Source organism: Gopherus evgoodei, chromosome 16 (assembly GCF_007399415.2).
Source record: "Gopherus evgoodei ecotype Sinaloan lineage chromosome 16, rGopEvg1_v1.p, whole genome shotgun sequence".
In the NCBI taxonomy this organism is placed as follows: domain Eukaryota; kingdom Metazoa; phylum Chordata; order Testudines; family Testudinidae; genus Gopherus; species Gopherus evgoodei.
This window is the reverse complement of record NC_044337.1, coordinates 23,506,822-23,578,910: the sequence shown is the minus strand read 5'-3', so window position 1 is coordinate 23,578,910 and position 72,089 is coordinate 23,506,822. Positions and strand designations below refer to the sequence as shown.

Sequence of the window (72,089 nt, the reverse complement as noted above, 5' to 3'; positions counted from 1 at the left end):
AGCATGGCTGGCTGCCAAAAGACCCTAATGTGAGCATCTCGCTGGAGCATTAATAGGAAGCAGAGAACGTTAGCTGTACAATAGAATGACTGCTTCGAACAAGGACATTCAAAGTCAGAAAGCAGAAAATTAGAGCTTCAACCATAAAGTTCAAAGAATGGGGAAAAGGCATGAAGAATAATTCTGACACTTTTGAGTATAACTCAATTGTTCCATTAAACTGTATTTTTAATAAAAAAATAACAATAACAGCATTCCAAATTTCTATTTTATAAGCTTTACTAATGTATAATTTTTTTAATACATGTCAGAATTTCTTACTTGAGGCAAATGCAATATTTATAGAAAGCAAGACACTTCAAAACAGCTCCAGAGACTTTAAGCTCTCGGTTTACACACAGATTTAGAATAACTCAGGAATACAAAATGACAAAATGTACATTTTTTATATTGTTTATTAATGTATTGTTTCTTGTCCCTGATCCATCATCTTCCTGGCTGGGGGAATCACGTTCAGCTTCTCAACTATCTTTAATGCTATGTATTTCTGGAGTGAAATATTCCCATATGGTGAAAATCTATCACAAATCTGTCTTGCAGAATATCGTTCCCAAATAATTATATGAAGATCACTGATAAACACATTTGTGCAATTTGTTCTCTTGGTCATTATTTTAATCCTTTTTCTTTCTTTGCCCCATCCTACCACAATTATTAGATGAGCTCTCCTCAGATCAGGGAAAAATAGGAAATTTAGTATTTACAGAATTCTGAAATCCAGTGTTTCACAAAATGTAGTCACTGAGTTTGCTGCTCTGCAATGGCGGGTTGCTCCTTTGCCTCCACCCCCACTGAATTCTCCTCTCCCCTAATTACTAACAGCAATTCAGAAAAAAAAGCTTGCGACCAAAATCACAAATGGCCAGTGACTGCAAAGCTTAGCATGAGCCATGCCCTCAGCAGGTGTATCAGAGGCACACAGGAGATCCATCAGTTTCTATGGGATAACATTTTACCTTAGGTTTGGGGTATGACTGAAGCTGGTTACTGTCAGAAGCAAAAGAGGAAGGATGGTTTTACAGTTAAGCTGTGGGTTTGGGAGTCAGAAGAGCTGGGCCCTATTCCTAGCTGTGCCATTGACCTATTATGCGACCTTGGGCAAGTCAGAGGATCTCACTGTGCCTCAACTTCATCCTCCGTAAAATGAGGGTAATGGAACTGCCTCACCTCACAGGGATGTTGCCAAATTGATTTGTGTGTATGAGGCACTAGGATACTCTGCTGATAGCATCAAAGAATGGAAAGAAAGAATATAGGAGGGTAGACAAATTATTATTTATTATATAGCATAAGTCAGTTTTGCTAACCCAACACATTCAAAAATAATGAATCAGGCCCCAAAAATTATAAAATTAAGTTTAAAAAAGTAATAAATGTGGGTTATTTTTACTTGTTTATCTAGATACACACAAATTTGTTAAAATCAAAAACATTTTAAAAATCTCACCTATTTTTCATTTAGACTGTTTTCTTCTTGCTCTTCACAAAGCATGAACTATGGAAATAGATGAACCATTTTCACTTTTGTTGACATAATTCATGTCTAGTCAGTTTCATGTTCAGTTCTTATTAACTCTTTATTTATTCTTTCCTAGGATACTTAGAGTTTTACAATCCTAGCTAAATGCCACTGTAATAAAATAGTCACAAATGTTGAGACAACCAGCCATCAGTGTCCCACTCCTGATGGAGGACTCATCTGCCATCAATATCCAATTCCCCATATTCACACACACACCCCTTGAAAAAAAGGAAAAAGATTAAATGTTCAGTCAAAAGCCTGACTGAACACATAAGCCTTATAGCATGATCTGCAGCCAAATATTGCTGGGCTCTGGTGGGCTGAAGCTGGAACAAAGCTGCAATGTTTGGCTGCAAACACTCCAGGGAAACCTTGTAAATCCCAAACCAAAAACACATTTTCCACTGAAAAAAAAAATCACAAGTACATTTCTACTCATGCTCAGGTGCTACAATCTGGTCCTCCTCACCCACTTTTTTTTCTGCCGTGTCATCACCACCTAAATTTCATTGTGAACCTATATGATGTCCGTTTAAAAAGTCATTCTGCCTCAGATTTTCAGATGCAAGCTTATTTTACACACTTTCCTGCATGTTTGGGGAAGGGAGGAGTTGAATCTACACTCCACTTATGTAAATAACAAGCTGTGCTGCACAATGCAGTCAGATCTGGGCAAACAAAGGGTTATTTTTCCTTTCCAAGAAAACCCTGGATCATACTTAGTCAGAAAGACATGTTACTCTGGCAAAACATAAGTCCAGAGCTGTCTCAAGTGTACTGCTGGTGAATCAACAGCTAAAGCATTCAGCCAGCTCGGTAGTGTGCTAGACATACGGCATTTAATGATGTAGTCTTTGGTTAACACAATTACAGAGGCATATATGTCCACTGATATCATTAGTTTCCAAAGGCATTCAACACATCGATTTAGTACAGCACTGCAGAACATTTCCTCTGTCAATAGACCTGCCTGGCAGTTTCTAACTGATCTTGTAGTAGAAAACCCAAGTCCAGTGCAGGAGGAAGGTTTGTAATATCTGACGAATGTTCACGTAATTCACGTAAGTGTTTGGGCTCATACACTTCCCTGGGAGAATGGGAGCAAAACATACTGTATAATGTTTAGGGCCCTGATCCACATGGGCTGTATGAGGCCATAAGGTTCTACTCAAGGGGCTATGATTGCAGGATCAGGACCTAAGTTAGAGATGGGTGACTCTCAAAACATGTATCCGGGCTAAATTTCTGTTGGGATCCCTGCCCTGCAGTTCTTACTGAGGCAATAGTCTCTTGAGCAATGATTATCAAAGCACATTTGAACCAGAACAGTTCTACAGGCAGAGGAAAGTTAACATTCCTAGACACAACTTTATTTCACAGCTAAACTAGAATTTGTTCCGACCTACAGCACATTCTGAAGCTGTAAGTGAATCAGAGTCAACAACTCTACCTTCTCACCAGGACAAGTTTATGTTGTGGTATCTGTGTTCATACTGTATGGCCATTGCAAAGCCATTGCTTGCTCTAGTTTTCTAACTGACATGCCTCACACATAGCTATTTTAAAAAACTGATATAATTGCAGTATTGCCAACCCTACCCATTCAAAAATCATGAGTCAGGCCACCAAAAATCTACAGATTAAAAAAACTAATACATCTTGGGGTCTTTTTCTTTGCTTCTGTTTTTTAAGACTTTTGAGTGCATATTTTCCAGCTTTTTTGGGTAACCATAACAGCTAGAAACTTACTTCGTTAAAAATATGGAAGCAAAGATTCTCACATGATCACCTGTCTCCAGGAGTTGGAGCTTAAGAAAAAAATCACTAAATATCACACAATGTGTGAAAAAATCATCAGCACCGACAACAGTGCAATTGTTGAGACAGAAGTGGCTAGTGAGTCAGCTCGTCACAGCAACATATTTATATGATCTAAGAGGTGCTGTGTCCTGGGGCATCAGGCAGGATCTCACAGTCCAAGTGACTGCAGTAGCCCAAACAATACATACATTTCAGCATCAAGAGTTTAAACAAAAAGCTCAAAGAGGCTCCTTCTGCCTTTTATAAGAAATGGCTTTGGGCACCCAAAGTTTGACTCTACCACAAAAAGACTAATTCCCCATCAACTGCTTCCCTTCCCCAGAGCTTCTGGCTCCTAAAGCCAGCTAAACCTACTCCTAAGAGCACATCTCTTCTCCTCTGTGGTTGGGGGACAGGGAATTAACTCACCACAGCTGGCCTGGCCTGGCCCTGCTACCCTGACAATGCCAGGACAGAGTTCCAGCACTTGTCATTCCTCTACTGAGAGAGGAAAGAGTATTATTAACCTTTCCCTGCCAGCTCCTGGGCAAGCATTCTGTGGTGACAGCAAGGAAACTGGCACCCAGCGCCCCAGGATTAGGTGTCAGGCTCATAGAGGAGGCCATCCAGTAGGAACAGCCTGTCTCAGAGCCAGAGGAGGCAGAGAGAGGTCAGGCTCTCAGTGAGACAGACACCCGAATAGCTGTCACCACAAGCCCCTTCTCAGCTGAGCTGGCTGAGAGATTTATTTTTTAAATTATCATGAAATATTAATGTAAGGAGTGAAAATATAAATGAAACCCAAATAATACCACATAAAGACACTCTTCAGGGGAAACTAAATCATAGTCCCACCCTTCCTGAAAACAAAGGAGCAAACTTTTGATGGAGAACCACAACATGCTTATATCTGAGGGCCGTATTTGGAAAGGAGTTTCTCATCCCTGACAGGATGCTGCTGGTGAGGGAGCCCTGCCTTGGGGTGGCAGTCCGGGAGGACTCAAATGGGGAAGCAGCATTATTTGTGATTGCACTGGATGGAGTTAGTTTAATATTGACTTTTGAAAATGGCTTTTACCAGCAGAAATGGCTCTGCAGCCACCTTTGGAGACCCTCATTAATACTTAATTTTGGACCGTTTGTCTGCTGCTGACTGAAATTCCCCTATGTGGCTCACTAAACTAGTGCCTTCCCTGACCGCCTTTACAGGAGAACTTTGTAAACTGGAGTATTAATTGTTTGGGTTTTGTTTTTATGTTCTCGGTGTTTGTGAGAGAGACAGTCACTGAGATGCAGGAACAGGATGGAAGATTCATTTAGCTGCTAGAGAGATGTTTGTATATGAACTTTGACATAAATTCAATTGAGCTAAATAATTAAACTTTGGCAATGGAGCTAACACTTTGAGCTCTGAAGGAAATCCAGAAATAGGGGGTTTCCAGCTATATCGCATAGCATTGGGTATACACAGTACATCCAGTCAAGGATGATACCATTTCTTTGAAGGGCACACTCTTTAATTAATGTTAATCTGGCGGCTATAGCACCCTCTTGGCATAGTTATTTGATTTATTTTTATTCCTCTAGATTTATAATATTAATATTAATTTTCACAATAGTAGCACAGACCCTGCTGAAACTACCATCAAATAAATACACATGAGACATATCAACAAAATGAGATCCATTCACAGTGGTCATAGTGATCACCCCTCAATCAACCTACTCCCCAAATGCCTGGGAAATGAGAGGACCCTTACAGCATGCCTGAATGTCTAGCAAATTTCACACACCAGGGCAGGAGCAAACTCCAAAGCTGCTTGTTTTTGTCTGGTGACACCAAGGGTGGCCAGATCCAAAGCCCATGGTAGTTAATGGAACGAATCCTTTTGATTTGTGCGGACTCTGGATCAGGCCCTACTTGAGCTCCCACGCTGAATAATGGCTAGTCATTGACTTTTTCCTTGTATGCTAACATAAGAACATAAGAACATAAGAATGGCCGTACCGGGTCAGACCAAAGGTCCATCTATCCCAGTATCTGTCTACCGACAGTGGCCAATGCCAGGTGCCCCAGAGGGAGTGAAGCTAACAGCCAATGATCAAGTGATCTCTCTCCTGCCATTCTAGCTAACTACAAACAAAAAACAAGATATTAGTGTGTCCATATGGTGATGATTTGTACATTGCAATGTCTAAGTACAGGCCCAAGCCATGACTGCGCTGGAAATCTAGAGATCTGCTTTCTGAATGACATCTATCACAAGCTTCACCTTCTCGTTGCCATCCAGAGAACAGCTGGAATCCCCTAATTCCACCCTCAGTCAGTTAGTTAATCTATGCAACACCCCTGACGTCAACAGAGTTCCAAGCTAGCACCTAAATGCAAGATCTGACCCATATCGTGTAGGCAGCTGTGTCTGCAGGGTAAGGTATTGTATTTTGTTTAGTATATGTTACCTGCCATAAAGAACCGTGCATAGTTACAGCACTCCACAAATAACACTGGTTTAGTTCACAAACCAAGCCAGGAGAGTGTTGAGAGCATCAAGATACCTTGGAGCTAAAGGACAAGTCTCTCTCCTATTCTCCTTTTCCCCTAGATCTCCTAGTTATTCATTTGTGTGGTGCAAGAATATCCACCACCACACAGAAAACTCGGAACTCCCCTCTCCCACTATTCTGGGCTATTCTCTGGGTAACTAAGCAGAGGGATTCACTCTCACAGGCACTATTCACTGGCACTAAAATCATTCACTGGCACTAAATTCATTCAGCTCTAATGGCAATCCCAGATCCCGGAAAGCCGAGTGCTAATTCCCTCACCAGGGCCCATCCCCTCTGCAGCAAGGGCTAGATGCCTGGTGCTGCAGAGGTGGAGCAGGATCTCTCAAGCTGGCAGTTTTAAATACACTAAAGTCTTGGATTAAACCAATCCTTTCTAAATCTGCTATTGACATTTCCCCAATCTCAGCTCCTGTAGTAAAGCCTCTGTCACCAGGGCTCATAATATTATATCAGCTTTAAAGATACTGTTACCTGAAACTAGATCAGGGACAGCGGGAGCAGTCTGGTGACTTTGTAGGCTGAGCAACAATTGTGGGCTGCTGCTTCTCTTTAACTGACACATTATCCTTCAGTAGGACACCAGTCCTTTGCTTCCTGCCCCTCACTCTTTCTGGTCTGCAATGCAGCCATTCTGTCTGGACTCTCCTCTGTGCCCCTGTTAAATCATGGCAACACCGAAGCAGCGAAGAGCTGGTGAATGACTTCTCTGTCTGTTCAGACTGTGCAGAAATGAATGGCACAGACAGGCAGAATATGAAATACAAATTTTGTTCCTGGGTTTTTTGGACTGTTCAGATTCCTATTAGAGCCCCAGGCAGATGTTCCACATATTGAATGAATGTATATTGGTGCTGTGCCTAAATTAATCTGCAGCTACACAGACAAAAAGCAGAGTTTAAAAAGAAGTAAAGCCCTATCAGTCTAAGTATTCGTGTTGTCCAAATGAGTGTTTATAATCAACCGTATCTCAATCCAGATGCTCACATTGGCACCCGGCTCTAGAGTGTCTGAATCCCTCAGAGAAGGCAAGCACCATACATGCCTTCAAGTATTAGTAGTAAAGTTTTCTTGGAGGCAGCATGTCTGATTCTCCACTCCCTTGTGCAGTTATTTACACCAGTGCCAAGTGCAGACAAATGTAGATGTAAAACAGTAGAATTCTGATTAGGTAGCATATTACTTCCAACTTGCACTGGTGTGAATGACTGAACAAGGTGCACTGAAATCAAGACCCAATTCCAGTGTATCTAGTAATTACAGCAGGAAAATTTAAGGCCAGACTCCTGTGGTCCATTCCTTGCTCTGCCACTGACTTATTGTGTGGCCTTGGGCAAGTCACTTAACCCCCCCATCACTTTACTCCTGTGTAAAACCATTATAATAATTGCTATCTTCCAAGAGAAGTTATGAAGCTAAATTCATTCATGTTTCTGAAGTGCTTAGAGATCTCCAGATGTGAGGTGAAAGGGAAGGGTATGGTATCATTATAAATAGGAGAAAGTCAGATCTCTAAGCCATGATGCTGAAGAACCATTTCTTCTCTGTCTCACACTCAAAGTGGTTAGTAGCTTGTTTTGTTTTGTTTTTCATCCTCTTTTCACTGTTCTCTTTGCAAAGAGAGCAACCCGTGGACCTTTACCTTTTGTCTCTTGCATCCCAATTTTCCTTTAAAATTGTTCTTGATTTGCTATTTTATTCTCTCTCTTTTCTCCAGGGCAACTTTTCCTCTGTGAATTTCTGGGTATGGGCTGTACACTTTATTCTTTTCCTATACTTGCCATAAATTTTCATTATTTGGAATCTACCTTTAGAAAACACTATAATATGTTATGCTCATCGGATCTCTCAGTCTCTGAATTGTGTGTGTGTCATTATTTACATATATGTCCCTAAACATGGCTGTTTATAAAAGCATATATGTCTGAACATTTGTCTTACACAATGTTGGTGGATAGTTTCCAGACCAACATGCCTTGGCTAGATTAAATAAGTTTTAACAATAAAAATGTTGGTAGATTGAAAGGCACGAGTGCAAGGACTAATTCTTTTAAAATTGTGTGTTTAACTGCTATAACATTACCACTTTAATGGATGCTAAATTTAATTGTCACCCAGCCTGAAGTAATAGGCTTGTCAAATCTGCACATCTTCATGTCTTGGGCAGCAGTATTAGTTGGTATTAATTCATAGGGATGATTTTTCATTCTATATTTTCTCAAGATTCTTCACGGGCTGTGTGCCTGAGAACTCGAGTTTGTTCCTGCTAATAAAGATTAAGCTTTTCCTCTGCAATTTTCTTATACACACATATGTATATACAGGGATATCGAGATGCTGAGGGCCTTGAATATCCAATGCTCGGATCTATAGGCAAAATATTGAAAAGAGGCCTTGTATTTTGTTGCCCTCCATTCTGAGGTGCCTCGCTTTAGACCTGCTTTTCAGAGGTGCGGAGCATCTGCAACAATCTTTGACTTCAACGGGAGTTGCATATGCCCAGCACCTCTGAAATCAGAGCCAGCGTGTCTCAGATTGGAGGCCTCAAAAACAAAGGTGCACAAAATTACAGCCCACCCATGAAACTTGTTACCATCCACAACCAACGCAAAGAACACAGCGCATGAGCTCTGAGCCTCCATGATGCAGCTCCCTGCCACACTGCAGTGCAAGTCTCTCGCCAGCCACCCACGTAGCTGTTGTTTGGGTTCACCTTTGCCTTTTGATATTTTCCTTCAGGGTTCTATACGTCTCACAGTGTCTTTACAGAGTTGACAAAAGTCTAAGAGGTAGGAGGGAAAAAGTTTCTTACTCACCTGGAGTGGGAAACACTACGTCTCCAGTAAAGTGCCTCGGGATTATTCTACCTTCCCCTACTCCCACAACTAGATTCTTTGGTTACTCCATCTCAGATTCTTTTGATCCTTTTTGGTACTGTAAATAGTTTTGACAAAGTCAGGCCTATCCAGGAGAACAGAGAAGATGGCTCCTTTCTGATTGCTATGATAATTATTAGTAGTGGTAATTTTATCCATGCTAACGTGTGCCATTTCCCTCCAAATAAAGGCCTTCTTCTGCCCTTTTGTGTGGTTAAATTATTGAATCCAAACTCTATTTCAGAAGTTCTTCTGATTAAATGCTGCTGTGTTCCTAAAAGCAATTTAAGCTTTCATCTTTTATGAATGGAATTTTTTTTTTTTAACAAAAATCCTATAGGGCGTTTTTTTCTCCTCATCTCCTTCTGATCTCAGTGATATTACGTGATGTGGCTTTTGAAGAAGAAATGCCTCCTGTAGCTAGTGCAGCTGGAGAAAGGAAAAGGCAACTTGGAAAAAATCCCCATGTTAATATTTCTATCATAAACTCCTAAAAAGAATTCCCATAATTGATTGTATCACTTTCTAAAATTTAAAGACAAGTGTTGTGGAAGAGGATTGACCTGCTGGAGATATTGCTCAATGTAACATCCATGTTTTCTAGCTTTGCATCTTTTCATTACATTGATGACTCAGGTTCCTTGTGGTTTGAATTCTTTATTTTCAACAAATGATCATATGTTGTCCAAACTCCTGGAATAAAGAGGTTACTCTGAAAAGAAACAAAGCCAGCAAGACATATTGTTTGGAGAGAGGGATGCTTTCAAGGCATTGTCAGGTGATCAGAGTTGCCGTTAAATCTGTACATGGATCACTTGAAATGCTTGACTGGATAAAATCTTAAACATACTGTAGGGAACATTGGTTATGAGCAGACACAGTGCAGGACCTAATAGGTATTTTTCTTATCTGACTCCTCTAATTCCAGTTTATTGCAGTCTTCCAGAGAAATGAAGTTTCAGCTGATCCTTGCTCTTCCCACATTAATGTGTGTTTTGTGGTATCTCTCCTTGGATTTACAACCCAGTTTCTTCTCTTTGAGTAAATGGAAAAATTATGCCACCCTGCAGCAAACTTCAGTCCCTCTGTTTCCTTTAGCGCACATGAAAGGTGCTGGATTAACAGAGGTGAAAGTAAGCTGGTATGGGCCGGTACGGAGGACCGGTAAGAAAAGGAGACTGACTGAGGGTGGGAGAGAGGTTCCTGCTCCCTGCATAAGAATAGTTTAAACTCAGTTGTTCCCTGTGGTTCAGCCCCCAGGGCTAGGTTTTTGGCATCCTTGTTAATTTCACTCACAGTAGCTGGGGGAGGGGGTTGAGGGGAGGGTGTGTTTGACCATGGCAGGGGCAGTTCTTTTCTGCCCCCAGGATGAGGGGATCTCTCCAATACTAATATACACAACAAATACAAGCATTTGACTGCACAGCTTAAATCCAGAGCTAATAAAAGCAGGTGGAAGGGGAAAACTCTCTGTCACATTGGTTTCTCGGCTCCTCCCTCCCCCTCCTCCAGCCAAGCTGCAGACAAGGCTCTGCATTCCTCCCCCCACACCCCCAGCAGGGGTTCTCCTCTAGGCTGTAGCTTGCAGTAGGGACACTGGCTGAGATGCCTGCTGCTGCTGCCTGCAAAAGAACAGTTTAAACTCAGCTGTTCCCTGTGCAGTTCAGTGCCCAGAGTTAGGAGCCGTTTCTGGCATTCTTGTTAATGTCACTCCCAGTTGTTGTTGGGTGCATGTGACCATGGCAGGGGCAGTTCTTTTCTGCCCCTGGGATGAGGGGATCTCCTAAACACGATGAAAATCAGGAACCATTTCCAAGTTCAAATCTATCCCATTTCCTCCCCAGCAGAGGATCATGGTTGTGATGTCCAAACTGCTTGCAGATCCTCTTTGAAATGTTACTGTTTAAAAAAAAACAACAACACAAAACGTGGAGAACATGGTGGAAAGATGTGTCATGATGATTAGGGTTTATTTTGAGCAAAGCAATTTTGCTAAAGCAACTAAAGATTCACAGGGAAAGCAAATAGCCCCCATAGACAAAACCAGAAAGGGATTGGAGGGGAAAACTGAATATTCAGGGAAATTATTGTGCCTCCTTTGAAAGAAATAGTAGTTTTCATTCCAATCCATCCTCTTTATATATTGATTTAAACACTTGAAATGTCTATGGACATCAGGTGCAATCTCAGATCTCTTTTTGTTTTGTCCTGCCTGCAGAGTGCAGAGGCTGAAATTGACAAAACTTTCTCTAAATATCTTGTATATTTCATGAAGGCTATTCCAGTTGTCCTTCATTCACCCCTGACTTCCCCCCACCCACCCCCAGCTCCCTCCCTGGCTGGTTGTGGTTTTACCTTGGTTACTTACTCCTTGGCAGACCCAGCCCAGCAGCACCTGCTGGCTCTCTGCAGGCAGCAGCCCACAGGGGCCGGTTGCTGGGGTCGCTGCTGGTCGGTGGCAGGCTGCAGCTGCATTGTTTGTGACACATTCATACACATACACATACATACAGTCAGAGGTGAAAGTGAGCCAGTACGCCGTGCTGGACCGCATTGACTTCCACAGTTAGGATTGAAAGGGCTCAGAGCTTCCCACAGCTGCAGGCAGCCCAGAGCCCTTTAAATCCCCGCCGCAGCTCCAGCGGCTGAGCTGGAGCGGGGATTTAAAGGGCTCAAAACTCCCCGCAGCTGCAGGCAGCCCAGAGCCCTTTGAATCCCGGCCACGGCTTTGGCGGCCAGGCTGGGGCCAGGATTTAAAGGGCTCCAGGCTTCCCTCAGCAGCAGGAGCTCTGGGCCCTTTAAATCCCTGCCCCAGCCCCGCAAAGCTTGGGGTTCCCCCTGGCGGCCTAAGCCCCCGGGGGCTCCCAGCCACCTCTGCAGCTGGGAGCCCCTGGCTGATTTAAAGGCTCTGGGTCTCCCAGCCACAGGTGGTTCCCCAGGGACTTTAAATCTTGAGAGGCCACACCCCTTCCAGGTGAGGCCATGCCCCCCTCAGAACTCCGGCAGTACCGGTAAGTCCTGTAAGTTACTCTCACCTCCTATGGATTAATAACCCAGAAGCTCTCTGTTTATTCAGAGAACAGGTACTGCACCAACAATAATACCAGCTTCTCCACAGTACCCTGCCACCATATCTCACCCAGTCACCCCAGTGATGTCGACCATGGATTCCTAAGATCTACACAGCTTTAGGAAGGCTATCCTAGTGACAAAGAGATTTTTGTAAGTGTCCCTTGCACCAGTTCTGCAGTATAACTGCATTGGTATGGCAGCTGGCTCCCCTGCCCAGAGTAGTCCCTGGGACTGCCCCATAAAACTACCTGGGGAAAGTACATAGAGCCCTGGGGTTCTGGGAACAATGTGTTATTCTCCCAGCCCTGGCTCTACGCCTCCTCCCCATATGGCCCCTGCAGTTTCCTGCAAGTGCCAGGGCTGAGGAGATGGTGCCATGAAGTTAGCTGTCTGCCTCTTCCATGTGAGCAGGGAGGGATGTATGCACAGAGGGCCACCCCCACCATTTGGAACCACTGCTCAGTATTATTCCTGTATTTCCTGGTTTTATGGCAGGAGGATAATGGCTGTCATGGATGGCCCCATCTTTCCTACTGCTGCTTGATGCACCAGGTCCCAAAGGAGGCCCAAGCCCTAGAAAAGGAGACAGAGTTGGCTAAACAACATAAACAAATTATTCCCGTAGCCGTAACAACATCCTTTGGCTCCCATGGATTGAGCCAGGAGCTCAGTGAAGTACTCAGAGTCAGATGGATTCTCACAGAGGTTGTTCTACTAAAATGATGGTTAATGGGAATTCTCTAAAATAAATAGGCAAGACATTATCTTTGTTTACTTGAACCCTGGAGCACTTTTCAACAGGTGCTGTATGGAATTTTGAACTGGGGACAAGTACAAATTTAGGGTCTTTATTTTCTAAGGTTTCATTTGATGGGATAAAAGGGAAGGTCCTTTCATGGATTGAGAGCTGGTTAAAAGACAGGGAACAAAGGGTAGGAATTAATGGTAAATTCTCAGAATGGAGAGGGGTAACTAGTGGTGTTCCCCAAGGGTCGGTCCTAGGACCAATTCTGTTCAATTTATTCATAAATGATCTGGAGAAAGGGATAAACAGTGAGGTGGCAACGTTTGCAGATGATACTAAACTACTCAAGATAGTTAAGACCAAAGCAAATTGTGAAGAACTTCAAAAAGATCTCACAAAACTAAGTGATTGGGCAACAAAATGGCAAATGAAATGTAATGTGGATAAATGTAAAGTAATGCAGATTGGAAAAAATAACCCCAACTATACATACAATATGATGGGGGCTAATTTAGCTACGAGTCAGGAAAAAGATCTTGATGTCATCGTGGATAGTTCTCTGAAGATGTCCACACAGTGCGCAGAGGTGGTCAAAAAAGCAAACAGGATGTTAGGAATCATTACAAAGGAAATAGAGAATAAGACTGAGAATACATTATTGCCCTTATATAAATCCATGGCACACCCACATCTCGAATACTGTGTAGAAATATGGTCTCCTCACCTCAAAAAAGATATTCTAACACTAGAAAAGGTTCAGAAAAGGGCAACTAAAATGATTAGAGGTTTGGAGAGGGTCCCATATGAGGAAAGATTAAAGAGGCTAGGCCTTTTCAGCTTGGAAAAGAGGAGACTAAGGGAGGATATGATAGAGGTATATAAAATCATGAGTGATGTGGAGAAAGTGGATAAGGAAAAGTTATTTACTAATTCCCATAATACAAGAACTAGGGGTCACCAAATGAAATTAATAGGTAGCAGGTTTAAAACAAATAAAAGGAAGTTCTTCTTCACACAGCGCAAAGTCAACTTGTGGAACTCCTTACCGGAGGAGGTTGTGAAGGCTGGGACTATAACAATGTTTAAAAGGGAACTGGATAAATTCATGGTGGCTAAGTCCTTAAATGGCTATTAGCCAGGATGGGTAAGGAATGGTGTCCCAAGCCTCTGTTCATCAGAGGATGGAGATGGATGGCAGGAGAGAGATCACTTGATCATTGCCTGTTAGCTTCACTCCCTCTGGGGCACCTGGCATTGGCCACTGTCGGTAGACAGATATTGGGATAGATGGACCTTTGGTCTGACCCGGTAAGGCCATTCTTATGTTCTTATGGATGTGTGTCCTCCAACACCTGATTTAATGGAGACAGTTAAGCGCTAGTAGTAGAAGAAATCTCCACCTTAGCAGGGATGGCTACCCTTGAATATGAACAGTGCTCACTTACCCAGCAGGCAGGTTGTTTTGCAAGTCTTGTACTGTGGAGACATGGTCTCTCTCTCTCTCTCTCTCTCTCTGTGCTGTGATACACCAGGCATCACTTCAGTTTTGGAACAGTTACTCAGGTGCCGCTCCCAGAAGAGCATGCTTGTTGAGATATTACTGCTGTGGAACAATGTCTCTGTGAGTTAGGCACGTTGGCACACAACTGAAGAGGGGACCCACGGTAGAGAGAGAGCTATCTTCTACGTATTAGCTAAATCTTCTAGCTTTAATTCACATCTACATTAATGAAAACAATTAAAGCCATAAAGCCAGCGCATCCCCAAACCAAAGAGGCATCATTAACATTCTCTGCACCTGAATAACAAGCAAGGAAAAACAACAAGAGGATTTAGAGTTCAACTTGCAAAAGATAACACCATGCATTAGAAGCGAATGAGCCTCCCGTTGGGAGCAGCACTAGAGAAAGGAAGGAAAATAAAGTAGGGCAGTGTGCCAAATTCAGGAGGTTTAAAAAAATAACCAGTGCAGCGATCACAAAAGAATCCCCATTTCAGCCTAGCATGGGAGGAAATATGAACTGAAACCCAATGAGGATTTCCATGTTACTGTCTTAATTTGTAAAGGCTTTGAAAAATAACACAATGCTAAGCTGGGCTTTCTTTTGTGGGGGAGGGGAAAGGGTCAAAGGGAACTGTATTGGTTATCAAATAATGACTGAAAAAGCTATTCTATCTGACTCCCCCAAACTCCCAAGTGACTTGAAGGGGCACAAAACACTTCCAAAGAAACCCACACACAGGAAAGCAGAGCAAAGCCATCATTTCTCTCCAGCAAGCTGCTCTTGTGTACCTATTCCTTGCCTTCTTGCTGTGTACTCACACACAGCAGCCATCTCCCTGGAGAATGGGAGCTGCACCTTGAAATGGAGACTGATGCTTTTTCTTGCACTGAGAGAAAAGCTTTACAGACTACAAAGCATAAGGTAATAATGGCAGGATTAGGTCTTGTACATTTGGTGAGAGTTCTGGGCACAAGACAACATGCAGGGCCTATAGCCTCTAATAACCTTCCAAAACCAGAGTGAGTTATTAACATAAACACTACAGGTGCTGGACACCGCATTCTCCACAGAGCCCCTTTTGTCCCTCTGCGATGGGATGCTGCATTAGCCCTTTACATTCTCTTCCTTTGTGGTTTTCAAGCCAGATCAGAGTTTGGGGAAGTGGGGGGAAGGTTAACCTTGAGAATTTTAATTGCACCAAGTCAGCTTTTCACCTTTTGTTGGATTTAAAGGAAAGTCAAATAAAGGTAGGTTTGACACAAAAGCACCAGGCAGGTGAGCTCTGAAAAAACAGATCCAGGAAGGGAACAAAAAGGAAGATACACACGGAGAGCTGATCTCTGTTGTACTCATACCATGTAGCAAGCTAGGTAACAGCTCCTGCCCCTAAACTAGATGGCCAGTAGGTAAAGAAACCTTCCCTATGATCAATAAGATAAAGGCGAGAGTCTGACTAGCCTTGGAAAATTACAAAAAGAACAGAACTTTTTCTCTCCTTGGGATGGGTGATTTCCCTGTGAAAGTTTTTACAAGAATGTGGCTGCATATAATGCATCTTGTTAACCCAAATTACATGCACTCGAATTCCCTCTCTTTCCCCAAAGAAATCAGAGGAGAAATCAGGCGTGAAATGGCATGTGGGTGGGGCTGAGAGAAGCAAGCGCTGCACTTGTAATTAAATGAGGCTCTCCAAGCCCCCTTTCTCTGTGCCTTGGTGGGTTTCTGATGGGGGCAAAGTGCCACCAGAAAAAAAAGGAAGGGGGGAAACACCATTTATTTAGGGATTTAGATCATCTGCCCCACAAACTGCCCCCTCTTGTACCTCAGCCACAAGGTGGGATTGTTCCTTACAATTAGTGTTTCATCCTGTCTAGTTGCAAATGTCCTAAACCATGGAGCTTCCGCTGCTTGAGAGGAAATTTCACAGGCTGATGCAGCTCACTTGTGGGAAGCCTTCCCTGATATTCAGTTCACATTTTCTTCTTCACCATTTCACCCTAATCCTAGTTATACACTCTGGTGTCCCCCTTTTTGGTGCTTACACCCCTTAGACATTATCACATTCTCCCTTGATCCCACCAATTGCAGTGGCTGTTTGGCCCAAGCTGAATGAGAGAATCCTGCAATGATTTTGTCCATTTCTCCCGGGGTGTCTGGGGGACAGGGCCGGAGCTTGCATTTAGGCGGGCTAGGCAATCTCCTAGGGCACCAGGATTATTGGTGGGCGGCATTTTGCCGGAGGGGGCGGCAGGCGGCTCCGGTGGAGCTGCCACAGTCGTGCCTGCGGACAGTCGGCTGTTCGCGTGGCTCCGGTGGACCTCCCGCAGGCACAACTGCAGCAGCTCTCCACCGGAGCCGCGGAAGCAGCCGACCGTCCACAGGCAGGACTGTGGCAGCTCCACTGGAGCTGGGGACGAACGCGCGGGGTGGCGAAATTGCTGCGCGCCTAGGGCGCTCAAACCCCTAGCGCCGGTCCTGCTGGGGGAGGGGGTTTGCAGGGCCCTGGCTAGCTATAGTGTGGCAATACAAGAAGGGTCAGGTTCAGCCTCTCAGGCACAGCACTACTTATACAGATAGAGAGCTGCAGGGAAGCATTTGGAGATGGAATACCATGACGGGTGGACATCTGACACATGCCTGCACTGCACCTCAGATCCACATCCATTTCCAGAATTTATCAAATTAATCTTGCACTGCTGCAATATTTGCTTCTATTGGATAGAAATGCTTCTTGTTTGAATTCCCCCTCCATAAGCCCTAGACTAGAGTAGCCAAGGGCTTAAAATGAGAACAGTGTGGTCCACATGTGGTGCTCCGCCTGCACTCTTGGCTTGGTGATGTCATGTACTGCATGAAGTTTCTGAAGGCTATTTGGGCTGAGGCCCTGCACCTTCCGCTGCATGCGTCACAGTGAGTTCTTGACTCTCATCGGTAGGTTCTGGGCCTTGCACACTGCAATCTTGTACGGAATTCATTACAATATTTATTCTCTGGGGATTTGGGTAACAAATTATTGCTGCTCAGGATTTTAAATATTTATGATGTGTTTGCATTAATATGGATTAATGAATTGTTGAGTTATTTTCATTTATTTATTGAAGACTTATGGGACATTGATTGTGGGCATAGGTTTGTGCTGCTGAATAAATTATTGCATATTTGTATAACTTAGAGGAGCTGGCCAGAGCCATTCTAGAATCTTGTTTATTGACTTCATGCATTCAGAACTTTCCTTTTTATTTTTTTTCCCCACAGACTTTATGCAATGAGACTGCAAAAGCTACTGTAATTCAGAGAGCGGCAACTCCCAGCCAAGCTATTTATAGAGAAATAGAGGCATTTCGGACTCCAGGAGATTCCTTATGAAATACAGAAAGGAATACAGAGTTCTTTAATCCTGGATGAAAGAGTGAAGGTCCGTCCATAAAGCTGCCTGCCTTTGAAACTTTTCTCCCTCTTCAAAGTGTCTCTCACATGTGGGCTATTCTGACCTTAACTCCAGTCCTTTGATTAACTTTCAACATTTCCAAAAACCCTAAACTGATCAGAAGTATTTACTGATGTTTTCGGTTTGATAGAGTCAATGGAAGGGCCCACAGCGCCACCCCCAGGAAATGGAATCCGAGGGAGCTGAAGGCAGTGCCCTGCCAGAGAGCCTGCTTTCCTGAGACCCAAATGGCTCTGAGATCAGAATTAAGAACAAGCAAGATCAACTTCATGTAATCAGAACAGACTGCAAAGGAAAGGGGTCTGTTCTTATGGAAGTTGAATACTGACCTCTGACTTCAGTTGTCTTTAACAATAATTATTTTGTAACTCACATTTTTTTAAAACACTAGAATATTCTGGTCTGTTGAGAAGTACTACACATGACTGTGTAACTGCATTAAAGAAACAAAGGGGCACTTGGTACTTGGGAGGAAAATCACTTAGGGAATATGGGAAAGGAATGGGGTAGGAGGGCCTAAAGAGGGTATGCTGTGTTATATTAGTACACGCAAGTTCTTTGGAGATTTGGTTAATTCTGTGCTAAGTACAGGAGTATGTCAAGGAAAATATATATTATCTTGCTGTTTGATGTAGTTTTATAAATATATTTTAGTAACGTAAGAGCTGACATACTGGACCAGATGAATAGCCCATCTTAACCACAACTACTTACCTTATACTTCATTTAAATTGTACACAGTGTGTGTGGGGGTGGGGGGAAATTCTTCCTGATTGCAACACAGGTATTCAGCTTACTTACCTGAAGCATGAGAATTACCCTGATCTTAGCTCACGTAGTGACCATTGTTGTTAGTGGTCATACAATTATCCAGTCCTAATCAAATCCAGATGCAGTATTTGCCCTAATGATCTGATGTAGCAGTGTGTTCCATAGGTCAAATTTACACTCTAGCAAAGTGGTATTTCCTTGTAGAATATGAAAGGAATTGTGGTACTGCATCCCTGGTGCATAGCATGACTGGATGGCTAAAGTATGTAATTCACAATCTCTGGCATAGGACCCCTGGGAATGCAATTCCCATTTCCTGGGTTGCCCAGAGATTGGTGTGTCTGGTTATTGTTAATAATAATTTGTACTGCAGGAGACACATTTCAGATTGAGGCCCCATTGTACTAGGTGCTGTACGTACACATAATAACAGACAGTCACTGCCCTGAAAAGCTTAATCTAAACAGACAGAGGCTAGGAGAAAGGGAGCAATATTATCCTGTTTTTACAGATGAGGATAGAGCTGCTAATGTAATTTAAAGACACACTGCCTATTTTGGTATAAAAAAATATGTCTTTTGTCTCCTCTTTTGTAATTTCCTGTATGTGCTGTTGCATTTCACTCCCCAGGTCTGGAGATCTGCTACAGCTTCCAGTTCCACACTCTTTCTACTCCTCCAATCTTCCAGCCCACTTTCTCCTCCTTGGCATTCTTCTTTGCATCTCTACTGTTGTTGCTGTGCTGGAATTATGCCTGCTGTGGCTCCGTGCTTTTCCAGCTTCCCCTTGGTTTCTGGCTGTTGTTTTTGTCAGTGAGGCATATGGTGCAGTGCCAGTGGTCCTGGTGATGCAAGGAAAGACTGCTGTTGCAACAATAGGCAGGCTAGGTAAACCCTGGTGGGAAGCAGCCTGTGACAATGTACTTCTAGTGCTGTTCCTCCAGAGGGGAGGGAGAGGGAGAGAGAAGGAAACAAAGGAAATTAGTGGTAAGAGAAGAGAGAGCAGGTGGCACTAGAGAGAGGGGGTGAAAGTGAGACAGCAAAGTATACAAGACTAAGAGAAACAGAGGTAAGATGTGAAGATAATACGGAGAACATGAAGTAAGGATAGGATTCTCAGGTAGCGTGAGGGGGGGAAGAGGAGAAAGGTATTTGTCCCTAAGTTTTAGGCCTTTGCAGCAACAATTTGATGGTTGGTTCTCTGTGCACTTACTCAAAAGGATTGGTTGTCTTTTACTAATCAGACACAGCTATCAAGTGTTTCATTCACTTGAGGGTAGAAATTTTCAGTCCCTCCTGCTCTGAGTTGCCTGAGCTGATCTTCAGTCTCAGATCAGGTGTTATTTTTTCATTATACAATAACGCTACCTTCACTGGTACTTCCTACTCTAATATTACCACAGTATGTCTGCCTTCAGGGTCCGTTCCATACCTGAGCCTTCTCCAAGTGATGAGGACACTTGGTAACTTTGTTACATCACCTTTTCAGTCTCAGGAGGATTAAAATTAGGCTTTTCAACCTGGTTGGCTAAAATGAGGCAAGAACGCATATTTCTCCTTCCCTCCTCCCTGGCATTAGTGTACAGTGGGATGCATGCCTTGCAGTGGTCATGCCAATCATCTTTCTTCTAAATAGGGCTCTGCAGAAACCCAAATCAGACTAATACCTTGATAGTTGTTTTTAACTTTTGATGGGCTTTTTTGGCTCAGTGAGCCGTTTCTTGTGGCAAAAAATAAGCAAGGTCTGGTCTGCTTAGAGCAGTCTCACATTTCAGATACTAAAATTCCATGAGCACAGCTGATATCTCAAATATTTCATTGCCTCATAGAAACAGACAAGCCTACAAAAGACAAATACAGCTACTAGAAAGAATCCGCACATTCCCCTATTCCAGAGCACATACAGAATCATTTCAATTCCATCACTAACAAATTGTGGACTGGCCATCACTGGACCATTGACAGTGTTCAATTATATAATCAGCAAGGGAGGTTACTAGTTATGAATGTAGAGCCCTATTTTTAAAAAAAATACACGTGACTAGTAAATACCTGCACACCTGTTCTGTATGCACTAGTCCAAGAGATAAATATCAGAGAAAGGGACTAGTAAAAAATATACAGTTTGTTTCTGTGGTACCCCGTGGTGGCCCATCAAGGCATGACTCACCCAGTCGTCAGTTTCCACGAGTAGGTCACGGTCTCTGCAACTCAAAACCAGGGTCATTCGGTGAACCCTCAGTGGGACCCCACCTTTTACCTCATGGCTTGTCTTCGGTCAGTGTTTTGGCTGGTCTCCCAGGGTCCGGTCATCGCTTCCACAAGAGGACTTGTCCAACCAACAAGCTGCCTCAGTCTGAGGCTGCAACCTGGCTTCTCTCCCATGAGAAGTGGAGCTCTGCTCTTCTTCCTGGGCATCCCTAAACTAGACTAGGACTCTTCCTTTTAACTCCCCTCTCCATGCCTGACATCAGCTGTGGGTGTCCACAGAGCATCATTAACCCTCCTTGCCTGTGCCTGTGATGTCTGTCCCATCACAAAGAGGTTCTATATAACTAATGTTTTCTGCTTATGCTGATGCACCAAAGGCTCCCTGTTGTTCTACTGCCCTGCAGAGGCTTGTTTAAGGGTCACCAGTATAAAAAATCTCCTTTGTTGGAATCTATGTGTCTTTTATGTCAGGGGTACTGTGATGAAGTCACTCACCAGCCAGTGCGCACCTCCATATCCCTGGCAACTGTCCATTCAGGTCTGCCGGTGCCTTTTGTCTTGTGACTTGGCTCTCTGACCAGTCATATTTTTGACTCACCACTTTCAGTGTCAATCAGAGTCAAGTGCAATAACAGTCCAGGAGCCTTGTGCCAGATCTCCAGCCCACTAATCCTTACGCCCTTCCCTGGGGCCTTCCCCAGGTCTTTCCTTGGCCCGTAGGGGAGCCCAACCACTCTCCCTATCCTGGGTCCAGTCTAGGCCCTTGCAGCAGGCAATTGAGGTCTGTCTCTTCAGATCTGGGATTCTTCCCCGGGCTTCTTTCTACTGCAACCTGCCTGTAGGCTTTCTTCCACAGCCATCTCCAGGCCTCAGAGGAAAGGTGACAAAGGCAAGGCACAACCCAAACATCGTCCAAGCATTTCCCTGGCCTCCCCCTGTGGGGAGATCCCTGACGAGCCAGAGTGGGCTCAGTGGGCTCAGGGCTGCTTCGTCCTCGGCCCCCATTTTGGGAGCTAATGGGAGAACTCTGTCCCCACCCCAGGGCTGGCCCCTTCTGAACTGCGCTTCTCCCTTTTAAGGCTCCTGAGGTGAGCTGAGGGGGAGAGACTGAGGTGGGGGAGGGGACAGTTGGAGCAAATTGCCAGTCAGCACAGGGCAGAAAAGCTGTGGAGAGTTCTCGGAATGTCCGGAGGTGGCGGCGTTGGCTGCTCCGGCCCTCGGCTGCAGTCTCTGGCGGGCTCCTCTCTGCAGGGCCACATAAGATGGGAGTTGGGGAAGAGAGGCAGGACCTAGGCCCTGGTGCCCTCAGACTGGCGGGGGGCAGGGGCTCTCCCATGCAGAGTTAGGGGTCCAGCAAGGTGCTACATTCTTTTCTCATGCTCAAGTGTTAATCCAGCTGCACTTTTCCTGTGTCTGATGGTATTTGTTATTGTCACTTTCACCAACTAAGTAAAATATTTAAACCGCCCAAAACCACACCCAAGTTTAGATTCTGGAATGAGATGTGAAGTAAGGATAACAAGCTTGTCTTTTATAGGCTATTGTTGAACCTGAAATTCTGACAGCACCATAAATGTACAGTGCTAGTGCAAGCAGCAAAGAATCCTGTGGCACTTCATAGACTAACAGACATTTTGGAGCATGAGCTTTCGTGGGTGAATACCCACTTTATCGGATGCATGTGACGTACATGCTAGTGCAGTAAGTGACATCCATGACGTTTGCACCAGAATTATTCGTAAATAGCAATAGTTACTGCTATGTCACCTTGATCAATCAGTCTTCACAGAGAGAGCACTAATCACAACATATCATTTGTGTTGTTCTAGCCAGACCTTCAGCCACCTGCTAGCCAGGCTGTCCATGGCACTGGACACCTGATTGGCATAGTACACAGCAGCCCAGAACCCCTGAGCAATCTGCCAGCTTCAGCCTCCCAAGGAGCGGGATTACAGGCACACACCACCACACCCAACCCTAGTGCTATGTGTATATTTTTAATGCACAGAGCCATCTTAGAGTGGCAAAAAAAGAGCTTTGGCTAGAAGGACAGCATCTGTAATATCCTGGGACCAAACCCTTCACAAGACCACCTAACTAGGAGTTGGGAAAAACCAAGAAAAAAAATGAACCCTCAAAGAACCCACTCCAAATTTTACACAAAATTCAGTGCCTGGGACAGGACTTGGGGAGATTAATGAGTGTGCAGATAACCAGAGCTGCATAAAATTTAGATGATAACTTAACTCTTTTTCTCTTCCAACCTACATACCTAGAGTCAGAAACTCCTGATAAAACCAAAAGCCTCACCAATGACCAGAGGTGGAGTAGACTCTAGATTCTACCTTCTCTTTATCCCTAAATATCCTGCACTCCTGACCTTTAGACCCAATGTTCTTGCAAAACATTGTTTTGGTGATTTTTATATATATGATACGTCTTAAGCTTTCTGTTGTAAAGCCCCTAGGACTTTCATTGTGTCTCAAGGAAGGAGAAAGGACAGTGTGTTTGTGCACTCTATCGTGTACACGTAGCACATGTTTAGTTTTCCACAGCCTCTGTTTTATGGGGCCATCGTTTCTTAGTTGCAGGGTAAACAAGGGTAGAGGTAAAGGGTAAAGTGATGTTCTCTTTTCTAGTCTCTTGTTATAAAGTAGAAAGGGCTCCTTCAGGCTGGCCTGAAATCCAGTGCCATCCAGTATAGATGTATCTGCATTGATTGTGCAATAGGTTTGTGAATTTTTCATTCACCTTTGGGATCACTAAATGGACCCAGTGTGGCTTACCGCTGGCTTCTTCCTCAAGAGTGTAAACCACCCTCTCCTGTCTTCAGCGTATCTATGCCCAGCAGTAGTCAGGCCTTGCCAGATATGACTAGAGAGCCTCCTAGACTTGAAAACACCAGTTTGCATTTTTCCTGGGGCTGTTTGTATGGTATATAATAGTAATTAACAATTCATATTAAATTTTACACTTCTCTAGCACCTTTCATCTGAGGACTTCAAAGCCCTTTGGAAATCTCAATTAGCTAAGCCTCCTAACATTCTACCTGAGGCAGGGACACGGTAATTCAGTGGCAGAGCTGGAATTAGCATCTAGAAGTCCTGTTTCCCAGCCCCTGCTCTAACCATTAGGAAGAGAAACAGAAAGAGGAAAAGAAAGCTTTGGAGCCCTGCTAGAAATGCACCCTGTCTTCTAACCGCTCTGACATCACCACACATCCCTCCTCTACTCACCACCTCTAATTTAATTAATTAAAATTGTTCATGTTTTCATGAAATCCTTTGTTATCGGTTAATAAAAAATCTGGTCTGCATTTTGCATTCTCTTCTTATCCAGTTAATAATGATGTTATCTGCATGTGAATGGCAGCAAAATGTATTGCTCTCTGAACAGGGATCCTTTGGAGTTGGAGATGTTTTGTGGAGAGAATATAGTTTTACAAATAGCAGCAAATGTCTTTTCAGCGACTTCTCCTTTGTGTTGGAATTGCCAGAGGGGACTGTAGAGAATCCTGTCAGTGCTAGTGGGTGTTGGCGTGTGCGAGCTATAACCGCGGGACACAATTGAGAGAGAGAGGGAGGGAAAGAGCAAGCGTGCAAAACATTACAAGAAACATAGTCTGCACTTGGGTAGCATCATAGAAAAGAACCTTTTCTGACTTTTATATTAATCCAGAATGGACTCCTGAATTCTGTAGGCACAACAGGATACAATTGGAAGAGACATAAAGGTAAATGAGGGCCCAAAAGGGGGCTACACTAAAAAAAAACAAAAACAAAAAAAAACCCACAAATAAATAAAAAGTCAATGATGTGAGGTTCACTGCTCTAACATAAATAACATTTGCTGCAGTGTAACTTGTGCCATCCTTCAGCATGTTGGGATCTATACTAAGAGAGAGCTGATGCCAGGTGTGTGTAGGATGGAGATAAATTTAGATCTAGATTAATTAGAGCTGGTTGAAAGAGATGATGGGAACACCCATGGCAGATTTTATTTCCTTACGTGTAATGTCTTCTCAATAAGGAACTCAGCAGCTCTGCAATGGGTAGCACATTTCCAGAATCCTAAAAAATCCTGCCTGGTTAAAAGGGAGCACTGCAGATGGTCTGCTAGAGCTCTTTATGAAGAGCCGTGCTGGCTCATGTGCACGAAATATGGCATCACTTTGCTGTCTCTTGAGCCCCTGACTGACTTGCACATATCTGCAGGCCTAGCCAAGAAAATTGAAAATACTGTATACACCAAGAGAAGGAGAGATTAGTCTAGAAGACTTACTGCAGTATAACAAGGATGGCACAACATAGCATTTTTTCACTGTCGAAGTGCAGTACGAACACCAAAAAACTCTCACAGGACCTCTGGAGGTGGGTAGGAAACCGTGCCAGTTCAGCTCTGCAGGTCATCACACTGGGAGCCTGGAGTCAGGGCTCCACCAACTCCCTTCCCCTACCCACCAGCTTGTGGGTGGCAGCAGTGGCCTTGCAGAACCAACTCTTCCCTTTTCATGGCCCTGAAAGAAAGGGTCAGCCTCATGCCCGATTACTTCCCTGCTCAGCGTACAAAACTAAGTTATGGTATAGCCCTTTGTTTGTTTTAATTCCCAGAATGGAGGCAGCAAAAAACGTGACATCAAGCAGAGGGATACGATGATCATGGGAGGATCATGAAACAGTCATTGGCAAAGTTTTTCTGGGGGATTGGCACTTGTAGTGAAGAGCTCTGCTCACAATCTTTCCTTGCTGGTATCACACCAGCTCTTTTGTCATGCCAGAGTTAAATCAATAGAGCATGTAGGAGTAAGGGATATTAATTAGGTAGTGGTGCAGCTAGCTACTTTGTACAGCACTTTGAAGATGTGACATGCTGTCTAAGTGCTGAGTATTATTAACACTTGAGGTGCTTGCTGTCACCAGAGGCATGCTGCTACTGGAGGGGCCAGGTGCATTCAGCCAAGCAGGACATTCAACATCTGCTAAATACATCTGGCAGGTTTTTCAACAGCAAAGCTGTTGAAGTAAATACATAAGTAAAATAAATATGTCCCTTTGGTCCATCTCTCTACTCTGATGAAGGATGACTATTAAATTCACCAGGAATAACAAATGGGTAGCTAAGGACAGAATTTGGAAATTGGATGGAAGGAGTTAGTTCTACATAGCAGTTGGTGATGATTCTTTGCCTGTTTTATGGATCTTGATAAACTTTGCCATGCAATACAACAAAAAAAATTTTAAAAAATATTTTAATAGCATAAAAATAAAAGGAAAATCCCCACCCATTTCAAGGGGATGGAAGAGAGGGAAGGCATAATACCTAGAACTATGAAGCCAACTATGGACTTTACTGGTACAGAACTGCTGATAGCTATGTGTTCTCCAAGCTTAATGACAGCATCCATTCCTTAAACTGACCTGAGAATTTCGAGAGGCCAGAAACATGACAATTCACTCTATCCTCACCCTGTGGCATAAAGTGACATGCACTTGTTTTCCATTAGGAAAGCCTCTGTTAACTAATATCACTTACCAGCTCATGGCAGCAAACCAGCATGCAACACACATTCACTTTTGATGAACTTTCTTCTGTTGTTTGTGTATTAAAAATGAATGCAAACAGTAGCAGGTTTAAACATCTCTGGTGCTGTCTTCTCATTGCATTGATCAATTTCATATGGCACTTGCAAAATTTATCAGCACAAAGCATGTGACGTCTATACTGAATCAGGCAACATAAAATGGGATGGGGAAAATGATTTTGAATTCTCTAATAAAGGTTTCAGCCTGCACTAGTATTACTTAGGTTGAAGTTTATTATCCATGTTCGTCTCCATTAGGGACATATGCTCATGGAAATTCAAGCAGCCTTTCTTAGTGACACTTCAAATTACAGGGGCATAAATATCTTCTCACCATTCTCTAATAGTAACTGAGGAACACTGAATTACATGGTAATTACCATGCAGTGGCTGGGTAACAGCATGGTTAGTTCTGTGTCATTATGGGGAAAGTACATGGTTATTTCTGTGTTCAAAGTGCTGATTAGTATAAGAATCTATTGTGACTTCACTAACTGTAATTATACAGTAATCAGTATGCGCCTGTAAACAGTCACTGCTGGTATTTATCAGTTAGACAGAGTTACCATAGGATATAACAGCAGGGTCCTGCTGTTTGTGTCCCTCTAGCTGTAACTGTTACCAGTTATTTTGTCCTCATAATTTTTGTAAATACTAGGCCAAATTCTGCAATAAGTTACTCTGGACTTACACCAGTGTAACTGATAGATGAATTTTCTCACACTCCTACGAGCTGTTGCAAAAACTTCTTTTTTCTTTAAAGGTTGGCTTTAATGAGCTGATAAACCAATATACCTACAATACAATGCAAACAAATTTAAAAAATCCACTCTTACAATGAAGTATTAAGAAAAGAACAACTCCTGTCAAAGTGGAATCCTCTAGGAAACAAATTACAATTTGCACACTGCGATGCACTGACATTCACTAAATACCTTCACTATACCAGAATTTACTATAAGCAGGTTCCAATGCATTCTAATAAAATACTATGCTTTGCTTAAACGGAAAAAATGGATGGAACAAATCACAAACTAGACTTACTGATTCTGACATCTCTAAACTGGTGAAAAATCTAGGCCAGTGGTTCTCAAACTTTTGTACTGGTGACCCCTTTTACACAGCAAGCCTCTGAGTGTGATCCCCCCTACAAATTAAGAACACTTTTTTTATATTTAGCATTATTATAAATGCTGGAGGCAATAACCTTGGGACCCCATGAGGAGTCATGATCCCCAGTTTGAGAACCCCTGATCTAGGCTGTGGGCCCAGAAACAGCTGCCAACCTTGAATTAATCTGATCTGAACTTCATTAAAGCACCAATGTACCTTTGGTGTTTTCACTGAATGCTAGAATTGACCATTACAGAAAAACAGTGTTTGACAGGAATCAGTATGATTAGGCTATTACATAAGAACAAACATTTGTTTAATTAGTACAAGTGGTAAAATTAGAGAAAAAAGGAGAAATCTATAGTAAAGATGGGGACAATACACATTCCCTTCTACTAGAACTGTACTTGTTGCTTTGGTTTTTTTTAAATATTGTGAGTTCTCTCTCAGTCAACAAACTCAACTTGCTGTTGCAATTGGGAATAATTCTTTTGGCCTGCCTACTGACTAAGTTGACTACACTTCCCTCAAGGTATAGAGTGAAAACTCACTAAAGGGCAACTAAATGTAGCAGAAATATAGCCCAAAGCATTTGAAGTTTTAGGCTTTTCTACCACTGACATTTCTGACATTGATTTTCAAATAAAAATGGAGAATAATGTGTAATGAATAATGTACATTCAGCCTTAACTGGAATGCCCTAGTATTCTTTACATTTGGTTGCCTCCCTGGCATGAGGTCAAAGGCAGTTGCAACGACAAAATCTGGAAATGATACTGTGACATCAGGAACATTAAAAGGCTAAATACAACATTGAAATTAATTAAAAATCTAAATCATTAATTTAATCTAAATGTCCTTACTTAGCATAACCTCCTTAGTGATTCAGACAATGCTTAAATATTGGCAGGCAAGGAGACATTGGGTATATAGGACTATGAATATACTTGGATAACAGGATTGTTGCACATAGCGAGACAGTTAAGAGGAATGCTTTACTGGCACCATTAAGCAGCCATGTTTGCTTGTAAAAAGTATCTCTCATTGTGCCATAGTAGGGCCATCTCTGCAAATTAACATCTCAGATTGTTGATAACTATTGATTGTTACGATAGTGACAAACCTGATTCTCTGCTTTTAATTCAAAATTACATAATATTTTTTTAAACAGCAAAACCCCACAAAAAATTATATTCCATCTCCCCATTTGTGCACGTGAAAGCATGACTGCTCAGAGTCCATCTGCCTCATTATTTCTGTTCTTGACAGTAATCCCTCTAATTGCCTGTGTGTCAAAAATCTCTCCTTTGTATCCCCTTTTTGAAGTAGACTAACCATCCCTGAGACACTTTCTTAAGCACTTTTTCATTACAATTAGATGAAGAGTCTAATACTCGTTTCTTCTCTTCATACGTGAAAAAAAAAGCAGACACCAGTTCTCAGAACCAGTATTATCTGTCCCAATATTGATGTACCCTAGTAAGTTTCTTAGGTTTTTGACCATGCTTAAATGTGCATGAAACTGCTGTATGTAGATGTTGTGCTTTGATTATTTACTCTGTTAAACCAAGATACTGGAGACTAACAAAATGACCTCAAATGTGGGACAAGGCAGAGTTCATCTGCAGCAGAGGGGAGAAAGGCCTTGAAGGGTCTGAGAAGGAAGCTATGTTTTAAACTTTGAAAGCAAAAATATATATGCACTTTGGTGCTAGCATAAGTTGCATACAACAAAACTAGATGTGAAACTAGGATTTGCACTCATGTAAACCTCACTTCTGATGTGCATTGGATATTTTGCACACATACTTCTACATATAGCCTTTAAAAATCTGGGCCTGAATGCTTTGAAAATACAGAGGCCATTTAGTGCATTTTAGGGAAAGGGGGGTGGGGGAAAGGTTTCTTTGTTCACAAGTATCTTGATTAGCTAAGGATAAAAATCATCTCTAGCAGAAATGGTTTAGCTATATCCAGAGAGGAATAAACTCCAGAAACAGAGAAATTCCCCCTCCCCCAACTCTCTCTCAATATCCTTTCTTCAGTTCAGACACCGACTATACCTACACTCTCCTAGACAAGAATATGTTATAGATAAAAGGCTAATGTCTGCTTAGTTCTACTCATGCATGCACCCCAGTGTAACTGTGAGTAGAACATGACCCCCAAAGGGAATTTTTTCCACATTAAAAATAATGTCTGAAATTGATTATACTTGTGTATGGGCAAAACCCCTTACATTCTCCAGTTAAGTTGCTCCTTAAACTGTTGGCCTGAACTATCTTGGAAATGCAACACTCTTAAGAACAAGTAACTGGCCTTCTTTGCTCTATATCATCCATTCAGCGTCTTGTCTGGATAAATGGTCAGGACATTCCTTATCCCATTTGCTGCTGAAATACACACATCTCATACAAGGTAAAGGAAAACATTTGACCAATTGGTTGTTATTGCTGAAGACTCCATATAAGATGCTGGAACCAAATAGAACCAGATCTCTTCGTTCTTTTATCTAAACCTATATAGTAGTTTGAACGTTGCTTTCACCAACTGTGGACATTCCCAAGTCAGATTGACTGACAAATTTGAAACATTCCAAAGCTAGTCAATGGGCTCAACTCCTAGTGAATAACTCCAAGAGCTGTGGAAATAATCAATGCAAAGAGAAGAGTGTTTACAAGTCTGAATGTGCAGGAGGCCCATGAGCGGGAGGCTACGCAGAGAAATGGGGTATCAGTCACTGAAACACACGGGTCTTCCTGCCCTCATGAAATAGTAAACTAAGTCATTACCTGCAATTCTCCATGGGTCTTACTGTAGGAGACAGTACCCAGGATTGAGGTTAAGATAAAGGTGGATGGGAACAGCAGAAAATATCCTTATTCACAATGCCAATGCTAGTTTCTTCACAATGTACTGAATGTTGACATTCTGGCCCTTCCTTCTGTATATACTGGATTTTCCATACAGAGTAACTTTAAACCAACTGCATTTGGAAAATAGTAATCATCATATGGAGTTAATGCTAGTCTTATGCAGCATCATAAAGTAACAAATTAACTAACTCAATTCACATGCATTCATTAAAAACCTCTCTCTCTAAGCATTACTAAAGACCCTGTTACTGTAGTGTCTAGGCATTGGATGTTACACTGAAGCATCTGTAGCTGGAACTGGTTCTAAGTCCTCTATCAGCAGCATTCCCTGTACCCTAAGGCTCACTTTTGTTTTTCTTTCTTATTTTTCTCCCTTTATTTTTTTGAAGGAGGTGGTTGCTACACGTGCCTGATTCTGTTTTCTATTTTCTTGTTTAAACATATGACATATTTATCTTGCAAGGCACCAAAAATACCAAACCTATTTGTAGGAAAGTATACTTAAATATGCACTTTTCAAATACCTACAGGTCTGGCTTCCAAAACAGTATGTTTTATTATGGAGGCACTGGTTGCACCCATAACATTTAAGATTGCATTGACTTTTGATCTTCAAGCAGGGATTCAAACTCTTCATTATATATGAAGAATACAATGTATCCCCCTAAACATACAATACATAATTTTTGAGTAGAGAATGAAGTTTCTGAAATGTAAAAGTTAACCGTATCAACATATTTTAAATTGTGATAATATTTCATAAGAACAATCGCTAAGGAACTTTACCTTAAATACAGATAGATTTGGACATCATTTTTAAGATCAAGTACTCTTTCCTTCTATTTGACTGAGGGAGCAATCAAGTATTTCAATGAATTGCATTCTGGCTTCAAAAATTCTCTGATGTGTAATCCATTTTACTGTTTTGTATTAGGTATAAATTAAAAGACAAAATACTTGCATTATCTTAAATAATCTAGAGAAATGTTTTTCAAAAAGTATCTTGAGTCAAAAAGTAGCAAATCAATGTATGTATTTTTCATATTTGTATAGTTTTCATTATATTTTTGATCTGTTATTCTCAAGTCTCATATTTAAAAAATGAACTACACACCTATCATGCAAGATGTAAAGAAGTATGTTCAACTAGTTCAGTTTAGATATACAGTAAAAATACACTTCCAAAGAACTATCATTTCCATTTTTGTTCATGTTTTTAACAGAATTTCAGACTAGTACATCAAATGTGGAACTGTACAAGTATGTGAAGAAACATTAGGATTGCAGTAGTAAAAAAATGTACAGCATTCAAAACCAACAAGCTCTAAACAACTGAACAATACCACAGGATTGAAACTATCATGGGGACAACATAGGTCATTGGAGACAGTGAGTGAATCCGAATGTCCCTACATAAAGGCCTTATATAGAATATTGTATCTTACTTATATGCAAAATCCCTGATTTGATTAAACCAGACAATTGATTTAATTGCCTGTTTTAGGTTTTAGTTAATAGAAACACGAGATTATTCCCCTCCATAAATCTCAGTTATTGAAAAGGCAATACTGAGAACTGATTTCAAAGATGTGGATTCAGGTAGTTAAAACAAAAGAGCAAAACAATAAAATACCAACAACAACCAGCACCTCTCTTCAAATTGTCAACAGCTACATTTTGCTGCATTACTATTGAATTTAATAGTAAGTTTTTGAAAACCATTTTGTTTACATAGGAATACACAGGTTTTTATTTATGGCCTGTATCCATTTCATATTGGACCAACATTGCCTTTTAAATCAAGAAAAAATCCAGCTAAACCATTTAACAAAAATAAAGTTCCCAAGGTGATTGACAATAAACAAAACACCACATACAGCAGAATATCTGTGTGTGAACACCCTTTTCAAAAGGTAGAAGCATACTCTTTAACAATCCACTAACCAATATTATTTCCTTTTTAGACATCTTTGCTATGAGGTATCTAGTAAAGTTTGCTAACTCAACCTGTAGGTTTTTTTAAAAAAACATGTATTTGTAACTGTGTGCAAAGTTAATGAACTATGTTAAACTCTTTGTTTTTTAGGGATGGGAATACAACCCCCTTCACAAATCTTATCCATTCATGATTTCCTATGGGGACTGTCTTGTTTCTTAGATTATTCTTCTTTATTTACCAGAACTAAAGAGCAAGAAAGGTTAATAAATATTTAAAATATGTCAGGGTCCCAGTCTCACAGTCCTTGTGCACCCAGATCTTTCACTGACCTCAATGGGAATTTGGCATGCACAAGGTCTGCAAGCTTTCAGCCGAGAAAGCTTTATAAATATAGCATTTTAAAAACCAAAACACTGTTTGCACGGAGCCTGGCCTAATGAATCATATTCAGTACACTCTGAGGAGCAAAGAACACAAATCTTAGCACCTATCTTGCTGCTAGTTCAGAATAATCTTTTGCTGATTTCAATCCTATGGGAGCAACAGAACAGTTTTTACTAAGTCAGCCACATACAACCTAACACATCTGACTGAAAAACCTTGCATCAAGATTGAAAAGAAACAACCTTATATATGGTACATACTGCTCAAAGTCTGCATTAAATAAACCATTGGGAAAATAGCATACAGCATTCTAACTCAATGTAAACCTTGCTGAGGTATACTTATGTTTTCCTTAAAGAATGAAAGACTAAGTTTCAAAAAAAGGGAGAAAGAGCTCACAGCACAAATGATATTCAGATCTCACAACTGAGAAGGAATTAAATTAAATTGAACAGGTCCATTATGGTTTAAGGAATAGCCATTTTTATTAGTATCCATAACAATATATTCTTACCTGCCTTTTTATACCTTCAAACCATTAAAAAAGGCCATATATGTTTGTGAAACAATGTTATCTGCCAATGTTTTAAATTAATCTAACAAAACTTTTTTTTTGTTTCTAGGGGACAACATTACCCAGTGTCTATCTCAGAAATAGGTTGATCGTGGCCACACTGCTTTCAAATGCCTGGCTTGCCCTCTCCACAGAATAGGACAGACACCTTTGATTGCATAAAAGCAATATTTGTTTCCTTTTCAGTGTTAACTGAAATTAAATTGAGTTTCAGCAACAAAATTAAGCAGTATGTTTGTGTAAATTTTAACGTTCAATAACAATTTTTAGTTTCAACTAACAATTATTTATTTCTCTATAACGAAAATATCTAGACCCTGTTATACAAATTGGATTTTTCACCCATATATTTAGGAATCAGGAGGCAGATGTGTATCGTATTTAGAGTTTACTCTAAGCAGATACTGTATTTGATGTGCAATTTTCTAATCAATTTAAATACAGTCAGCCTACCTGCACTGTGAAATTAATGCTAAATGTAACTGCAGCTGTTACCAAGTAGTTTACACAAGTGGTTTTATTACTGGTTAGATTTTACAAATTCTGATATTCAAACAGACTTTCACCTTAAAAATTCTAAAACAACAAAGCAACCAATAAGGGCATAGGACTATTCAAAGTAACAAACTCTTGTTACATTTTTGCCCTTGTTATAAATATACAGAGAGAAAAAGAGAAAAATGGACATGTAATCCAAAGTACGTAGATAAAACAGTATATAAGGCACATGGCAGTCTTTGAAAATTACAGAAGCTTTAGCCAATTTAAATTAATTGCTGTTTCCCTTACTCAGTCCACAAAACTGTACAGTTACACAAATGTTGTGTTGCAGATAGATCTTCCAAGTTATTCCTCAATCCATAATCTGTAATATCAGAACAATACATTTCCTTCTGTTTTCAGGAGAGATCCTAAGTGTGGTTAGTCAATTGCTCAAAGCCTCTATTAAAATACTCTTGGAATTCAACTAAGAATAATTTCTTTTTTAAAGAAATTATTGAGAAAGAGTCATCAGAAAAGATTTGTGAGAGTTGTCTGTGAAGGACTTCGAGACTCATGAACCTCAAGATTTCCAGGTACTGATGTCAAGACAGATGTCACAGTAGGCATGGTAGGATTAGTCAAGTCTGTTAAGGTAGTGGGAGTGCTGGATGGACTCATGGAGGCATTGGATATTTCTGAGGCGGGTCCTGACGGGGTTCCTGCTTGGAGTGTGGAATCTGAAGTCTTATCCACCCCTGTGTTTTCTTGACGTAAGAGGTTCCGTCTGAATTTGGCTCGGGCGTTTTGAAACCAAACCTGAAATATTTTAATATAATAGGGTAGCATTTAAAAACCAGCATTTTTTTAGAAAAGCAAAACACACAAATTCAATACAGCCTCAATTAGGTGTATTCTTGTATTGCCCGCATGTAGGTGGAACCGCTCACCATGCTACAGTAACTCCACAGGTTGTGTCCAGTTGTGTGAAGTGTTCTCTGCTTAGCATGTAAAGCATTTATGTCTGCCTTTCCCACATTTCTCTAAGTAAACAGAGTGCGCACTGGGATATGAAGAGAACAGGGCATGAAGAAGAGGAATCTTGCTCTCCAGGAAATGAAGAAAAGAGTCTTAAGGCTTCAGTAGCCGCTGTGGTTCATGCACCTAACCCCAGCTCCTGAGCAGTATTTGTCAGGATGGGGGCAGAACTGATGAGACAATGTGTTTAATCTTAGATCCACCAGCCCCAGCCGTATTTTGGTCCATCCCACCTCCCATCATGCACTTCAAAGCATATAGATGCTATGCATGGCATCCTGCTCTTCCCCTCTCCCTAAACAGCTCCTCTACAGCTCCAGAGGTAGCAGAACTTTCCCCTCTCTCTAAAAGATTTGACATTCTTTCTCCATAAAGCCTTCCTCTCTCCTCCCCACCCTCACCCCAAAAATGTTTTGGCTTCACTCCCCACCCCAGCCTCTCTGTAGAATGTTTTCTCATACTTGTTATGAAGGTATACGATACAATTTGTATTGTACTAAAACATAATTTTAGAAGTAACAAAATCTGTGTGCAAAAAGTATATTTATCTGTATGTAACTAGAACTATATTTATCTTCTGTATTGTCTAGCTATTATCCTGCTGTCTATGACTGAGAGACAAAAGCAGCAAAGTTCATCTTCTAAGGCTAAATTGCCAAGGCTTCTCTCCAAAGGTAATGGTGCCTGTCCCATGCCTATAGGGCTAGTTTTAAAATAAAATACTCTGCTAGTTTATCTCAAATTAAATATCAGTAAAAAATATATTAAACCCCAAGAATATTTCTATTAAATCCAGATACAGAGACATATCTCTATTAAATTTAAAATGGCATTAAAAGTCCTGTGCTCACGCTGATGCAGGCAGATACCGACTTTTTAATACCAGACACTCAGACATTACAGGGATAATATATACTCCGGCTCTGATCTTACAAAGTGAAGCCCGACTATTTAGGTATCACCGGGTCTCAAGTCATTGTGTTGTATCACCTTTAACTGACCCAGTCCTGCTCTCAGTGAGCTCACACTGACTTATTCCAGTGTGAGCAGCATCAGTCCCTGTCAGTCTAGGTGCAGAAGGCCTTATCGTTTTTTCTGCAGGAAGTTCCACAGAAGGGGACTAAGAGAGAGGAGATATCGGTGAGGGTCTCCTATCACAACTGTCTGCCAGATGTTCTGTTGTGGAAAAGGGGGTGTGCAGAGCCCAAGGGACCAGAAGGAAGACAGAGTCTTGTGTCCCCCACAACTCCCTAACAGTATGGTCCTGCTGCAACTTGAGAAGCCCTGGGAAGCCCCTTTGAGTGTGATTCCCACCACATGGAGGAGGAGAATGAGATGTGTAAAGATAACACAATCCTGGGACGATGGATGTGCCCCCAGTCTTCCCACTCCCTCCCCTGACTAGTCTATTTCCCACTTATGGATCCCCAGAACCAAACACCCTCTGTGGGGCCTGGGGAAAGAGGGGATGCTGTTGCAGACTCTTCTTTCTTTGCGGAAAGAGCGGGAAATCCATGTGAAGAAGTGTTTAGGTATGAACTCCAAGGAGTGGAGTTAAGGACAGATGGGCAGCTTGAACATAAAAAATTCCTTTTATCCTCATGTGTAACTCCTACTAATGTCTTCTAGAGTGGTACACATAGACCAAGGGTAGCATATGTCCATTTGTGTCCTTGCTTGTGCAGCTTAGTGTTTTTAATAGTTTATATTGACATTCCCCTAGTTTAAAGGGACACTGTCAAGTAGTTTAGGCTCCATGCATAGGTTTGGTATATTACAATCAGAAAAAAAAAGCCATCCCAAAAATTAATATTAGCACTAACTCTTTTAGGGTTCTTTAAAGATGTCAGATGTATTATCATTATTAATTATTTGTTAAGTGCCAGTGAAGTGTTCAGTACTAGGCACAAACAATGGAAAGTAGGTTTTGGCTTAAACTTTCACCTGCAATGTCTTCCATTCCCGGGCCCTGACTCTGCAATCAGATCCATGTAGGCAGAGCCGTAGGGCTCTGTAAAGGGTGCAAGGGTCTGTCTGTGAGGTTCCAGCTGAAGGACCAGGAACCACGTGTGCAAAGAATAAAGGTGAAACAGATTAATCTATTTTGATTATTTAAGTTGAGAGTATGTAAAAAAACAGCCATCAGAAATGACGAAAAGCAGAATTTTTAAATCTGTATTTTTTTCATTTTAAATAATATAAATTATTTGTAGTACAAGTACGGGAATTTTTATTTTCAAATATATGTAATCTGACAATGTCCCTTTAACAGCAGGAAAAAATAATAATAAAAAGTTTAAAGAATTGCCCACTGTTGTCAAGGCTGAATAACGCAATCATTTATTAATGAAAATAAAAGAGATAAAGTCACCATTTCACTAGTTCCAATCATGTGCACATCATCCCCTGACTTCATCCTCATATTTGCAAGAAACATACTTACACATAGGGAAGAGGGTCAAGCCTCACATGCTAGCAAAATTTCAGTTTCTAAACATGAAGCAATTTGCTGGTCAAACCAAATTATAAAATTTCCAAAGACATTAGAACTACTTTGATCTCCCACCCTACTCCTAAAGCCCAATTGATCCTTAACTGCGATGCTGCTAAAAAAACCCACTATGATGTCTCTAAATGTCTAATTTTGTATATAAGTTAGTGATTTGGAAAAGAGAGAGGGTCAAGCCAGTTTGTATGTATTTCCCTCCTTCTTCCAAAGTAATTAAACACTTGTAATCAAATACTACCTTCAGCTGCCCATGCAGCTACCTGTGAATGCTACCAATGGGAGCTGCACACACGGAAAGATTTTGACAGGGTGTATTTTCCCTTTAATATGACTCATTCCTATTAGCATGAAGGGAAAAATATACCCCAACATCTTATAGGTGCTGTCTAAAAACAGGCTAATTCCTAACTCCCACCCTCTCCAGGGTGTTGCAGGATTAACTGGTTAATGCTTGTAATGTGCTTTAGGGATGCACAATGATATTAATATTGCTACTTAAAAAGCTTCTAGATATTGACTGTACTGAGATTCTGAAAAATATTTAGCCTTGTGTCAGAAAAGAATAGCCTAAAACAGCTACCTCCAACACATTGTATACGAGTCTGTGGTGGAGACTTACAATGTGAAATATTTTTAGCCAGTGTTTTTACTCAAGGGAATTGAGAGAAGCAAAACTATTGTTTGTGAGCTGCTGGTAATGTGGGCCTGCCTTGCAGTATGTGTCATCATTTATATCTCTGCAGATAGGATGTAAAAGGCTACCAAATGAGAATTCTCCACTCAGCACAGTGGTAGTACTGTTTTAAGCCCACTTTGTAGGTGCAGGCCCTATACCAATAACAGTGCTACATTAACACAAGGAAACAATAACACAACTGTACATAATAGTTCCAGAAGGTCTCATCTCACATCAGTTAGATAATTAGGAATCTGGTCTTCAGTATTTAGGAATAAATAAATAAATAAATAAATAAAATCACAACAGTGTGGGAAATGTTTAATGTCTTTCTGTTCAAATGCATCATTAAAGGTCTGAACTACATAAACCAAAACTACCACTGAAAAACAGAATCAGCTGTATGTCAACCATTAATAATACTATATTTGAGTTAATGGTATTGAATAGCTATGGATGGACAGCAAGGCGGGATTGTCCAGTCGTTGGGGCACTAGGCTAGGGCTAGGGAGACCTATGTTTAAGTCGCTGCTTTCCGCAGATTTCCTTGAACAAGTCACTTAGCCTCTCTGTGTACGTTTCCATATCACTTTCCTTTTCATATAATCTTCACAGTGTATTAAAGAGATCCTGAATATTAAGGGTAAAATCCTGTTCTGACCTGGGGGAGCAGAATAGAACAGGGTGGGTTACTGCAACAAGTTACTTGCGGCTGCTCTGAATAGCATGCATTATAAGCTATTGGGAAGACAGAAGGTAGCTGGACAGACCTCTACCAAGTAGATTACATCTCCTTGAGACTATAGATGGAATGGGCCAGCTCACTTGCCAGCAGGGGCGGCTGGTCCCGCGGGACCAGCGGACCCTCCGCAGGCAAGCCGCCGAAGGCAGCCTGCCTGCCTGCCATGCTTGGGTTGGCAAAATGCCTAGAGCCACCCCTGCTTGCCAGTCTTCCTCTAGCACTCTTTTATCTCTATGAAGGATCTTACCCTGCTACCTGCAGGGAGGAAAGAATCCTTTTCTATCTTCTCTCCTTCCCCTTCTGCACTATGCAACGAAGGGCAGAATCTAGGCCCTAAAAAGGAACATTTTGTGCCATTTATCAAAATTTCCTCCTGAGAACCCCCTTTCTTCATACCACTTGCAGAAGGTGTTAGATGCAAAGAGTTGTGGGTTTTTTCCCCTCTTCTTCTTTGCTGAGGAAGCTGTTGAATTTCAATCAACTCGTTCACATGCTCTCACTGGCTGACATGCATTAGGTATGTGAATGAACTTGTAGATCAAAGGGTTAAAAAATGAATCAAAACAAACAGAAATAGCGGAAATTTATGGAAAAAAGTTGAACATAATTCTGATTTAGATACTTCTGGGAAATAGTCTGTGCATTGCCAAACTGCATCAGGAACAATCATTTAGAGAGTAGTATATACACGTTCCCCTGCCCACTTCTGCTGGCCATGGACAACTGATGACTCACTACAGACTGAGCCAAGCTCAAAGTCAGGTCTTCCAAGTATGACATCACAGACGCTGAAGAATCTGGCCAAATATTCCACTCGTCGATCAGCATACCCACCCCTAACACTTACTCACGAGACTGATGTCCGTACTGTAAAAAGACTGTGGCCAACTCTGGAAACTACACTGTGTATGCTTAGGAAGCTCACCAGTTTCATTACAAGCGCCACAAGGCTTAGAGACAGCTGTTTCTCTGTTCATCAACCGGAGGCAGGCTTATACAGAGTTTCTATTAAAAATTATGTATAAAGAAAGAGAAAGATGTTGAAGGCAAAAACATTGTCCTTGGCCAAAACAGCACAGACCTAATCTTGCAGAAAAGAAGGTAAGTTTACAGACATGCCTGGCAATAATACAGGTAATGTTTGGAATTTAATACTACTGGAACATGTCCATGTACGTCTAAGAGTCCATGTGGCTTCAGTACGAAAGACAGACGAAATCTGATGTTGCATGTTAGCCCAGTGGTATTAGTGAATGGCTCTGAGTTCAATAAATGACACAGACTGGATATCAAACTTTTCCATTTAAAAGAATTAATGAACAGCACTGTACCAGGAGCCAACAAGCATGACGAGACTTCCCCAGCAAGGAGCCACCTTGCAATTATTGTAAGTGAACTTTCAAGTTTGAAAATCATCTCCATGGCCACAGAAATCTAGCTTGCTTCCTCTCACTGGTCAGTTAAAGTGCAAATTGGGCACAGAGGCTCTAAAACCCTGATCTATGCAAGCCAAGAAAAAAGTGTTTTCATGGCCCACATTAATTCCAACATATAGCTTGGAAGGGTGGATTAGAGCAATTCCAACACAGGCAGAAGAGGCCATACGAATGGCTGTAGTAGGCAAAGTGTCACTCTGAATCACCTTCTGGAAACACTACTCCATTATTTCCCATGGTCCTACAGGTCCAATCCTCTCCTCCTTATTGTCCACCTCCCACAGTGCTGCAGGCAAAGCAAACCAGATATGCCACTGTGGGAGCAAGATGACTGATTCTCCAGTAACATTAGCAAGCTCATAAAGAAGCTGAACGGAACAGCAGGGGGCTGGACAGGATGAAAAGAAAGGAACACATTCAGCACCCAGAAATGTCAGTGTTTAAGTGTGTAAGACGGGGGTAGAAGGAATAGAGCAAGAGCAAAGAACCAATGACAGAGGAATGTTGAAGTTGGGGGAGTCACAGAGTAAGAGGGCTGGAGAGGGAGCACTAGGGTGTAAAAAGGAAGAGAGGAATGGGAAGAATAAAGTAGGGGGAAATTGAAGGGCAGAGCATGAGTAGAGAAAAGAAAGGAGAAGGATGAATGCTAAGACTGATGCAGCTGGGATGGGATGAGAGAACAGAAAGATGGTGAGAGAGAGAGACAGTAATGGCATATGTGACTCATGTTGCTTGATGCACTATAGGAAGGCACTCAGAGGGCTCTGTGATAGGTGAAGTACAAGGAATAGAGAGGAGATGATTAAAGTGAATCAAAGTGTGGGGAAAAAGAAGAAGAGAGAAAAGGAAAAGAGAAGCCAGAGAAACAGGAAGAAAACGGAAGAGATGAAGTGGCAGAAGGAACATGGAAACATGCAGAAAATCCTTTCTTGCACAAGCAATAGCTCTAGTCAGGCACATATGGGAGCAGCTGCTGCAACAGGCACTGATTCAGGCATTAATAAGTGCAGGGACTAGTAGGGTAGGTATCTGTCCACTGCCCTGAGGTAGGGCCATAAAAACAAACAATATCAAACAGCAGGAAAGATGTGCAAGAGAAGGAGTCACAGTAATTTTGTCATTACCGTTTTTTCCAGAGGACCCCCAACCTCCACTCCTTTTTCTCTCTATCCATCCATCACCACAAGATCTAGGTTTACTCCAGAAAACTTATCTTTTCTCTTAGCATTGCTTTCTCCACCCATCCCCCATTTCACTGTGAACTTGCCCAGGTGCTAGTGTTTCCCCATAGTTCCCTGCCAGGTCTTGTCACTGTACCCCATTTGGTTCCTAGTAAGTCTCCAACCCATTTCCCCACAAACCTCGCTCAGGCTCTTGTTTACACTATTTCAATAGGAGGGTCTAGAGCTCCTGAATTCCCAAATTTACCTCTGGCTAAAAAGTCATTTTGGATAAGAGCCCACCAAATCCGAATTGGTGTAGCACAGAGTATAGATTTAGATGGAGCTAAAGGATCCAACATTCCCACCTTTTGCTTCCCATAAAAATTCAGAGGGAACAAGTGTCTTTGGGCCAAGAAAAATCCAGCATGCAATGGAAAAATGTCTTTAAAAATGCCTTCACCCGTCAGTTCTAAATTACAAAACTATGAATGAGAAATTAACGTGTTTTAATCTTTGAAAAATCTATTATTCACTTCAGCTACAAAGCCAAGATGTCCGATCTATCCTGACTGACAAAATAAATCAATATTTCTGTTTAATTTCTTATGCAATTATTCATTCAGAGTGACTTCTAAACTTCCATACTGTTATCTACCTAGAAAAGGAATATGACAGCTAAAATCATTCACCTCTCCTTAAAAGAATACTGCAGGAAAAATGCCTGGCAGATGTAAATAACTATTTGATAAAAATAAGCAAGACACCTAATTTACACAACTCTGCTCTAAAAATTAGAACCCAAGATATATTCCTCTGCTAGGCTGCAAAGAAATGGCTTTTCTCGTACTCTCTGGGATTACTTTACACATCACAGAGGGACATTAGCAATATGTGGAGGTATTATTCACAGTGTTTCAACTAAGGCTTGTCAAACTTGAGATTGATATTTTATTTACTGCTAGAGACAGAAGTCTTTGCTCTTCTTACCTGAAGAACTCTTTTGGTTAGGCCAGTTTTCTGAGCTAGCTGTTTCAAATCCTTAGCATCAGGATTGTGGTTAATAGCAAAGTAAGACTTCATTGTCCGCAACTGGTGGTGTTTGAATGACGTCCTCATGCGCTTTGTTTTTTGATTACTGGGGTATTGCTGGTCTCTATCCAGGTGGTCACCATCATTTTCATTGCAACTTAAAGCTAAAGACAAGAAGAAGGAAATGGTTGTGTAAATCCATCATTCTGTGACCAACATTGTTTGCAAATCATCTGAGTGCAGCAATTAAAAGAACATACTATGGCATGTATTATAATGATAGAAACCCTACTTGCCTTCCCCTCCATTCCTGCATCCTTCTATTCTTCCCTTACAATAACTAGTCTGCAAAAATCCTCACCTGCATCTTTACTGCTTTTAAAATGTCAGGTCTCTTTCCTTTTTTCTTTTCTCCATCTCCACACATCCATTCCATGACTTTCTGTCTGTAGGACAGTAGCTGTCCTCAACTCTGTAAAGTGTTTTAATGCACTTTGTATCACCATAAATTGCATTGTACTGTACACAGAAAGCTGCTAAATAGAGTCCACTTAAATCTTGATGGAACAGACTAGTTAAAATTATAATTATTTCCTCCATCAAACTAAACCCTGTAGAATACAAGAGAGACCCATTAAATAAAACACTATTAAAGGAGTAAAGTTTGTGTACCAGACAGAAAATTACAACTATAATTTGACTAGTTAAAGAAATAAGCCTGTTAAAATATGTCAGTAGTGTGGCAAATCAAAAATATACATTTTTAAAACTATTCTCTGCATATTTGTATTTCATTAAAAACAAAATCTCTTTAAAAATAGTGGTTCAAAGAATCAATTTTCCATGTATCCATTTGAGATAATTTAACAAGACTGCCCGATAAATCTGAAAAAATCAGTAACAAGTCTTGCAAAGAATGTTTAGAGGCAAAGGAGCATTACAATAATTACCAAATAGTTCTGAAAGTTGCACGCCAAGCAAAATATTCTCATAAGCCAAAGGTATTATTTTGATTTTATACATGCATACATTAAACCGCAAAAAATACCCTTAAAATAACATTAAGGATCAAGACTAAACCCACGAGAAAATTCAGTGATACGTCTAAAAATCTGTTCTGACATTTTGTCATTAATTTACCCCTCTGTGCTCAGGTATCTGCAAACCCCCTTTTCAGTTTTTTTAAAAAGTTGTGTGTTAAAAAGGGGAAAAATCCCTGTAATCTTCATTTTACACTCTCCCTTGATAATTATTCAACCACTCTACCAAAATGGCTGGAAAAAACAGATAAATATGTATCTTGGGAGCTATAAAATGTGAATTATTGATCCAGCTGTCCAAACATCTACACTCAGGTTTTAGAATATTTCATCATTACTGATCCAATACAATGTAATGTAGCAGATAGGTATGGCCTTATTTCAAATACAGATTGTTTATCAAATTGGAGCTGTTCAGCTCCATAGAACAAATATGAACTCTAAAAATCAGGTGTGGAAACAAATTTAACAAAATGTTCATAATATGCATGTGTGTCTTCTGTACCAATAATAATAAATATATTCAAACACTATAGAAAGCAATTAGTCAGCATATACAGTGATTGCTTTGCAAACTTTAGCATTTCAGAGACTTTTTAAAGGCCAGGACACATTATGGAGTAAGGCCTGAAAAATTTCAATTTGAAAAACAAAGGCATGTTTGTCTCACAGACACGTAAAAAGCATCCGAAACCTCAAAACTTCTCTCAATGTTTTTTAGACTCCTATAATTTAAATAACTAGCCATATATATATAAATCCTTTCCAGACTAACCTCATGCCAAGTTTCAGCAATGAGGGGCATTATTTCTGCTAAGTTTTAAACTTGGTTTTCTCATGGAAAAACTGACAGCACCAGAATTCAAGGGGGAAAAGGAGACACAAATGGGGACAGCAGAAGCCTGCATTTATTAAGCTGAATGGAAAACTTCAGAATCTTCTTCTGGCTTGGTTGGTTACTGAAGTCTGGTTGCCAAACATGTAGTCACCCTATGTACTTCAGTCTCCCTCGTAGTTACATTCTCCTCCTCAAATAATGCTGGGAAGAAGATTATCTAAAACTATATTGCTCATGGAAATTGGTGCTATGAAAGAGAGGTAAGATAATACATTATTTATTATTGTTGTTTAAAGATATTCACTCAGAATTGTAGAAATTCACTCATAGACATTAGAGATGGAAAAGACGCATGAGCATCATCCTAAATCTTTTCTAATCCTCCCAGAGGTGACAAGTCAGTGATTGATTATGAAAAACATCAAATTATTTTCTGAAGAACCAAAACCTGTTTTCCTTTCATTGCAACTATATATAACTTGTTTCTTATAATTTACTTCCCTACCTCTTCTCCCTACTCATCCATTCCCCAAATAAAATAAAAACAAAAATGTCCCATTTGGGGCCTGCAGAACTATTGTCTCCTCTTAAAAAAGGAAGTGGCACAACAGAATTTAAAAGTGCATGAGGGTGGCTGCTGCTCACTCTTGTTATGCCAGCTGGATAGATACCCCCTGAAGCTTTAGCCTGAGATAAAGATTTCTGATTAGTGCCAGTGGCCATTCATATTGGGGTGTGATACTTAGGATTCCATCTTTAAATCAGTCTATTGTATTATTATACATGACTCTCCCAGAATCTGGATTCCCTCCCAAGGTCTGGGTCAAAAGATTCTCAGTGGGCAGAGGGGAATTTTCATGGGGAATTTTCAGAGGGTCTCCTATAGAACACCTCAGTGCAAAGAAATAATCCTGTAGAGGCTCCCTATGCACCCCCTCTCCTTTTCAGACACTTTTGCTCCTGTTCTTTGTGTGCCATCCCTGTCTATCTCACAAAGGATCTGTTAGACAATCCAAATTCCAGGTTTTCTCTCAACTGCAGGCTGACGGCTTCCTGCCATGAGACAAGTTCAGAAATGGAATTCAGTGAAATGCCAGTCAAATGGGAAAGCTTAAATTAATGAGACTAGTGCTTGGTTCCCACTTTGGGGATCAAAGAAACCCAGAGGGGCACAGAGTCCCTTTTTAGCTCCCAGAATGCACACTGAGCCCAAGCTATCCACTGTGCCCTGCCTCCCAGAGCCTCCACCAGCCACTGAATCACATTCATGCTGGCCATCATATCCCCCTCCCTATGAAACTGTGGCTGGCCACTCTGAGTAATGACTAGTCCTACACTCCCCCATTAAAAACACTATACAAAAATCAGCTCAGGCAGTATCGCCATCAATTTGACCCTGACAATCTACGCCAAAAACATTGCAATTTGGTGCTAAGGAACAAAATGTACTCCATATATCAATGCAGTAAACTGCCTGGTAAAAGGATGACAGGGAACAAAGAAATAAGGTATTGTTATTATAAACTACATTTGAGAAGAAAACACAGAAAGATCTTTCTTATGCCACCCTGGTCCTTGGATCTCACCAGCTGGGGTTCAAACCAACCTTGCACTAATGCTCAATGTGCTGCTGTATGCAAGGGGCAGAAGCACTTCCTTTGGGGAAATTTTATCTTTATATTTGACATGTTAAATCGGGAAAAGGAAAAAGCAAACCAAATGTTGGTGTCAAGAGAATGATGAAATAAGAAACATATGGTGGAGACATCAGCTCTCCACTCCCAGTGGCTCAGTGACCTGCACCTTTTCCCACCTGGAAGAACAGGGAGGGAGAGCAGCACTGTTTGTTGTTTGAGGTAAGTCTATGGAAGGGTTTTGTATCCTTGTGGGGGGAAAAGATGAGAATCCTTCGCTGACTCATATCACCTGGGATATAGAGTAGGTTGGATCTCTCTCTGAACAAGGGAGGGGGGCAATGACTCTTGGGTCCTTAATAGCAAGTGGAACAAAAAGGGGGATTTTGGAACAAAAGAGGGTATTCTGTGCTCAGGAAGAGGAATCCGGGCCACCTGGAACTGGGACTGTGTCCCCCTCCCCAGATCTGTGTGCACGGAGTAGGGGGAGACCACACCTGTGAGGTTTCAGAGTAGGGGACCCAGGAGCTTCTTCCTCAGCCTTGAAATCTCAAGCAGAGCTTTTGGGAATACAGGAGATAGGGGATGTCCTGGAGGCGGGGGAGATTACATAGAGTGGAGCTCCCTTTTTATCCCTACTGCAACCTTCCAGCTAGAAAGAAAGCTCAGGGCTCTGTCTGGGTCACATTCCCTCACAGTTTTGCTTAGCAAAACAATCCCAGGACCCCTCCCTAGAGCTCAGAAGCAGAGCTGTGAACAAGACTGTGGCAGATGCAAGGGCAGAGAAGGGAGCTTATCCCTCCTCCTACCAGAACCAAAGGGCACCTCGTGCGGTCTCGGTGCAAACCCCAGTGAATTGCAACCTGTGTGACTCCTCTAGGGGGAGAAAGAGGCTCAAGATCCGAGTAGCTGCCGGACTGGCTGTAATGTCGGGGCAAAGAGAGGGAGGAGTGGAGGGGACAGGCCTACAGTGCGGGGAGAGGAGAGAACAAAGGGGTCCTGAGGAGGGCCCAAGAGAGATAGGACTATGGGGGGGGAGGTTTCTATGGGCAGGGCCACGGGGGGGGCAAGTGGGACAATTTGCCCTGGGCCCCACAGGGCCCTCCCCACCAGATATAGTATTTTATCGTATTACAACTTTTTTTTAATGGAAGGGGCCCCCGAAATTGCCCCAGGCCCCCCGAATCCTCTGGAGGGCCCTGTCTATGGGCAGTAGAGAGAGGCCAGGTCTGCAAGAGGAGGGAGTGAGGGATAAATCAGGGCCTCCAGTGTACGTGTGTGCAGTGGGTGCCCCAGCAGGAGGAAAGGGGGCTCTGAGCCCCCTGTGGGGGCTGCAGTGGGGGGGGTGTCCAGGCCCATCTCCTGGAGGGGCTTGGCTCGAGAGGTTTTTTCCTCTCAATTAAGCCGAGTGAATGAAGCTAAATTGCTGGTGCGAGCGCTCAGTAATTCCCTGCGCTGGTGATTAACCCCGCCAGCCTCCCCCCAAGTCCAGCGCCAGCGCCAGGTCATGGGCTGGAGGCAAAGCAGAGTCCCTGCAGCGTCTCCCCTCCCCTTCCAGCGCTGACCTCTCTCTGTCCCCTCATACCCAGCCCTGGCTCCGCTGTGCGCACATGCAGCCCCCGGGCCGCCCAGCCTGCCCCAGGCTCCTGGTAGCAGCGCAGGAGGGACACGCCCATTAGTAGGGGCTGGTTCGCTCTTCGCTGGGGCCACGTTTGGCTTGGTCCCGTTCCACTCCCAAGAGGCGTCCTCGGGAAACAGGCGCAGTTCAGCGGGAGCCGGGCGCGCAAGCCGCGCCCTTGCTCGCCAGGAGGCGCGCAGCAGGTCCCCAGCCCCCTAGGCTCCCAGTCCCTTTGGGGTCCCTGGGGGAGATTCCTCGTCCGCAGCTGTAATCTTCCGTTGGAGGGGCCCGCTTCAGGGATCGTGTGCTAGCCCCAGCAAAGCAGGCTCCCCAAAGTTGTACCGGCAGTTACGTATTTGACAGACTTTTTTCGGACTAAATACTTAAAAAAAAAACAAAAACCACCAAGCCCCTCCTGGAAAACATTCGCGCTTGAGAATCTCGATTTTGTCTGGCTTTGTAACATCAGTGGCAGGGAGAAATCTTTCTTTAATTTGTCACTTGTTTGATTTTTGTGCAGAGGGAAGAAAAGTGATGAGAGAAATTAGAATAAAAGAGATCGAACAAATTATTCAAAAACTTCACCTGCTTTTTATTGTATTTTTTGGTGGTTTATTTGTCTTTCCAGTGAAACTTTTAGCTGATGCCAGAGACACTCCTAACTCCCCCGAACCTCGCTGGGGATTGGGGTGGGGGTGGGGCAGGGAGATAGGAGCAAAAGACACTTTCCTTGCTGCCTGGATTCATCAGAACCCCACATTTATTCTGTCAATGCTTGTTCGATAGTGAAAGGAAACAAACGACCTCGAGCGCGGCGGAAGTCCAGCCAAAGCGGATCTAGGGATACCAGCTCCCGCTTTAACCTAGCTCAAAAGCCTTTTCCGTTCTACATTCCTAACAAAACAAACAGAAACGAAAACCACTTTTTTTCACAAGTGCGCACCTTTCTCGGGAATAGCTGTCCTCTCCCATTGCTTCCCAACCCGAGATTTATGGCTGCGCTGTATATTTATTTAACCACCCTCCTATTGACAGACTTTCTATCCTCCAGAGTCAGCTAGTAAAGGAAGAAAATAGTTCTTAATGTGGGTCTTTGCTCTTCGCAAAGACTGTGCATTTTATCAGGCTGTGGGGCCCTCGGTATGCACGGTACATCTATCATTTCTAGGGGTACTTCAGTGTCTTCATGATAAAGGGAGGCTAGATATGAACGAATAAAATATTCCAGGCTGTGGGGGGTTAGGGTCCAATTCACAAAGGGAGTATTTTATTCAGAATTCTTTACAGGTGCTCCTGTGTTCAGCAAGCTTCCAGCCATTGATTTACTGACCTAAAAACCCTCTCAAACTCTATTCCAACAAGTGAAAGAAAAAAATTATGATTATAGGAGCAACTCTTACAAAGAAGAAGAACAGGAAGAAGAAGAAGAAGAAAGGGAAAAAATCTTTTTGAAGTTCCGGATTCCTTCAAAGTTATTTTCCACCTGTCAGGCTCTATCCACATCTAAAATCCCCCAACCATTCCGCCCCACTGCAAACTGGGTCTTGTTTGAGTGGGAAAAAGCGTCAATCCAATTTATGCTACAGATGAAACAACTGCCGTTTAGTAAATAATTTATTTGTAAACTGAGGTCAGGTTTTAGGTGTCTCGCCCCGCTCCTCCCCCAGTTCATGGGTGTGGTTTTATTTGTAGAAGAATACGATGTATTTATTATACACAAACCCCAGCTGGCAACAAAAAGAAAGAGGGGATGGCAAATATTGTTCATTTCGAGTTCATCTCAAAGTGGAAAGCAGTCACGCACACACGCGTTAAAACATGTTTTCTTTTAAAACTTACGAAGTCGTAAACTTTGCAATCCGTTACTGTTTTATTTTAAATCAAAGGACAAAATGGGTAGATTTCCAGAACTTCCTTTATAATCACTTCAGTTAAGAGATTTTGTTTTAATCATAAAAAGGTTTAGCAAAAGAAGATAAAACCTTCCCAGGGAAGGTTGTTTAATCTGCAGTTTCACAGTCAAAGCAGAAATAAAGAGTAATTATTTAGAAAAGGAATAAAAAATAATTGCAAATAAAGGTGGTGAGTTTAAGAAGCCAAGAAGCTATATAGTGTTTGTTCAGGCTGCGCACCTATCCAGGACAGATGCTGATGGTTTGAAACTGAACATCTGCCCTGCACAGGGAGACAGCGGAAGGACAATTTAGGCTAATACCTCCTAAAAGGATACAAGTTTAAACGTGAAACTCGTGTTTTCTATATCTTTTAAAGTTCAGAGTGACTCTGAGGAAAACGCCATATACACCTTTCAAAGCACAGAAGAATTTTCCTTCCCAAATCTCTCCAATGGCACTCCCATTGATTGTGTACATTTTCCAAATTATACAGCAATCGGTTAAACGAATTCCAGGTGACAAACGCTTCCTGAAACCTGTTTTCCATTTAGTTAAAGTTACGCCTTTCCTCCTCGTTATTTTTATGCCAAATAAGTAATTTTCCCCATTGTTCCCATCCAAGTTGCGCGCAAAATAGGCGCAGCCTTAGCGCATCCTCCGCTCCCCCTGCCCCCGACTTTCAAAGCGCGCACAGTCTACAGGGCTGGGAGATCACGAGCAGATAAGATTTTTCACAAAGTCATATACTGCGCTGCAGTTTTTATTTTTTTTTTCTATTTTTCTAATATTGAGTAGTAGAAAGTAAAGCGCTGCGCAGAGCAGCATATTCCAGAGATTTACGAGAGAGGGGGTTTGCACCAAACAGCAGCAAACTGTACGTTTGCCTGAGGGTCCCATCCCCCAAAAAAGTTCAAGGCAAAACTGCACCCAACCCCAACCTCCAGGTCATGTACGAACGTCACACCAGACAGAATTCCACTCTGCCAAGCAGGGCTGAAGGACTCAAGGAGCTGTGAAAAGGGGGCAGCACTACTCAAAAAACAGGCAAATGCTGAGTCTTCTTCAGGGTCTCCCTCTGTTTTACAAACATTTGCTGGACACTTGATCTAAGAGTTTACAGAGATTTGCGTCCAGAGAAAAACCTTGTTTCCAACACAGCTGCTGGAAACCCTTCTAATAGAACTGAGATCTAAATCTTTTCCTCTGCACAAACCCTTTTCTATCTCAGGATCCACAAAAACAGAAAGATAAAAATAATTCTAACATTTCTGTTATATACAGGCTACAAATCATACATTATAAGAAGAGCAAAGGAAAGAAAGGATTTTCTTTGATAGGATGGCAACTAATTGGAATTCCTGTGCCTGCAAAATTACAACACTGAGGTGACGCGAAACAATCTAGGATATTAGCTATTGAAATTTAAAGAACTGGAGAGCCATGGGTTTTTGCAAAGACACAAGCTTGTCCCGGGACCCAGGTCTGCTCCTGCGACCCCTTGTCCTTGCTGCTGATCTCACATTTGGAGTAGGGGGGTTGTAACTTGAGGCTAGTGCATGGTTAGAATAGTGATTTTTTTTGAGACTTCTATAATTCACAGTTGATGAACAAAACTCCAGTCAAACTGGTCACTGAGCAAACAGTCCAGGGCTTGCCTGCAAACACCTGCTTTCTAAAGACAATTGCTCAGACCACCGGACTGCACTCTGCATGTGCTTTAACATAAAAACGCTGTACCCCCACACCAGAGTTCCAGCAACAGCCCCATCTTCCTTCCAGTTCAGTTCCCAGTGAAATCACCGCGTTGTTGGGGTTGGTTTTGTTTTTTACTCTCCTCTTTACCAAAGTCTTTGGTGCAAGAGCTCAGGAGATGCAGAATAATTCACCCAACAGCAGCCTTTAAGAACTAACTAATAAAGGAAATTCACAGCTCTCTGAAGTGCTAATTTACAATCTCTGGTTTCCAGATTTTATTTCAAGCTACACTCGCCCCCTTTCTCCCCCTCCCCCCACTAGATGTCCTTGCTTCAAAACATTTTATTTCCAACTGAAGTGAAAAATGCTAACATATCAGCTTCTGTAACTGCAGTTTGACAGCACTTGATCTCAATAATTATGCTGCAGCTAAACTATTATTAACAGTTTAAGCCAAAATAAAGAGAAACCGCAGCCCACCCTTGAAGGGGAACAGAAACAAACCATCAGCATTATTCCTGGTGGGGAGGGGTCTCTTACCTGCATTGTAAGCTGCCAAATCTGCCCCAGGCCCTGGGCTCTTCCTTTTCCTGGGTCTCCCCTTCTGGACAGTCCCCACGCCGTTGTAATAAGGCAGTCCCAAAGCATTGGCAGAGCCCGCTCCCAGAGCTGGGCCCTTCCCAGCCGCTACATCCGAGTGATTGAAATGCACCTGGTACTCCCCCTGGATGAGAGTCTCGAAGTGGAGGCGGCAGTACACCAGATTGTCCTTCATGCCAAAGTGGTCGCCGGTGGTCAGCATCTTGTTGCAAGTGGTGCAAGTAAAGCAGTTTAAGTGATATACCAAATCCCTGGCCCTCATGACCATTTCGGAAGCGGAGATCCCCAAGTGACACCTCGCACATCTCTGCACAGAAAACCTCCTGCGAAACAGAACCGCGACAGGAAACAAATGAGAACCGCATTTCCCCTTTTTAGCGCGGATCTCCTCCCCACTCCCCTTCCGCAATTCCCCGGTAAAAGCTTAAAGATGTTTCTCTTCTCCGGCCAGAAGGCTTTTTTTCAGAGAGGCTGGGCTCCAGACCGCGATCCTTGGATGAGCAAGGACCGCTGAACAAGGCAGTAAAGTTTGCAAAGTGGCCTTTGTCTTCCAGTACCCTAAACTCTTCAGCGATTCAAGCCGGAGAAAGCCGTAAAACCAGCTCTGGCCCTGCCAGACCGATGCGAGGGGAGATCCCTCTGCCTGGGTCCCTGGCTCAGGGCATCCATTTCTGCTTCCCCTCTAGCAACACAATTATTTTACACTCAACCTGCCACCCCGCCTCACTTCTGCAAATCAGGTGCAACGAAATCCCCCCTCAGGGCCATGGGACAGCAGGGAAACTTGTCCGGAGACCCGGGCTGGGTCTGACCTTCAACTTGGGTGCCAGGGAAGAAATTCAGCACCGGCACCATCACAGCCCTTTCGTGGAAACCCAGCGTGCTGAATGGAGAACTATCCTAACAAATAACATTTCCCGCCGGTCTGTGAGTTCTCCCCAGAGCCTGCCACTCCATCCATCCTGGCTGGCGACGGCCCCTTACACCCCTTCTCCAGGCTGGCTGCCTGCATCTGGGGCTCCAAGCCACGCACCGTTTACCGGGGGGAGGGTGCCTGTGTGTATTTAAAGTAATACTGGAGGCGCGTTAATTAATTATCATTATTACTATTATTTTAATACTATTTGCCAAGGGCTGAGAAAAAAGTGACATTGTATTTCTCCTTAGTTGGTTCGTTTTACTCCAAAGAGTGCAGGAAACCGAGGGAGGGGGCACAGGTTCCAAACCTGAGTGGGGTTAGTGGCCCGATAATGGCCCATTCCCCCCACAGACTTCAGCCTGTCCTGCATACCTCATTACCCGCCCTCTGGATGGAGAGGCTTAGGGAGCCCATATCCTGCCCTGCAGGGAGAGTCGGCCCAGTACCCCCCTATGCAGTGTGCGGTGGGGTTGGGTTTGTTCTGGGGGGGCTGGGTATCAGAGCCCTCCCCCGCTCCCTGCACTGGGGGAGGGGCAGTCCGTACCTGTAATAATCCTCTTTGCAGTAGATGCTCCCGTCCTTGCTGAAGCAGGTGAGCTCGGACTCCAGGTTGAGTTTACATTCACAGCACTTCAGGCAGCGCATGTGCCACTGTTTATCCACTGCCAGGAGGTAATAACGGTCGGAGATCTTTCCCCCGCAGCCGGCGCACAGGGCAGCCCGGTCACTGCTGATGGAAGGCATGGTCTGCTGGGGGAAAACAATTACAGGCAGTTAGTGACAGAGGGAGAGACCCTCCTGCACCACTAACCACCCCCTTCCTCCCCCAAGCCCAGTTACCACCGGGGAGTCCAGCCCCTGCCATCCTGACCTGCTTCTCTTGCCCTGGGAAAGTGAAGTTTCCTTCAGATTTCCAAGGCTTAAAATATCTGCCCCTATCCCAAGCGAAGGGACGCGGTTGTTGGCAGAGGGGATAGGATAGGAGAAGGCCATATTACAGGGTGAGGGGGAAGGCCATCCGGGTTAAATCTAATAATTGATATATATGAACTGGATCGGCCAGTCCCAGTGCAAACAAAAAAGATGCTGCTCTGCAAACAAACAGTCACAATAATCATACAGCAGGGCAGATCGCAGACAGTTAATTTGCGATATCTATATCTGAATATCTATATAGTGGAGACGCGAAGAGTGACTGTATAGGAAAGTGTGTGTGTGTGTGTGTGTGTGTGTGTGTGTGTGTGTGTGTGTGTGTGTGTGTGTGTGTGTGTGTGTGTGTGTGTGTGTGTGTGTGTGTGTGTGTGTGTGTGTGTAAAAATCCGGGTGAACTACAGATCCTGGCAGTTATAGAAAAAGCTCTCTTCAAACTGAGTCCAAACAAAATGTATTGCAGCCCAAAGCACTAAACAGATGAGTCAATAAAACTGCGGAGGAGATGAATATTCAATTCAAAGCGTAGAATCCTTTGTCAAGAATACTACACAGTCTGAAATGTCCAATCAAGAAAACTGAGGGGGGGGACCCGCAGCAGAGCATTTTAGGTTATGCCGGGAAAAGTTGGAAGCAGTAAACTAAATGTAACCCTTATATAATTTAATAGTTTAGTGTCAGATCAGAACCCAAACGAAACTTCCTCAAAAAAAATCTAATCAACTTCAACTAACTAGTGAGAAAATAATGGTGGAAACCATTTAAACCAAAAGGAAAACATCCTTATTTGTGTTATCTTGGATCTTAAAATAAAATTCATTGGGAAAGAGAAAACGCGAAGCACTATTTATGGCAGACCTTGCAACTGGCTTTTGTACATTTCCCTCTTCGTTTGCTTTTAACATGGCACCTAAAACTCCCTATATATGTACTTATTGTGGAAAAAAAATCTGACGGATACAATTTTTTTACCCATCCAGCACCTTAAACTGATGCGCAATGCAAAAATAAAGAAGACAGCTAAAAGAGGAACAAGAGAATAGAGGGATAATGAAGGGAATGTCTTAAAATATACCAGAACTATCCAGTAGTCCAACTACACTTGTACAAGCCAAATAAATACTTTGCGAATAGCCCAAATGCCTATATTTCAATGACTCCACTCTCAGAATTTAGATTTAAATGAAAGTCTAGCAATGTATGTATGCTGTCCACACAGCTCCACTGTTTATGTCGTTAAAGAGTTAACCGAACCCTGATTAGTGATCATTTTATAAGCAAAAGCAGCTTCCTGTAAAGACAGTTTAAATAAAACACTATTTTTCTGCTTTGTCCTTCCAGTAACATGAATATTTGGGGACCCAAGAATGGTGCTTAAGAAGTTAATAGTCTAAGCCCGTTTATAATATTTTACTCTCTCTCTCTCTCTCCCTCTCTCTCTCTCTCTCACACATACACACACACACGGTGGCTTACATATATAAATGTCATAACAATTATGCCAAGAGAGATCAGTTGTCTAATTCAAACACTGTTTACCTGCGGGGAAAAAAGAAATCAAATTTTTCAAAAGAAAACTAAAAATATTTAGAGCACAAACCAGGTACGAAGGTTCTTTATAGCCGTCAGTTCGGCCTTAAACATACTAATGGGGGGTGATTTTATACACAATGCTAATAAAAATAATACAACATGGAAAAAAACAAAAACAAATTCGTAAGGTTTTTCTCGGGCACATGGCCATATCAGCTCTACAGGAAAAGGCATATTTGACCTGAATACGGATCTTTTTGCCTAGCAAGAGTTATCTTTCCTATTTAATTAAAAAAAAAGGTAGAAGATATACAAATGTTGAAGGAATTGAAAATCTCTTCGCTTGATTTTAAGTTAGCTTAAGACATTTAGAAGGAACACATTATTTTATTTAGAAGTATCTATTCTACTCCATAAACGCAAGAACACATAAATATTATAAATCACCAGATACAAAATAGCAAAATATTTTAGAAGGGAAAATTTGTGTCTTCGTTCGTAACCATTGAAATTCGTCTTCTCTTCTTGTCGCACTGTAGCGAGAACAGATTATATTTGTTATTATTATTAGTGGTGATCGTAGTAATAACAATAATGGATTATAACATTGCAAGTAGACGTGTGTAGTGACTGCGTCAGTGTATTATCCCATCTGGAAAACACAGAGAAACAGAGATCCTTTGGTGTTCGTGTTTCTCACTTTGCAGACAGGATGCTTTCCCTTCTCCCTAAACCTGACTACACCAGAACGTTAACTACATAAAAGAGCATGTCGCCCTCTTCCCAAAAACTTTAGGAGAAGGCCAAACAGGCTGTGGGCAGGGAAGGAGGAGGAATTCCTGTGCTCTTCCAAAAGGCTGCTGCTGCTTTATTCCTGTTCTCGCAAGGCAGTGCCTTTCGGTTCATCCGTCCGTTACTATTATTGCTATTGTTACTCATTATTGGCAGATACATGCATAGCCCATCGAGTTTATTTCATAGCTTTTAGGTGCGTTTATGCTTATTTTTTTGGTCCTATTAACGCGTCTTAGTTATTATTTTTGCCTACGTTTCTCCTGGTTATTCTTAAGGGAAAGCGTGGTTACCGTTATGAGGTTAGTTATTTTTAGGGGGTCGAGGGGGTATGTCGCCCGCTCTCTCGCCTCCTACCGTTTCGGTCTCTCCCCTGTCTATAGCCGAGCTGATGGCTGGCGCTTCGCTCTTGGCTCTCCGGTCCATCTCATCGATGACCCCGTGCATCTCGGAGCCGGACAGGCTGTGGAAAAGCATCGCTGAGGAAGCGGCGGCGGCGGAGGAGGCCCCGAGTTGCGGCTGCAGCTGACAGTTGTCGGGGTCCCTGCAGGAGCCCAGCACTTGCATTAACCGGAGCCCTCCCTCATGCATCTAGCACGGCCGCCCCGTCTCTCGTCGGGCTCCGGACTTGCCACCCAGCGAAGCTCTCCGGAGCTCAGCGCAGGCTCTGATCCGCGGGTTTCAGGGGGGTGAGGGGGCAGGGGAGGTTGGGGGCGGGGGCAGGAGGGCTGTTGGTGCTGCAGACTTCAGGGCTTGGATCTGGTCAGTTGCGTGGCCCCGTCACGTCCCTTTAGGAGGCTTCTTCAGAGCAGGGCTCATCGCCCTCGGAGCAGTCCCAGGCACTCAGCTATGGCCCAGCTGGCAGGAGGCTGGGCAGGTTAGGGATTGGGGGGTTGATATACAAAAATTAAGCCATCTTCTGTGCAAAACAAATTGGAGAATAACGACAACCGCCTACATTGCCCCGTGCGAAGCCGATGAGGAGAAGCCTGGAGCAGGGCAGTGGGAGCAGCGACAGGAGAGGAGCAGGCTGCTGCTTCGGGGAGCTGGGGCAATGCCAACGCTGGGCACTCACAGTCCAGAGGGCTAGCAGCAGGAGCACCTCGGGGGCAAAGTTTGCTCCTTTCCCCGCTCCTCCCCCAACCTCTCGGTTCTCATTGGGAAAGGGGAAACCCGGGGGGGGTGAGGAGTGGGACGGCCACGAGTGGGGATGGGCACTCTGCAGCGCCCTTCTCCCCAAAGCCCCCTGGACCGTGCGCCCCAGGAGCTGCTGTGGAGCCCTGCTGTTCCCAGGAACATAAGTTTGTGGCTGCGCCGCGTGAGGGGGGGGGGCTGCTGCCGCTCGGCGCAATCCCTTAAAGTGCGAGAGAAGCTTCTGCAGTCCCAGCCCAGCGCAAGCCTCCGCGCCTTTTCTACAGCCTGTCTGACATCATGTCCTGGCCAGCCCTCATTGGCTGCAGCCGCTCCTGGCCCAGGCAGCATGTGCTTGGGCTGGAGGCAGTGAGTGGAGACGGGAGAGGCATGGCTAAGGGTAGGGCGCGGGGGAGCTACAGTTCGCAGGCTATTGAGGCTTTGCTGCTATTTTCCCACTTTTGCAAAAAAAGAAAAATAATGCTTCCCATCCTCTTCAGACCATTACTCTAGGTAACTAACATCTGAGTGCGTGGACCCTATTCTCTGCTGCAGATCCCGTGCCGCCTTGTGCACCCAGAAGAGAGAGCACTTGGAGCAGAGGAACAGCAGCCACTCAAACTCAGATCAGCATCGGTAAGAAGATTCACAATAACTAACTGGCAACACTAAATGATTCGTATGTTACAGTGGCTGCTGCAAGCAGGATATATCAGAGTGAACTGACTTCCAGGCAGGAGACTCAGGAGGCCAAGGAAAGGTTTACACTCAGAGATCATCTGATCTGAAACATTTAAAATTCATTGAATGCAACCAACATCATTCACCCTCCTTCTGAAACATAGTCATAGCTAGAATATTGTCATTGGTGCCATTAAACTTTATGGAGTCTCTCACAAACTGATCCTTCTCACTTCTCTTATTTCCAAGATAACTTTAAGAAAACTAGGCCAGAGAAGCCTCTTCCCAATTTAAGGCAAAGACATCAAGGAATCCCCCAGTAAAAAACTAAAGAAATGCAACAGGAAACCTCTCAAGATTTATAAATATTTTCCAAGAAGATGGATAGCATGGAAGGTTTAGTGCTCTGAGGTCAAATATCAGCATTTTAATTGTGTTAGCAAAGGGATTAGGTTGGAAAGTCTTAATTTACTGTGAGATCCCAGAATTTACTTGGGACCTGTGAGTAAAAATTATTACATGTTTTTATTATGAGCAGTAGTGGTTGGTATCTTGCAAATGAAGTAAAATTATTACTATTATTTATTATTTCATTATTATTGTTAGCAGTAGTAGTGGTCTGCCTCTTACACGTGTAATAAAGTGAAGAAGGATACATTTAGTTACCATTGGAATTATTCCTTTTATTCCTTTCTTGATTTTATGTATTTCTTGACATCTTTATAATAAACTATACTCACTGCTATCTTTCCCTTTGAATAGTTTCAAATGATTAAATACATTTTCACCTCAGAGTGAGGAACAAGGTGTTGTCAGCATATTATGCCTCAGAGATTTATATAAAAAAACCTCAAGAGCCCTCAAGGAGTCGTGCAGAACACAGGCTAATCTGGTATCTGTGGGATATATCCAGAGAATGTGCCAAAGTTATCAGTGCTTGGAAACAAAGGAAATTGGTATTTTAACTCTGATTAAAAATGAAACAGAATGATAAGATTTGTATGGTATTTCTCTTTACAATCTATGGTTTATTTTGTGTTTTCATATTCTTGTTTATATATATATATATATTCTTGTTTATATATAAATTATTTTTATTGTAATGTACCTGGACAGATGAATCACCATACATGTCAATAGTAACAGGTACGTGGCTTTTGCTCTTTTCCACACTTTATTTACCCCTTACCAACTAATCAACATGCAAGACTTCACTAGTATTCTCTATGATGGGTGGTTTGCCTCCATTTAATAGTGTACAGGGGTAAAACAACTCAGGTAAAAAGTTACACACAGTACTGTTTGCATAATACTATGTCTTGTCATGGAACACAATTGCATTACTTTTACTTAGGTAGTTTGCTGTGTGCGTTCTGTATCTATATACTGGATTTTCCTTAGATCTCTTCATACATGTTTAATTCTATAATACAGAACTTATTGCACATGTTCTAAATATATTTATAGCTGAAACAGGTCATAGCCTCTTCTACTTAATGTCAGGCCTCAGACATTGCTAATTATCTCTAAAAGATTATATTATATTTCATATAATTATATTGAATTAGTGGCTGGAAACAATAACAGAAAAGATATGGTTGAAAAGGTATGGCAGTGACATCCAGTTCTTAGGCTACTATCTCTGATTATCTTCTTGAGTGATATACAAACACAAGAAGGCATCCAACCCTTGCTACTAGAATACAACAAGGAAAGTAATAGATTGTAAACACAAAGCTGCTAGTGTACATACTGACACATGAATGACATTGACATTGTTCAGAATAAAAAGCAGGATATTCTCGAATAATGAACAGAGGAAAAACCACTGTAATACAAATCATCTTTTAAAATCAAATAGGGTCTCTTTTGAAATGGGAAATTATTCATTTTTAAAAAGTGAAGCTAATAATGAAGTCCCTTAACCTGTATTTTGTACTAAGTGACAGGTGAACAAATCACAGGTCTTGAGTTTCTCTACCCTGCCTCTCTCTGGTAACGTCATCTCCAGTACCATCTGCTACCTACCAGCTAAACAGACCAACCACATAATGAGGTACCAGCTTCCACCCAGCTACCGTGACTAAATCAGAACAAAAGAATTCAACGCCTCCTTCAACAAAGGGACACGAGTCTAAGCTGTCTTTGTTAATTGCTGGGTTTCAGGTTGTCTGTTACAGATTTTAAGTGAGCTGCAAACTTGCATCCATACTTTATAGCTGTTGGATAAAGATAATGCGAATAAAAGATAAATGGAAACTGAAGGTAAGAAAAAATAGAAGAAAGCTCAGAAAACAAGTAACTAGTTATGGCAAATTAAAGGCTGTGGAATAATATAAACATGAGAGAGCAGGGGGAAGAGTGATTGATATCTCCTATGTTTTTGATGCCCCATACGGTTATTAGACTGCAATATACGGGACATACAATAAACTATGAATTAAAACGTAATTGCAGCTTCAGGCATCTTCTTCATTGTCTGCTGTGGTGTTATGTCTTCATGCACCGTGATTGACAAGGTGTAATTAATCATCTTACTCAGTTGTAATATGGGCACCCTTCACAGTAGGCATCAGGAAGTGTGTACCAGCAAAGCAATAGTTGACGCTGATGTACCATTAAATCAAAATGAAAAGTCTTATATGTTCAGAAATGTGTGTTTGGTGTGATGCTGTTATCGTTTATTTCTAAAATACTGTACCAACAGATTTACTTGATTTGCAAGTTAACTACAACATTAACTGGTTTTATTTATTTTGTCTTCATTTTTATAGGCAATGATGCTGTTCTCCTAAAATGTGAGACAGTTTTCTTCTTGACAGCAAGTGGAGCCCAGCTTTGCATCTCTCTCAGTCACTGGAGAAAGACTAACATGCTTCAGATTCAGTTGCTTTCCAGACAGACTTGAGATGATTTAATGAAATGATTATTCCATTCATCTGTCACATTTTATACTTATTCTGTAACAAGTGAGACACTGTGGGTCATTTTAAAGTAAAAGAGAATAGTGGTATGATCCTATTAAAGACATCAAACTATTTAAAAATAGGACAAATATTAACATCACCCTAAACTGTAAATGAATGTATTTGTAAAGGTGTTTTAACTTTCCACAGTGAAGCACATTTTATGTTGCTGTTTCTTTGCTACACCATCACTATCCTTATCCAGCTAGTGCAGCCGAGTGTATGAGTCATAGGAAATTATATTTCTTGCTTATTAAAGTGGTTTGTCTCAGGAATATTTCATAGTGTATATTTTTTTCACTCGCATAAAGATGTTGAGTGAATAACTGGCAACCTATTTAAATGTCCTTTGCTTAAGAGATGTCTATTATATTTGCTGGGGATTTTTTCAATTTGTATTGCCTTTCTAAACTGTTAATTATGTATCAAAATGTATTGCTGTCACCAGTCTAACATGAACAAAGCAATAGAGTGAGCTGCCTGATGAGATATTTCAGCATAGTATTAATTACAAGCATAGTAATAAATGAAAATTCTACAAACCTCTCCAATTGCATTTGTTTGTAACCCCAGTTGATGAATGTTTTATACTAGCACATGGCAAAAAATACCATTCCAGGGACTCAGCAACTAAATATGATCTAAACCCAGAATCTTTGGGGCAGGGTAGCGTCTCTTGGATCTATAATCTAACCATTTGCTCCAATCTGAATGAGCTCCCTTGCTGTTTCTCAGCAGTATACCTAGTTTAAGACAATGCAAACAGCCCACTTTCCAGAGGATGATCAGCAAAGAGTGTGTTTTATTCTGATTTGAAAAACTGTCAATCACTGGTAAATAAGATCAGATAGTATTACTCTATAAAATTAGCAAATTGTATTTGCCTGATTTGCAAGAAGAATAAAAAATGTTTGTAAGGAAAATGTTGAGGATAATTTACCCAGATGTTGTATACAAATTGCTTTGTCATTGATACAGGCAATTGGGTTCAGAAATAAATACAACTCTGTAAGTCTGTGTGTGTACATATACACATACACACACATCTCTGATCTAAATAAGATATACAAAGTCTTAGATTTTTTTAGTTTATAGGACCATAGGTATTTGAACAATTCTGAAAATGCCTTTATGGGGGTCAGAGAGGGAGGGGACTCTTCAACCACATGATCTTCTCTCCAGAATCCTGTTAAGTGTACTGAACTTAAAACAGAAACAAGAAGTGTGAAATATAGGTTTGAACATGATATGTCAGAAATGTAAAGGTTGTAAGCCTTTTTAGTAACCGATATTAATATTGTATTAAATGTGATGAAAAGGTAGATGTTGGGGAGAGGGGCGGGGCTCATATGCAGTTTTGTCAAGGTTTTATCTGTGATTATGATTCCAGATGTATCTACTCCCTGAGGAGAGGAATGAAGTGAAGTTGGCATGTGACAGGTGTTTTAAGGTGTTTGGCACAGTTTCTCAAAGTGATGACAAAATCTTCATTTTTATTACAGTGAATAAGTAAAGGAAATACAAATGGGTAGGTTAATGGTTATGTATTTTAGATAAATAATGGATTATTATTTTAGGGAATATAGCTTTTTGTTGATGCCTTTAAATCTTCTATCCTGAATCATCATGCATCTGTCATTAAATAATACTTGAAGTAGTATGATTTTAACAAAATACATAGTACTTAGATCATAAAAGTTAAATTTCATGCAGAGAGTATGAGAGTCCATGTATGTTACAAAAGTAAATATTGCAACAAGATGTCTCTGCTGCAACTGCTCCTTAATGTATTTAAAATCTTGTCCAGAATAGTTCTGAGTTCTTTAATTGCCATTTTGCTAATCTGATTACTTTATAAGACTGTACAGTTAAGGATCAAAAAACGGCAGGAAAATTCTTCATAGGAATACACTTCTTGCTTAGCATAAACAGATTTTGTTTTAACAAAGCGGTGAAGGTATTTTGTCTCACTGAAAACTATTGTGTCTAAATGCACATAAAGAGTTTAGATGGGAAAGTTCCTGTCCTTCCCCACTGCCCTTTTTCACTATGTAATAGTATCAGTAATTCCACTCTTGACAGCAGGGCACCAAAAGCTGCATTGCCAGGCAAACACTCACTCATAAACATTTTACAAGTTCCATATCAACCAATCCTAGATGTTTTGAGGGCTGCCCTGACTGGGTATATTGTGGATTTGGTAAACACTGCTACATAACAAAAATAGGGTTTGTAGTGAAAGACTCCACTAGCACTGCCTCTTCTGAATAATCAGAGACTAAGAGTCCATATTTTACTTAATTGCTCACTAAACCTTGTATCCAGCTACAAATATTTAGAGAGATGTGCTGAGTATATTCCCTTCAGTTCTACAACCAAATTTAACCATATCAGAAAGTACTTCAGATTCCTAACACAATATTAGACTCATTTAATGTAAGGAAGTTTCCTTCATTGGTTGTGATTGGGAACATTTTGTATTTTATAAGTGTATTGAACAGGTTAGTAGTAGGGGGGCGATTGTCAGTGGAAAATCTGTCTACAGTTGAAATTTTTAGATGCAGAAGTGTTGCTGAAATGCCTAAAACAGTCACATTCTTTTATTAATCAGTTCATAACAGTATCCTCTTACCTGGCAGACACACACTGGAAATCAAGTTTGTCTGTTTTTAAAAATCAAACATCATTCTCTTTTCTCTGTCATTTGTCATCTCCAATGACATCTATTTGTTTTTATTTTTTGATGTGCAATATCTGTCCTTACAAGCTTTACATTTTCAAGGATTCTACCTGGCCAGGTTTTTGTCACTATATTAATCTGAAAAAACACCGAAATTCTGCAACTTTATTTTACTTCATTTTTGCAAGTGTGAAAATCATTAGCAAGCCCCTTGCCATTAAATTATGAATAATGGTATGCAAGTTTTCACACACTGATTTTCTGTAGGATAATTTTTCTCATAAATAATTAACCTGACTAAATAAAAACAAAGCTTGGGATGCTTTACAGTATAATGCAAAAGCTAATTGTTAGAGTATGTGTTGATTTTATACTTGAGATTTTAGAACTTAATTTATATTTCAGTATCAGAAAAAATTCATACAATGTGTTTTAAAATCAGAACTATGGTGCATGTCAGTCAGATATGAAATGTGTGGGCTTCATGCAAGCACACTTGCTCACCAAATTTACTTTAAAGCAGTAAGTTTAATCATTCATAAATTAATATGGCAGTTTGAAATCAGATACTGATTGCTATTTCATTTGAAGTTTGCAAGATATCTGGCCATTTAATATTTACTCTCTATTTCTCTGAACTGCTCTAATTGCAACTCTCTATTTTGCATTTATTTCTCTTGGCAAACACTACATTATTCACCCTTTCTTGTGCTTATTAAACAGTGCCACCTGCACCAAATGAAACAAAGCTTCTCATCAATTTATCCCAGCTGAAGAACCCTGACAATATATTATCATTAATTGAAGATCAATTGAACACTTGAGTGTGAACCAGATATAGGAACCAGAAGAAAAATGTAAAAAATGTTCAGATGTACTTTAAAGAAATCTTTTAAATGAAAATGTTCTTTAAAACAGAGAACCTAACCTTGTACCAAGCCCTCTTCATCAGCTCTGCACTGTGACTCAAGTAGCAATTAGCAGGTCCTTTAATTAATTAACTATTCCCTGTATATGGCTGAGATGTCTGTGGAAATAATGTCATTCTTCATAAGTGAACACCAAATCCAGTCAATATTTTGTCACTAAAAACCTTTATCTGGACTAACCAAATGCCCACCATATGTCTTGGAAAAACACTTTCAAAATACAGCAAGCAGGTAGGGAAACCAGATGCAAACTTTACAGAACTAACGTGAGCAAGTAGAGCAGACAAAAGTACAAATGTAAAGGCAGATACAGATATCATATGTAAGTAAATATTTGCAATAGCAATAAATTATAATGGAGAACTAAAGAGAAAATAGAAAAGATGAGATCTTATAGACATATTTAAGTAAAAATAAATTATTCATTCAAGTTCTGTCACTAAAAAAAACGAATATAGTGCATCCTTTAAAGTTCTATGTGCTTTCTTCAATATAGTGCTTATCTTGAACATTGTCAGCTCTCAAACAAGAACAGATTAATTAAGTGGCAGTTCAGACACAATAAGGTGAAAGGCCATTTCCAACCAATCAGTGACATTTTGCCAAGTTTATGCTATCTGAAGTTTTCACATAAGTACAAGTGAGGCTGGTTATTTTTTGTGTCATTTGAATTTGGAAAAATATTAAGATATGTTTAGAGATACCAAATATGAAAATGACTGAAAATATGCGGGACATATTCAAGGTGTACACTGTTAATATTTCCATAAACTGCAGTTTCTGTATGTATAAATCTGTAGCTATAGATTTGTGTGTTTATGTGTGCATATACATATCATATCTCTATGTATACATAGGTGCATGTTTATATACACACAAACAAATACTGAGACTTATTCAAAGCTAATATTTCTGAACATTATTTTTAAGTTCATTAGTTTTCTTTATATATAATAAGATTACCTTATGAGATTTCTATATGCAGGATAGGTATTGTCAATTTACTTAATTTACAACATAATAAAACCCAAAGTAGACTTCTTATATGATTTCACAAGAATTACACGTTAAGTTCTCTCTTACCATGTGAAATAATTTGGCTTGCAAAACAATTTTTTTAACTACAGTACATTAAAAAACAAAAACAAAAAAATACAAAATTATACATTTTGGAAAACATTTTAGCTATCTATTGGACATAATATAAATATTACAAAACACAAAAGGACAGCTTTAAATATTCTGGTTTACTTGCCAAATATACAGATCTACTAACAAAAAGTGTCTAATTAAAACCATTTATAAAAAAATTAAACAGTTTTTTTTACCAAAAAGTGTCTGATTAAAACCATTTATAAAAAAACTAAACAGTTTTTTTTTTACCAAAACAAATGAAAATAGCTGGATTTGTCTATGCTTTGATATTCTATAAGAGTGATAGAAATCAAGAACTTCCTGTTATCATCTATTCTATTACACCAATATTACTGCAAGTGCAGTTAAAGAAATATATTGTGGCATAATTCAAAATGCAAGGAAAGGTGTGAGGGCCAACAGATAAGCTATGATTCCATCTCTGTTTTTCCTGTGTAAATCTGCTCTTATCAATTATTCAGTATTCATGTTATACAAAAACTATGTGCTAAATTTTGAAATTGCTGTTTATAATTTACCAATGACAGTAGAAAAGATGAAATTGTAACCTCAATATTTGGAGTTCTTGTGTGATAATAAACAGCACACATTTTCCAGTCGGTTTGGGAATGAATCCACTATTTTGATACATCTGTGTCAAACAAAGGTAGACTCTAATGCAATTTCTTACTGTTCATTTCCCTGAATCTTTTGGGATATAAAGGATCGTGCACAAATACTTAACAGTCTGATCAATAACCATTGACCGTTTTGAGGTCCTTGTACCCTAACAAGCACAGCTTGATCATGTATATTTGATAATTGGAAAAATTCAAAGCACCTTGGTACAGCAGAGCAAGCCCTTATGTAGTATCTTTTTCATTTCTTAATGAATATCTGCACCATAATTTAGCTATATCATTGGTGGAAACTTATTGCTCATGTATCTGATGATGCACAAAGCAATTAATTACAATACTATATATGCATCCATAACATTTCTTATCAACAGAAAATATATAATACTGTCCTAACATTTTAGGAGAGGAAAGTGTGGATGTGTCTATGGATTCAATGGACCCTAGAGTGTAAGTCTAAAAAGCCCTATCGTTATAAATCTTGCATTCCTGTTAAGTGTTGGTATGCATGTTCCACAGAGGTGTGTTTATTTTAGTGGAAATATTGTTTTAAAATCCTTTCCCTTGCTATCTTTTAAAAAATATATGTTCACATACATATAAAATAAATGAATATGCAAGCTCAAGACTGTATTATCCTGGATCCTGTTTAATTGTCATGTAGAGATAAAATTCTATAGAAAAATATTTTCTGTGAAAATTTATCTTTTCTGTGCAATTCTAATATTCACTGTTTGTAATTCAACATCCAGTATTTTTCATACAGAAATTTCAGATTATCATTTAAAAAATAACATTTGTGCTACATTTGTGCTGCCTTTTTTACTTAGAATCATAATATTCTAACTTTCTGGGCTTATTATTTTAGACAGATATCAGTTTAATTAGCTTAAGCTGTCATACTCTAATAAATACAGATGGGTTGCCTAGTTCAATAGCATGAAGGTGGTTGCAGATTTCAGAAAGTGGAGATAGTAAATGTTTTACACATGATCACGTAAACAGCAAAAGGACAAAAATAATTACCTGATAAACTTTCCATTTCTGAATTTCCCCTAAATGCTTTCTGACCGATTTTCTAAAGAAATCCATACAAATTAGGCAAGTCTTCTAAATATCTGCAGCATCTGCTGGTTCAGACACCTTCCTTTATGCAGAGTACCATTTTCATATGATAATACATGTAATATGATATAGAATGACAGAATGCATGACAGTTGCCCATAATACATAGAAAGTCACTCAAAGGACAGAAGCGACATTTGGATAATTAGCATCCATTGGGCAGTCAATCATGCGAACAGAAAAAACTGAACAAAACCCACAATGGAGTTAGAAAACAAAAGGGACCCTAGCCAGTCTCAGGATTAACTGCTCTAAAGCGATCTAAATGCTTTTGTATCTAAAGAACTGAGGCTCCCAGGGTTGCCCTGTTCCCCTCTAGATACCCAGGGAACTAATTGTGGCGATCAAAGTTAAAGCGTTCTCTCTTCTTTATAGACTGCTAAACACACAGAAAAATTATTTCTCCATTCATGTTCATTAAACTATTTTAAAGTTAAAAAATTGATGCCATGTCCCTTTGCCAAGTGAAATGAGCTGGAGTATTGTGATTGTCCTGCTTTTATACAAATACAACAGCCCACTTAATAAGTATGCTTTTGTTTGGTTAATATTATTTTGCTCTTGCCCAGTTTGCTACTTCTTTTTTCCTGGATAACGAATGCAATTGTCATTAAAAACACTTGTGTGGAAAAGAACCTTAAACCAGGTAGGAATAATAATAATAGTAATAATAATAATGCCCATTAACAAAAGTAGCCAGAAAGATCTGTTAATTCCTTAGTGGGTAATTGCCACTTCTCTGAAATAAATTTTCTCACTCAACATTTGCAGCTCCAAATAATTCATTTCCCCAGGATTAGCTGGAAGCTGAGGGCAGTCCCTTCCAAACCCCATCTAACCGGGAAGAGAGAAAGAAAGAGATACAGAGAGAGCCTCAGGATGTGGAAAGTCATGAAAATACCTACCCCGGAGACTGTATTCCCATAGGATCCTCCTCATACAAATTCCAACTTGCCTAATGCCCTTAATGAATGAAATAAAGAGAGATTTCGGAAAGGCCCATGCTGGTGGCTCCTTCAGGAAAGTGTGTGGTTTGAGGCATAGCTGCAGCAGTTCTGGGAAGGGAATCAGCTCCGGTCCCTATCAGCCAAGCAGACAGGAATCACTGGGGTGAAATCTTCCCTTCTCATACATTTGCAATCTACTTGAAATAACATCACGACACCTTTGGATAATTGACGCCTTCTTACCTTTCGTTGTCTTTTGCAATTAATATTTGTAGATCTAGAGGTTTCTCCCAGCCAGAGATAATGGGAAGGTGAAGGGGGGGTGGTGAAGAGAATGTGTGTGTGTGTGTGTGTGAGAAACAGAGAGAGAGGGGCGATGCAGTTTTGTGCCTGTGGTGGTGGTGGTGGAGGGGTTGTTTCTGTATCTGTATGTGTGTGTGTTTTGGGAGATTGTAAACCTCTAAGTGAAAGGCGACACTGAAAGGTGACACTGAGAAAGTGGAAGGTACGAAGAGCCAGGATTTCCCTCGTCTCGTTATAGGGCTTCAGCAGCAGTGACCTCCGACCCTTCAGATCTGTGTCAGCCTCAACCCAAGCCCCCTTGCCCAGCCTGCAAGTGCCAGCTCCAAAGTGTGGAGAGAGAAAGAGGGACAGAGGAGATAGGGAGGCAGAGAGAGATTGAGATCAGAAGGGCTTTTCGCCCAGTCAAACGGGCCTCTAGTGACAAATCAATCACGGCCTGTTCAAACCAATGATGCTGCCAGTCTCCAGCTCGCCAACCTCTCCACAACCTCCCCCAGCTCTTCCTAGCTTTCCTGCATGACACTCAGCTGATGACTAGGGATCCAGTCAGAGCAGGGCTGCTTTTTACAGGTTGATTTGGTCATTAGCATCATTTTCTACTCTCTCTCTCTCCCTTTCTCTCTGACTAAACCTTTCATCTGTTTTATTTACCAAAATACTGGAAGCTGATACCAGAAGAGTGGCTGTAACACACAGAGAAATACTTGTAAATACATTTAAGTACTGCAGAATGAAAAACATCTAGATTTGTTAGATTTTTATAGACTTTAGAAAACTCACTTTTTTCAATAGATTAGTGAATCAGAGTATTGTAATCAGAAGCAAAGACCAGAGGCCTCAGAAGTTTATCACCCACTTACACCAGTTTACACTGATACAAGCCCACTGCCTTCAGTTATTTCTGATTTGCACCAGAATAAGTAAGAGATAATGGTCCTGATTCTGCTCTCAATCATTTTTTGTAGGTATTTGCTAAGAGGAATTTTTGAGCCTATTTCCATTTATGGGACACATTCTCAGCTGGTGTAAACTGGCTTAGCTCCACTAAGTTCCCATGTTTCTCGATATTTTAATGAAAAAAGAAAGATGAAATCCCTTCTCCAATGAACGTACAGTGTAAACAAAATAAACCACAGAGACCCAAAATGTCCTGAATGATCAGATGGTTATAGTTTGCCAGACAAACCATATCCCAGTTTTTTACCAAGATAAAATTTCTTTACAGAGACAAACAATTAAATTAGTGTCAGATTATTAATAATTAATTAATTAATAAGTTGCTCTTTGATTAGTGGCTTCCATCTGAGGATCTGAAAATACTTATAAAACAGTTAAAATGATAAATCCTCACATAGAGAAAATTTAAGAGGCATAGACAAGGAAGAGCCGAGGACCCTCCTAGAAGTCTTGCGGTATTATAGGTTACTGTCTAACTCTGTTTCTTTCCTCCTGACCCTTAAACACATACAGGGAGTTAAAGTAAGGTGCACATAGAACTTGCATTCAGTTTTCCTCATCCCTCCAACCCTAAATCTTCTGTTAGAATCTGAATTTTTTTTCCTTGTCTCTGGCACGTTAAGAATAGGGGAAAAGTCCCTCCTCAACCCTTCCCTGATATAGTGCCAAGACACTCTAGTTTAGAGATCTCTCATATGTGTAGTCAAGGCAATTTAATTTTTTTAAAATCTATTTACATTTTGACTAGCAGAGAGCAACTGGCCAGTTTCATAGTGCAAACAGAAGGAAGGATGATGAAGATGAGCCCAAAGGGACTGAACTCTCATAGGGCAAGACACAGCAGCATTTTTCAAAATACAGTAACGATTCAATATACAAAAAAAACACACCCTACCCTTCTCTTCCTTTTAATACTAGCTAACTCTGTGAAACTGAGCTGAAGTGCATTGCAGATAGCAGTGCAGGGTGCTGAACAGCCTGTAGCTGGAGAGTGGTTCTGTCTTATCTTCAAAGCTGTCCTGTCAAATATAAGGTCTTTTTAACATCAGAGGGATAAAGTTTCTGATTCCAAAGAGTTCGTTTTGCACTTGGTTTTTCTTTAGTGGAAGCCAAAGTCCATGTGATCCCCACATTAAGCTGGCTCCAGGACTGCTGCCCTGATACCTACCCTATGATTTGGGGATGCTTGTGCACAGAAATCTTGTTTTTCTCACTGTTGGTTCAATTCCCCTCACTCTGTCTCTCTCTCTCATTTTATGTGTCTTGAGACTTCTGCCATGGCAGCAAATTGCACCTTGTGAAGTTAAAGAAAAATTGTGGCTGGGACTTGGAGAATGTTCATCTGCAGAAAATGCTGAAGTTTGAATGTGTGCAAATTGAGCTAATGAGACTTTTTTTTTTCTTTTGGTCTCTCAGCCTGTTTATTTCAGCCAGGCTTTAATTGAGGTGTTTCCTAACACAATAATCCTAACTCTTAAAGATTATAATTTAAGCCTTCACTTCACTGCCTCCACTTCCTCCCACCTCATACCACACAACAAGAAATGCAGCTCATTTTAAAAACATACATTACTTTTCAGTTTTCTTATTGTCACTGAACAGGTTATATCCCTAAATCTAGTTGATTTTTAAAATGAAATTTCACTGCGTTTTCTGGTACACTTGAAGCTAACAGATCCATGCATTTTAATTAGACTGTCTCTTTTTTCATTTATTACTAATACAATCCTCTTAACTATGATTTATTTGTTAAACAAAGTGCCATAATCCGTCACTTATTCATCTTAATTTCAACAAAATTAAAGTAGTCGCTGTTATATTACACCTAATTGCACTTGCAATGAAAAGAACGGAGATGTTAATCAAAATAAATTGAAGATAAACAATAAAATCATTAAATCTTTGCTGCAGTAAGTGTAACTAATCAGTTTTGACTTGAAGCGACCGAACACAAATAATGAATCTGTCAGTGAAGATGTGCTCATTAAATACAGCCTCATCCGCCAGGGTCCTGCAGGCAGCCTGTAACATACAGCCCCATGTGACCCTCCAGTGCCTTTCTGCTATTAGGAAAGGGAGTGGGGAGACAGGAGGACAAGGAAATTACATACCATTTCCAGAATTAAAATACAGCTATATACTGCAAGTTGGCTTAGTGGAGATGCAAATACCATAGGTATAGAGTATACCCTGTTTTCCCCTGCACCAGAGGATGCAGTGAGAGTCACAGTATTTTATTCAGGAACTGGCCAGATAAAGATTAGAAAAAGAAAGAGAGACCAAGAAGAAGGGTAAAAGGAGGACAGAGACATGATGAACGTTGCTTATTAATTCCTTGGAAATGTTAGAAAAATAAACATTTCATTGCAGAGTGGGTTTTGGTTTTGTTTGTTGAATTGTATATGGTGCTAGTGAAAGATATTACTTGGTGTTCTTTGCTTATCCACAGAGCAGGTCCAGCACAGGCAGCAGTAATGTAAGCCTCCCACAAACTGACTAACATGCACCGACTATGACCTGGAGGGACCACCAGGAGGGTTGAGATGGCAACTTTCAGTATTTATGAGCACACCTGCAAGGTGGAGCCCTCTCCCCTCAGCAGTATGGTGAGCTGCACTGAGGTACTTGTCACTTTCCACTTCGGCTTCTAAATAATTTCCTCTTTTACTTCAATCTTTCCTAACATTAATATTTCACTGGTGAGCATGAGCAGAATATGAATTTGTGTGGACTAGGAGCCTTTTTTTCTATAAAGATTTTAGAGCTGTCCGCTCACCTGAGATGAGACAAGAACCAGATGGGGCCCACTGCATTATTATTCTTTTAAAATAAATAGAATTGTCAACTCCTAAACTCCAGGTAATCTGCTTTTATTTTTATATGATCTCTTTCTCCCTTATGCCAATGATTTCACTTACTCACAAATGTCATTATTTGCCTCTGATGATTTTCTGAGCTATATAGTTCAGTCTAAAGTTCTAATTAGCCCA

The 72,089-nt window shown here is 41.2% G+C and overlaps 1 protein-coding gene across 3 annotated transcripts; it reads right to left on the bottom strand.

Annotated features, from left to right (window-relative positions):
* Window positions 1–31,237: 31,237 nt before the first annotated feature.
* Window positions 31,238–56,287, bottom strand: LHX2 (LIM homeobox 2). Of its 3 annotated transcripts, none has more exons than XM_030536077.1 (5): window positions 55,966–56,287; window positions 52,898–53,103; window positions 51,375–51,757; window positions 42,073–42,278; window positions 31,238–34,340 (listed from the first exon to the last, which is right to left on the bottom strand). In XM_030536077.1, the coding sequence occupies exons 1-5, from the start codon at window positions 56,197–56,199 to the stop codon at window positions 34,053–34,055; spliced, it is 1,317 nt and encodes a 438-aa protein (XP_030391937.1). In that variant the 5' UTR covers window positions 56,200–56,287; the 3' UTR covers window positions 31,238–34,052. The 3 variants fall into 3 exon arrangements, with proteins under 3 accessions (XP_030391937.1, XP_030391938.1, XP_030391939.1); XM_030536078.1 differs by having other exon boundaries at window positions 52,898–53,100; XM_030536079.1 differs by lacking the exon at window positions 55,966–56,287 and adding an exon at window positions 53,225–53,272.
* Window positions 56,288–72,089: the final 15,802 nt, after the last annotated feature.

Excerpts from the sequence above, each read along its gene's own strand:
- LHX2 (XM_030536077.1), bottom strand. The coding sequence starts at position 56,199 with ATGCATGAGGGAGGGCTCCGGTTAATGCAAGTGCTGGGCTCCTGCAGG. Across the intron at positions 53,104-55,965 it reads ACAGGGGAGAGACCGAAACG|CAGACCATGCCTTCCATCAG; the intron begins GTAGGAGGCGAG and ends GTTTTCCCCCAG. Across the intron at positions 51,758-52,897 it reads TGCAAAGAGGATTATTACAG|GAGGTTTTCTGTGCAGAGAT; the intron begins GTACGGACTGCC and ends TCTGTTTCGCAG.